The following is a 72,089-nucleotide window of genomic DNA, read 5'->3' as shown; positions in this document are numbered from 1 at the left end:
TCACAAGCTAGCAAAGTAGTGCTCAAAATTCTCCAAGCCATGCTTCAGCAATTCGTGAAACATGAACTTCCAGATGTTCAATGTGGTTTTAGAAAAGGCAGAGGAACTCTAGGTCAAATTGCCAACATCTGCTGGATTATCGAAAAAGCAAAAGAGTTCCAGAAAAACATCTGTTGCTGCTTTATTGACTATGCCAAAGCCTTTGACTGTGTGGATCACAACAAATTGTGGAAAATTCTGAAAGAGATAGGCATACCAGACCAGCTGATCCGCCTCTTGAGAAATCTGTATGCAGGACAGGAAGCAAGAGTTAGAAGTGAACATGGAACAACAGACTGTTTCCTAATAGGAAGAGGAGTACATCAAGACTGTATATTGTCACCCTACTTATTTAACTTATATGCAGATTACATCATGACAAAAATCTGGGCTGGAGGAAGCACAAGCTGTAATCAAGATTGCTGGGAGAAATATCAATAACCTAAGATATGCAGATGACATCACATTAATGGCAGAAAGTGAATAAGAAAAAAAGAGCCTTTTGATGAACGTGAAAGAAGAGAATGAAAATGTTGGCTTAAAACTCAACATTCAGAAAACTAAGATTATGGCATCTGTTCCCATCACTTCATGGCAAATAGATGGGGAAACAATGGAAACAATGAGAGACTTTATTTTTTTGGTCTCCAAATCACTGCAGATGGTGACTGCAGCCATGAAATTAAAAAGCTGCAGCCAGCTTACTCCTGGAAGAAAAGCTATGACCAAACTAGACAGCATATTAAAAAGCCCAGACTTTACTTTGCAAACAAAGGTCCATCTAGTCAAGGCTATGCTTTTTCCACTGGTCATGTATGGGTGTGAGAGTTGGAGTACAAAGAAAACTGTGTGCCAAAGAATTGATGCTTTTGAACTGTGGTTGTTGGAGAAAACCCTTGAGAGTCCCTTGGACTGAAAAGACATCCAACCAGTCTATCCTAAGGGAGATCAGTCCTGAATGTTCATTGGAAGGACTGATGCTGAACCTGAAACTCCAATACTTTTTGGCCACCTGTTGCAAAGAACTGACTTATTTGAAAAGACACTGGTGCTGAGAAAGATTGAAGGTGGGAGGAGAAGGGGACAACAGAGGATGAGATGGTTGGATCGCATCACCTGCTCAGTGGAACTGAGTTTGAGTAAGGTCCGGGAGTTGTTGATATACAGGGAAGTCTGGCATGCTGGCATGGGATTGCAAACAGTCAGACACAACTGAGCAACTGAACTGAACTGATGACAATACTAAGATATCTTGATTATTGAAGGTATATAGTATTTCTGAAACATTAGTTGAGTCCTCTAAAGTTTTTCTCATCTTTTTGCTTATTATTTGTTTATTTAGGATTTTTGCAATTCTATTTGGAAAATGTAGTAGTTTATGTTTGGATTGGGTAGGATTGAAGGATCTTTATTTGGCCTAAGTAGGGGATATTCTGTGGGGTTATGCAATTGCATTCAAAAGGCTGAGGTGAGCAGGTGACTGAAGAAGAATAAAGGATGTTTTTATATATGTGTTATCATGTAATGGGGCTCCCTGGTGGCTCAGACAGTAAAGAATCTGCCTGCAATGTGGGAGACCCTGGTTCTATCCCCTGGAGAAGGGAATGGCAACCCACTCCCATATTCTTGCCTGAAAAATTCCATGGACAGAGGAGCCTGGTGGGCTACATTCCTTAGGATCACAAAGAGTCAGACACAACTAAAGCAACTGAGCAGAGGGCAAAGTAGTGATTGTGTGATTTAAGACCAGCATATGACATGCTTCAGCAGTTGAGTGACAAACACACTATTATGTAATACAGTCACATGTTTTAGATATATTTACATTTTTTTGTCAGTTGTTTTTCTTAGGTTCAGTTCTAGGTATGTGATGTTGTTTGATATAATGTACACATATCTTTACATAAAAGGCATATTCTAAATCTTTTTGTTGTAAACATAAACAGATACAAATTTATATAAACAAGTTGATTTTAATTGACCTTCTGGCTAGCCAGTGAAGTTATCTGGATCAAAAGGTTTCTTTGAGGATATTTGAATTACAATTTCTGTTTCCTGAATATCTTTAGAAAAAACTTATGTTTTCCATTTCTTGTTACAATTTTGATAAATTGTGTTTATTGGGAACTTGTATTTGAAAAACATATTTACTTAAATGTGTATATATGTTGATATAAACTATCCCTAATATATGCTCATGACTTTTTAAAAGTCTAAATAATCTGTAGCATTACCATTTTCTAAACCTGTTACTGGCAACATGCATTCCTCTTTTCTTATGATTAGTCTTGAGAGATATTTTTAATTTTGTATTGTTTATTCAGAGCACTATGTGTATATATGTATATATTTATCATTAAAATCAATTTTCTTTAAAACTAACTTTCTGGGCATCACTATATATATATTATACAGAGATCAAGCCATCTCCAAGATAAAGAAATGCAAAAAAGCAAAATGACTCTCTGAGGAGGCCTTACAAATAGCTGTGAAAAGAAAAGAAGTGAAAAGTAAAGGAGAAAGGGAAAGATATACCCATTTGAATGCAGAGTTCCAAAGAATAGCAAGGAGAGATAAGAAAGCCTTCCTCAATGATCAGTACAAAGGAAAAGAGGAAAACAATAGAATGGGGAAGAAACACTAGAGCTCTCTTCAAGAAAATTAGAGATTCCAAGGGAACTTTTCATGCAAAGATGGGCTCAATAAAGGACAGAAATGGTATGAACCTAACAGAAGTGGAAGATATTAAGAAGAGGTGGTGAGAATACACAGAAGAACTGTACAAAAAAGATCTTCACAACCCAGATAATCAGGATGATGTGATCACTCACTAGAGCCAGACATCCTGGAATGTGAAGTCAAGTGGGCCTTAGGAAGCATCCCTACGAACAAAGCAAGTGGAGGTGATGGAATTCCACTTGGGCTATTTCAGTTCCTAAAAGACAATGTGATGAAGGTGCTACACTCAATACGCCAGCAAATTTGGAAAACTCAGCATTGGCCACAGGACTGGAAAAGGTGAGTTTTCATTTCCAATCCCAAAGAAAGGCAATGCCAAAGAATGCTCAAACTGCCACACAATTGCACTCATCTCACACGCTAGTAATGTGATGCTCAAAATTCTCCAAATCTGGCTTCAACAATATGTGAACCATGAACCACGAGATGTTCAAGCTGGATTTAGAAAAGGTAGAGGAACCAGAGATGAAATTGCCAACATCTGCTGGATCATCAAAAAAGCAAAAGAGTTCCAGAAAAACATCTGTTTCTGCTTTATTGACTATGTCAAAACCTTTGACTGTGTGGATCACAACAAATTGTGGAAAATACTGAAAGTGATCGGAATACCAGACCACCTGACCTGCCTCTTGAGAAATCTGTATACAGGTCAGGAAGCAACAGTTAGAACTGGACATGGAACAAAAGACTGGTTCCAAATAGGAAAAGGAGTATGTTAAGACTATATATTGTCACCCTACTTATTTAACTTATATGCAGAGTACATCATGAGAAACTCTGGGCTGAATGAAGCACAAGCTGGAATCAAGATTGCCAGGAGAAATTATCAGTAACCTCAGATATGCAGATGACATCATCCTTATGGCAGAAAGTGAGGAAGAATTAAAGAGCATCTTGATGAAAGTGAAAGAGGAGAGTGAAAATGTTGGCTTAAAACTCAACATTCAGAAAACTGAGATCATGACATCTGGTTCCATCACTTCATGGCAAATAGATGAGGAAACACTGAAAATAGTGGTGGACTTTATTTTTTTGAGCTCCAAAATCACTGCAGATGGTGACTGCAGCCATGAATATAAAGATGCTTACTCCTTGGAAGGAAAGTTGTGACCAACCTAGACAGCATATTAAAAAGCAGAGACATTACTTTGCCAACAAAGGTCCATCTAGTCAAGGCTATGGTTTTTCCAGTAGTCATGTATGGATGTGAGAGTTAGACTAGAAAGAAAGCTCAGAGCTGAAGAATTGATGCTTTTGAACTGTAGTGTTGGAGAAGACTCTTGAGAGTCCCTTGGACTGCAAGGAGATCCAACCAGTCTATCCTGAAGGAAATCAGTCCTGAATATTCATTGGAAGGACTGATATTGAAGCTGAAACTCCAATACTTTGGCTACCTGTTACAAAGAACTGACTTATTTGAAAAGACCCTGATGCTGAGAAAGATTGAAGGCAGGAGGATAAGGGGATGACAGATGATCGGATGGTTGGATGGCATCACCAACTCAATGGACATGAGTTGGGTAAACACCAGGAGTTGGTTATGGACAGGGAGGCCTGAAGTGCTGCAGTCCATAGGGTCACAAAGAGACAGAACTGAGTTACCGAACTCAACTGATATACATTATAAAATGTCATACATGTTTTGTTTAAAAATTTTAAGCTCCATTATAAGCAAAATATTTTAAAAATAGAAATATTACTTGATAAGTCTCATAATTGCTTTTGTTAATGAGTTACATATATTTGTAAACATCCCTAAGCTTCATTATGCATTTACCTGAAACATAGGAATAAACATTTCTAAAGATGGTTACCCGAGACAGGATTTATGATTGTAGACAAGTGAGCAAAAACAGCTTTATTGATAATTATTAAAGGATGTCATACACATTTCAAAAAGAAATGTTCTTATTTGGAAGCTTATAAATGCAATTTTTCTAGTTAATTATAGCTATTCAGTATATTTGTATACTATATATAAATATGTACAATATATATATAATTTTATGTATATATACAATTATATGTATAATTATATATATATTTCATATATAAAATGTATATATTTAAATTATATATATATATATATAATTTAAGCGTGCTAAAATAGCACATCATTTTCATTAACCAAATATAAAATGCAAACAAGATGCCAAGAAACTATGAAATTTGATTGGGGTAGACTGGAAATATACATTAATTGTTATCATGTATTTTAATTCAAATATCTGAATACATTGTTTTGCAGTTTACACTCATTAGCTAAGTTTAAGTATAATTAAAAATAATAAACGTTTGAAGGCTTCAGTAAAGTATTCTTTTAAAAACATAACTTCAGGGATGTGGCCAAGATAGTGGAATAAGAAGACCCTGAGCTCACCTCCTCCCATGACAAAACCAAAATTATAACCACTTACAGAGAAACTACCAATGAGATGACTTGAAGATCATCAGAAATTATTTTCCACAACTAAGGACATGGAGGAACCACAAGATGGGTAGGAAGAGCAGAGAAACAATATAGTCAGGACCCACACCCATAAATAGGCAACCCACAAATGGAATGATTATCACACTTAGAGAGGTCTTCCCCAGGAGGCGTCTGAGCTCCATATCAAGCTACCCAGAGAGGGGGTCCTTCACTGGGAAAACATGCCTCAGAATGTCTAGTATTTAAAATCAGTGGGACTTATGCTTGGGAGAGCCAGAGAGCAGTAGGAAACAAGAGACTTCATTTTTAAAGGGCACATACAAAACCTCGCATGATTCAAGTCCCAGTGTGGAGGTAGCAGTTTGAAAGGAACTAGGGTCAGATTCACTTGCTGATCTTGCAGAGCCTTCAGAGGGGCAGGGGACATCTGGGAGCCCCCTTGGGGATGGGCAAGCTCATGGCAGCCATTTTAAGGGCTCATTCTACTGTAACACCAGCACAAGAAAAGTAGCTAATTGTGTAAAAAGAACTCACATGAGACTATCAGTTGACTTTTCAGCAGCAACTTTGTAGGCCAGAAGGAAGAGACGATATATTCAAAGTGATGATAGGAAAACACTTATAAAACTAAGATTACTGCTGAGATTTGAAGAGAAAAAGAGTTTCATGAACAAGCAAAAGCTGAAAGAGTTCAGCACCACTAAACCAACTTTACAAGAAATATTAATTGGAATTCTCCAAGCAGAAAGAAAAGACCCAAACAGAAATATAAAAATAGTGAAAGTAAAATTCTCACTGGTAAAGACAAACATACAGGAAAGGTAGCAGAAAACTGCCTATAAAGCTAGTAGACAGGTTAAAAGACAAAAGTAGTAAAAGTATCTTTATCTACAATAAGTACCTAAAGGTATACATGAATAAGATATAAGGTTTATGGGAAAAGATGTAAAATATTGTCAAAAACATTGAGTGTGGCTGGGGGAGTAAATATTTAAAGTTGTTGAAATGTATTCTACCTTGACATCACCAACTTAAATCACATATATACATATATAGAAGTTATTATATATGGACCTCATGATAATGACAAATCAAAAACCTATAATAGATACACAATTAATTCAGTTCAGTCACTCAGTCATGTCCAACTCTTTGCAACCCCGTGGACCACAGCACACCAGGCCTCCTTGTCCATCAACAACTCCTGGAGTCCACTCAGACGCATTCCCATTGAGTCGGTGATGCCATCCAACCATCGCATCCTCTGTTGTGTCCTTCATCTCCGGCCTTCAATCTTTCCCAGCATCAGGGTCTTTTCCAATAGGTCAGTTGTTCACGTCAGGTGGCCAAAGTACTGGAGTTTAAGCTTCAACATCGCTCCTTCCAATGAATATTCAGGACTGATCTCCTTTAGGATTGATTGGCTGGATCTCCTTGCAGTCCAAGGGACTCTCAAGAGTCTTCTCCAACACCACAATTCAAAAGCATCAATTCTCCATGCTCAGCTTTCTATAGTACAATTCTCACATCCATACATGACTACTGGAAAAACCATAGCCTTGAGTAAATGGGCCTTTGTTGGCAAAGTAATGTCTCTGCTTTTTAATATGCCTCCTAGTTTGGTCATAACTTTCCTTCCAAGGAGCAAGTGTCTTTTAATTTCATGGCTGCAGTCACCATTTGAAGTGATTTTGGAGCTCAAAAAAATAAAGTCTATCACTGTTTCCCCATCTACATGCCATGAAATGATGGGACCAGATGCCATGATCTTAGTTTTCTGAATGTTGAGCTTTTTTTAAAAAAAATTTTTATTATTATTACTATTATTTTTTTTTACTTTACAATATTGTATTGGTTTTGCCATACATCAACATACATCTGCCACGGGTGTACACGTGTTCTCCATCCTGAACCCCCCTCCCACCTCCCTCTCCATACCATCCCTCTGGGTCATCCCAGTGCACCAGCCCCAAGCTTCCTGTATCCTGCATCAAACCTGGACTGACGATTCATTTCTTATATGATATTATACATGTTTTAATGCCATTCTCCCATATCATCGCCCCCCTCCCTCTCCCACAGAGTCCAAAAGACTGTTCTATACATCTGTGTCTCTTCTGCTATCTGGCATACAGGGTTGTCATTACCATCTTTCTAAATTCCATATATATGCGTTAGTATACTGTATTGGTGTTTTTCTTTCTGGCTTACTTCACTGAATGTTGAGCTTTAAGCCAACTTTTTTACTCTCTTCTTTCACTTTCATCAAGAGGCTCTTTAGGTCTTCTTCACTTTCTTCCATAAGGGTGGTGTCATTTGCATATCTGAGGTTATTCATATTTCTCCTAACAATCTTGATTCCAGCTTGTACTTCATCCAGCCCAGCATTTTACATGATGAGCTCTGGTGAAAATATACAGCCTTGATGTACTCCTTTTCCTACTTGGAACCAATCTGTTGTTCCACGTCCAGTTCTAACTGTTGTTTCCTGTCTTGCATACAGATTTCTCAAGAGGCAGGTCAGGTGATCTGGTATTCCAATCACTTTCAGTATTTTCCACAATTTGTTGTGATCCACATAGTCAAAGGCATAGTCAATAAAACAGAAATAGATGTTTTTCTGGAACTTTCTTGATTTTTCAAGGATCCAGCAGATGTTGGCAATTATATCTCTAAATAAATAAATAATAAAATAACATAAAATATGGTGAAGAAATAACTTATTCATTTGGAAGATCAAATTTTTATTTCCTACTAGCCAAATAAAGTGTCAGACTTTATTTTTTGGGGCTCCCAAATCACTGCAGATGGTGATTGAAGCCATGAAATTAAAAGATGCTTACTCCTTGGAAGGAAAGTTATGATCACATAGATAGCATATTGAAAAGCAGAGATATTACTTTGTCAACAAAGGTCCATTTAGTCAAAAACCACTGGTTTTTCCAGTAGTCATCTATGGATGTGAGAGTTGGACTGTGAAGAAAGCTGAGTGCCAAAAATTGATGCTTTTGAACTGTGGTGTTGGAGAAGACTCTTGAGAGTCCCTTGGACTGCAAGGACATCCAACCAGTCCATTCTAAAGAAGATCAGTCCTGGGTGTTCATTGGAAGGACTGATGCTGAAGCTGAAACTCCAATACTTTGGCCACCTCATGCGAAAAGTTGACTCATTGGAAAAGACCCTGATGCTGGGAGGGATTGAGGGTAGGAGGAGAAGGGGACGACAGAGGATGAGATGGCTGGATGGTATCACCGACTCAATGTACATGAGTTTGAGTGAACTCCAGGAGTTGGTGATGGACAGGGAGGCCTGGTGTGCTGCAATTCATGGGGTTGAAAAGAGTCGGACACGACTGAGTGACTGAATTGAACTGAGCCAATATTTTTGCATTTCCCTCAATAATAGTTAGAAAATATTAATTTTGTCATGATTTGTTGAAACACTTAAAGAAAATGTTTATTAGCTGATTTTGAAAGAAATAACTCATTTTGATGCAGATTACCACTAATTTATCAGAACAAATTGTGGGACTAAATATGCTTCTGTGTTGCTTCATCAGAGCTATAAGCACATATAGTGAAAGCACTTAAAATGAATTAGTTTGATTCTTTTGTCATTTCCCTATGGCATTTAAACATTTGATATTTTTTAAAAAATACATTATCAAATACATATAAATATGTCATACTAAAGATTTTCTGTTTCTTTCGTACTAGCAAAACAGTATTTATATCGGTAGTGTTATGCCAATTATACTTCATACATGACTTTGCATTGTTATAGTTATGATGGCTTGTTTGCATGCATGCATGCATACTAAGTCGCTTCAGTCATGTCCAACTCTGTGCGACCCCATAGACAGGAGCCCACCAGGCTCCCCTGCCCCTGGGATTCTCCAGGCAAGAGTACTGGAGTGGGTTGCCATTTCTTTCTCCAGTATAGGAAAGTTAAAAGTGAAAGTGAAGTCACTCAGTCGTGTCCAACTCTTAGCGACGCCACGGACTGCAGCCTACCAGGCTCCTTCTGATGGCTTGTTTAAATACTACCTAATACACTATTCTTGCCTCTGAAATTCCATGGACAAGAGGAGCCTGGCAGGCTACAGTCCATGGGGTCACAAAAGAGTCAGACACAACTTAGTGACCAACCAACAACAAATAAAAATAGGCATATAGATCAATCATTGGAATATTTATTTTCCAAATATGTATTATAGATATTCTTTCGAACCATAGGTCCTACCTTTTGAAGACCTTCTGGATTCAATGTTCAAATGATTTTACATTACTTTTAATAGATGTAGATCAAAGATCATTTGCAAAGCTCCTTTGTTTGATGCACTGTCAAAGTGCTGGAAGTTCAGTTGTGAAAATAAAGTGTCTCCAAAATATTGGGGGTAGATAGTTAATAAGCAAGTAAATGCATGAAGTAAATTTTAGGTGGAAATAAAAGCCACAGAACAACAGGATGATATGGTAAAAAGCATCATGTTTGGGGTGAGGTTATCTGAGATAGATACTCAAGAAATGTCCTTTGAAAAGACAATATTGAACAGAGGATAGAATAATAGAATAACTGTCCAGTAAAGAATTAGGAATAAGTCAGCAAATTTGGGGTTCATAGTGAAGGACACTGTAAGCATAGGGAGAGGTAGATATGAGGTAAGAGTGGAAAGCTGGACAAGAGATGCACATTTTTTTACACCATGATAAGCTAAAGCAATTTAATACCATAGTAAATATACACAGTGCAGTTGTCAGTAGGTGACTGGTTAACAAGACTGGAGTCACTAGCATAAGTCAGCGTGAAACCACAGGGCTAACTAAGTTTCTCAGGGGATACTACACAGACAGAGTGAAAAGGGTCCAGATTTCATTCTTTAAATTAAGATATTACATTAAAAGCTATATAGGCACAATGAATCTAAGTAGTATCTGAAATCGGAGAAGGAAATGCCACCCCACTCCAGTACTCTTGCCTGGAAAATCCCATGGATGGAGGAGCCTGGTGGGCTGTAGTCCATGGGGTCGCTGAGTCAGATATGACTGAGTGACTTCACTTTCACTTTTCATTTTCATGCATTGGAGAAGGAAATGGCAACCCACTCCAGTGTTCTTGTCTGGAGAATCCTAGGGATGGGGGAGCCTGAAGAGCTGACGTCTATGGGGTCGCACAGAGTTGGACACGACTGAAGTGACCTAGCAGCAGCAGCAGTATCTGAAATTTATCAAATTGCCATTGACCTAATATATGTAATACTTCCTCTTCAGCAATAATAATTGCTAAAATACACTAATTATATGCGCAACACTGTTTTAAGTGTTTTATTTATTTAAACTAAACACAATTATGTGGTATGTTCTAAAGTCAACTGCATTTAAAGGATGGAGGAAGCCAGGCTAAGGAGGATAAATCATTCTAGATATGCTCAGCTTGTAAGTTTTAGAAACAGGACTAGAATCCAGGCAGTTTGACACCACAGCTCACTACCTATTTCTACTTCAAAAGTCATTATATACATATATTTGGCTTATCTTTCCAAAGGTCTAGCATTAAATTTCCTGGAGACATGAAGATTTTTAATGAACTGGTTAAAAACCCAGAGCAAATTTTCTACCTATATCCATGTTGAAATGTGACTGTTGAAATATGACTTTGTAACTTAATTCCTCACATCAAGAGTCTCTCTCTCTTGAAACTGTGAGATTCATGTGATTGACTGTGAATCAACAAAATATAAACAGGATAACACTCTTCACAAATATTAGGGCAATGACAATCTGATTAATTTCAGGTCTTACTGAGAAGACATTCTGCCTTTAAGTTCTTAAGGTTGTTGTTTACTTGCTAAGTCATGTTTGACTTTTTTGAGACCCCCCATGTACTGTAGATCACCAGGCTCCTCTGTCCATGGGATTTCCCAGGCAAGGATACTGCAATGGGTTGCCATTTCCTTTTCTAGGGCATATTCCCAACCCAGGGATAGAACCCGCATCTCCTGCATTGGCAGGCAGATTTTTTTTTTTTTACGACTGAGCCACTTCCGAAGCCCATAAGCTCTTAATATAGAAAAGCAAATTAAAGCAAGGTATTCTTTCTCTGTGTGCTTTTATCGATGGCTGGTGCTGGCAGAAGTGACTGGGTAACAGATTAGGCCTCAGGAGTCCTGGCATGCTTCTACTCTCTCAGGACTTTGCTACCACCAAACAGCAAGACTGTACTCATCAGCTGGAGGATAAGAAAACAGATGGAGGCAAACCCAACAGTTCACACTGAGGTCACTCTAAATCACTCAAAGGCAGTAGAAAATGTAAGTTTAACATTTAAAATGTAAATTATTTAACTATATTATCAACATTGGGGGAGAAAATCACAGGATCATCTCAGAGGCAAAAATCTTGATGAAACCTTTTAGCAAGTCTATGGAAAGAGAACTTACTTTTATAAATTGTACCTATAAAAATAAACAAAATTTTAAAAATGAACAACATATTTTATCACTAACTTTTTAAGGGTTGGCAAGAATAAATCAATAAGGTACATATAAAAATAAGATAGAAATGACTTATTTTTACCAATTCTGCCACATTTAGGTAAAAGCCTTAGTTAATACAATAAGGCACACAAAATGCAAAGTCATATGAAATGAATGATAATAAATAAAAGTCTTATTTTATATAGATTGTATGTGTTGAAGATGTGAAAGTATCCAAAAGACAAATTATAAGGCTAAGTAGGTGAGTACAGCAAAAGTATTGGTTGTGATCTTGGCAAGAAAGACTTGGCAGATTCACAAGTAGTAACTGAAAAGTTTAATGAAGAAACTATCTCAATGGCTGCAAGCAACCTCAAGAGAAGTTAACAAGATATGGGCTTCCCCTGTGGCTCAGCTGGTAAAAATCTGCTGATACGGTGAAACTTGCAGTGAGGGACAAGAGTAGGAAGCCTGACTTGAAGGACCAAAGAATGGGAAATATGACCAATATTTGAGAACTGCAGCTGTAGTGTGGTGCCACTACACATTATCTGTTTTCTTTAGTAAGGGAATATGGCTACCTTTAAACCATAGCTTGAAAGAGATAGAGCCTGTAAGATAAATTCCCATGCCTGTGTTTCCTCCTGCTCTCCTGTCTCCTGATAGTGCCTCCTAGTGGGTCCGCCAAAAGGTAAAGGGATTAGGAAACCAGTTGATGCTATCCATGAATATCAGATTTTAGAAGCAAAGAAATGGGAGTTTGGGATGTATATTAGATCTGGAAGGGCAGAATTTGTCAGAGAATATGCAACAACATGGGGCTTCCCTGGTAGCTCGGCTGGTAAAGAACCCTTCTGCAATGCAGGAGACCCCAGTTTGATTCCTAGCATGGGAAGATCCCCTAGAGAAGGGATAGGCTACCCACTCCAGTACTCTTGGGCTTCCCTGGTGGCTCAGATGGTAAAGAATCTGCCTGCAATGAGTAAGACCTGGGCTTGATCCCTGGGTTGGAAGATCCCCTGGAGGAGGTCACGGCAACCCACTCCAGTTTTCTTGCCTGGAGAATTCCCATGGACAGAGGATCTTGGTGGATTCCTGTCCATGGAGTCACAAAGAGTAGGACATGACTGAGTGACCAAGCACAGCACAGCACAGCACGTGCAACATCAACAACAAAAGTACATTCATTTTCTGTAAAAGTCCAATATAAAAAGATAGTTGTATTTTTATATCTATCAGTGACTGGTTAAATCAGTTCAGTTCAGTTCAGTTGCTCAGTTATGTCTGACTCTTTGCGACCCCATGAATTGCAGCACACCAGGCCTCCCTGTCTATCACCAACTCCCAGAGTTCACTCAGACTCACGTCCATCGAGTCAGTGATGCCATCCAGCCAATAGTGTCCCCCAAAATTCATGTCCACCTAGAACCTCAGAGTGGCACTTTATTTGGAAATGTCTTTGAAGGTGAATTAAAGACCTTGAGACAGTATCATACTAGATTTATGCTGGGCCCTACATTCAATAACTAGTATCCTTCTAAGAAGAGGAGAGGAAATAGAGAGACATAGGGAAAGAGGCCCTGTAAAGACAAATGTAGAGACTGAAGCTATGCTTCCACAAGCCAACACACACCAGGAGCCATCAGATATTGGAAAAGGCAGGTAAGGGATTATCTTCCAAGCCTCTCATTAGTCCTGCCAACACTTTGATTTTGTCTTTCTGATCTCCAGAATTCTAAGAGAATAAATTGCTTTTTTAAATTAAACAGCCCAGTTTGGGGTAATTTGGTTTTTTGCCTGTGAAAAATTAATAAATGTACCAAGAGTTATAGTTGAAATTGAGAATGAAATTAATCAACTGAATGCCCAACTAAACTTCTAAACAGAAAGCTATAAAGGTAAATTTAAGAATAAAATTTTTAAAAAATTAAGTAAATGGAGGGGCACAGAGAAAAATGGATTAGAAGTCTCAACTTTTGTAAAAATACCAATTTCCCTCTAAGTCATCTCCATTTTAAATATATTACCAAGCAAAATTTCAATAGATATTTTTGTTGAACTAGATAAACCCTTTACAAACCTTGCAAGCAAATGGTCAAGAATAGCAAAGACATTCTTGGAAAAATTGGAGCAAAAGAGGAACAATTTCTCTACTGAATTTCAATAATTATAAACCTGCTAATTAGGTCATGTGATATTAATACCAATTAAGTACATTCAAGAATAAACAAATAGACCAATGAAAAATAATTGAGGGCCTAAAAAAGACATATACAAATAAATTCTTGATTTACGGTCAATGGAGTATTGTACAATAGAGTAGTGAGATAATAATTATTATTTCAATAAACTGTGCTGCCTATATTGACATCCTTCTGCATGATTTTAAAAACAAAACCAAAAAACTGTCTTTGAGCTTCCAGCGTTTGCAAAATCAATTTCAGTTTGATTGGATCCTTAAGTGTGAAAGGCAAAAAAAAAAACAAAAACTCTTTCTGGAGAGGATATTAGAAAATAAAATTATCTTGAACAAGAGAAAGAGTTCTTAAATAAGACATAAAATCACCAAATATGAAGATAAAATGATAAAATAAACTATATTATTTTATCAATATAAAGTGATAAAATAAACTATATTAAAATTAAGAGCTGTTGACAATCAAATTATGCCCCGTTGTGCTGTCCAAAATGATAACCAATAGACACATATGACTGTTAAATTTTAAATTAGATAAATTTAAATAAATTTACAAATTTATTTTCTCAGTTGCACTAGCCACGTTTTAGGTGCTAATGGCTAAGTCGTATAGGAGAGTGGAGAAAAAGCTGTGAAAAACACAGTTGTGTAGCTGCTCTAGAGTGAGTTAAATAAAAAAGACACAGAGTTGAGGAAGCTCTTTAAAATACATAAAATTCTTGTAACCAGAATATATAAAAACTTCTACAAATCAACAAATAAGACAACATAATAATGAACAATAGACTTAAGACTCTAAACCTAGAGAATATCTTGCATACAGAAAGGACTAAGTAGCAAAAAGAGCTATAGAAAATGAAATTAGTGAGATAACCAGTGGGAAACAACAGCAGGACATTACATTCTAAATGTGATGAGAAAACACACCTGGAAGATTGTAAATGAGAAGTGGCATGCATTGTTGTCATTTTTAAGGTTTTTTAAGGTCATTTTAAGGATCTCTCTGGCTGTGTGCATAGACTGAGGGTTATAAAAGTGGAAACCCAGAGATTAGTGAGGATACAATATACCTGTGAGAGATAAGAGGTTTGGACTATATGAAAAAACGTGAAGTTAGCAATGACTAGGATCAAGACGTATTTTGAGAATAGTTCTGATAGTATTTGTTTGATTTAAGTATATGAATGGATTCTGGATTAACTAACATAAAAAAATGGAGAAGAATGAATGATTTGAGATGAATGAATCTATGAATCTAAGTCCTGCTTTGGACTTATTTTGGTATATAGAATCAATTTTTCTGGAAGACGTTTGGATATATGAGCTTGAAAATTAAGAGAGTCATAGATAAAGAAAAAGATGTAGGAGCCATCTTAATTTTGCTTAATATGAAGTTGTGCAGAAGGAATACTCAGAAATATTTTCAAACTACATATCAGATAAGGGAATAATATCCAACATATAGAAGGAACTCGTACAACTCAATAACAAAGCAAAATAAAATAATCCAAATTAAAAAAAATGGGCAAAGGACGTGAATAGATGTATTTTCCAAAGAGCACATACAATGGCCCAACAGGTACATGAAAAGATGCTCAGCCCCACTAATCATCAGGCAAATACAAGTAAAAAAACCACAGTTGGCATCACATCACAGCTGTTAAAATGGCTACTATCAAAAATACAAGCAGACACATGTTGGCAAGGATGTGAAAAAAAGGGAACCCTTATGTACTATTAGTGGGAATGTAATTTGGCACAACCACTATGGAAACCTGGAGTATGGAAGTTTCTCAGAAAATAAAAGTAAAAACAACATTTTACATAGCAACTGTTACTTCTGGTGTATGTTTGAAGAAGGTGAAATCACTATGATGGAGAGATATCTGAACCTCCTATGTTTACTGCAACATTATTCATGAAGCCAAGATCTGGAAATACCTTAAGGGTCTACCCACTAAGGACTGTATAATAAAAATGTGGCCTCTCCGTCTCTATCAATATGCCATATTTTATACATACAATGAAATATTTGTTATTGCTGTTTAGTCTCTAAGTCATGTCCAACTCTTTGCAATCCCATGGATGGTAGCCTGCCAGTCTCCTCTATCTATGGGATTTCCCAGGTAGGAATACTGGAGTGGGTTGCCATTTCCTTCTCCAAAGGATCTCTCTGACTCTCATCTCCTGCATTGGTAGGAGGATTCTTTATCATTGAGCCACCAGCGAAGCATAATGAAATATTATTCAGCCATAAAAATGAAATCCTGCCATTTGAGACAATGTGGATTAACTGTGAGGGCATTTTGCTGATTGAAAAAAGTCTAATAGAGAAAGATAAAAATTGTAAGATCTCACATACGTATGGGATCTAAAAAAAGAAAAAAAGCTGAACTCATAGAAACAGAGTAAAATGATAGTTAAGAGGGTGCAGGAATAGAGGAAACGGGGAGATTTTAAAGGGTACAAACTTCCAGTAGTAAGAATAATAAATTCTGGGGATCTAATATTCAGAATTGTGTCTGTAATTGTATTATATACTTAAAAATTGCTAAGAGAATAAATCTTAAGTGTGCTTACCTCTCACAAACACACACACAGATAATTATGTGAGGTGATGGAGGTATTGACTAACTCTGTTATGGCAATCATTTCTAAATTGATTCATGTGTATAATCGACACATCATGTGACTGGAACTTAGTGTTATGTCTGTTGTCTCTCAATAAGTCGTAAAACTGAGGGGGAGAAAAACAACAACAACAAAAAGCACCAATATTTAGTGTGAAGTTTTGGCTTACCCAGTGGGTGCTGATGTTCATTAAGTAAGATATAGACAGAGAGCCTGATGGGGTACAGTCCATGGGGATGTATGAGTGAGGTACGACTTAGCAACTAAACCACAAACCACCAACAAGCGCAAAAGAAGGAGCAAGTGTGCTGGGCCTTCCATAGCAAGTGCAGTGAGAGGGAATGAGAATTTCGTGTTAGTGGTATCTCTCGCACTTCTTGTTTCTTGTCTACCCTCTGCTTGGTTCTTTTATTCCAAGAGCAATAAAAATGTCAGTATCAGGAGATGACATGAGATGATACAGTTGCTTGGCATCAAACGAAACAAGCAAAAGCTGGAGAGATTAAGAAAATTGTGTTGCAATTTTAAAAATTTTTTTCTCTTGCTAGCTATCACTTTTTTTTTATACTTTTATTTTTTTAAATTTTATTTTATTTTTAAACTTTACATAATTGTATCACTTTTAAGTTGCATTTCTTTTGTCCTCCATTTTGATTGTTGTCCCCTAGCCTCTTGCCTTTCCCTTCTGCATCTATTGTTAGTATTTCCATCGTATTCTGTTTTCAGCCTTATTTATGATATTTAAAAGTAATTTTCCGTAGTTATGTTAGTTTGCAGTCCTCAAGTTGTTTCCTTAGTTTATAAATTCTCTTCAACTCTCATTCTACTTTTCATAAAGATTACTGCTTTGAGTCATTTTTTATTTTTAATTTTGTAATTGGAGCAATTTATTCTATAGCATTCAATACTTGTTTAAAAGACTAGTGTTTTGATTACTTCTGCTTATTCTTTGAGTTACATTTATCTATAGCCTGAATTTTTCATCTTCTTTGCACACATTAGTGTTTGTCATTTTGTTATTTTTCTGTATAGTTGCATAACTGTCTTGCCATTCTTAATTTTGCTCTTGTTTAAAGTGACCTGCTCTTTCTAAGGTACCTAGTTAGTCCTCTGCAAAACAGATTTGAATTATTTTTAACTGCGTGTTTTCAACACAATGTAAGGGCTGGAAATTGTATAAATCTACCCATTTGGAGTCCAAAGGCATAAACGCCTTCTTGAAGACTTGATTTTGATCTCTTTTGAGGCTTTTTTTTTTTTTTCTGTGTAATGTATAATTGTTCCATTTAAATTGGGATATTCTAACACAATAGATGGATACTCCTAACCTTGCAGTAATTTCCCAGTGTTCATGCCTTGTTTAGCCAATGCCTACCTTACAGTTTATTGTCATTTTTCAGCATCACGTGAATTCCCTCACCCATCATAACAATTTCAAAAATGAAAAGCCGAAGGCACCTATTGGTTTTGATCCAGTTATTTTTGTAGGATATGACAGGAGCAAAGAGTCTCACCTGGATTTCTTTGTTTGATACTCCTATTTTCTCTGGGGATTCTAGAATATTTACTTTCTCTTCACAGTATTTCTCAGTTATTATGTATTGTAGGAAAAACTGGCTCCCTGTGGTTATAGTAACTGCATTTTCTCTTTCTGCAATTTTCCCAGACTGGAGAGGGGACATTGTGAGCAGCTGTATTCCTTTTGTCTCTGTTGAGATAGTTTAGTATTGATTCTTAGACATTTTTCAGGGACTTTTCCATGAATATTGGGGAGAATTGCCTGATTTTGTCATCCCACCTTCATTTTAAAGTGTAGATTCTGGGATGGAAGGGCTTACATTTTTTAAATTAAAAATAATTAATAAAATGCAATATCTAACCAACCCCTTCATGTTTTTCTTGAAACGACACAGGATTATTTCATTTCCAAGAAACTTCTGTTAGGCCTATACCTTGTGAAGTTTTAATTAATACAAGCTTAATTTACTATCTTAACATGTAACTTTCACTAGTTTACAGAAATATTTAGACTTACACAGCTTTTGGTTTCAGCTGAACTTTCCTGGAAAAAATTATTTTAAGTGGTTCACCAGGATTTATTTTTGTTTCATATATAATAAATGCAGTCCTCCAATTGCCCATTAATTTTTTTACAGAGATAATCAAAATGGTTAAAGGTTACTTGTTACAGCTGTGTAACATTAAAAAGAAGAGAGAACTACTAATTACAATAATTAGAGGAGGAAATTGAGAGAAAACAGTGAGATATATTGGGCTTATTGCTGTTTTATTTAAAGATACACTTTAGATGATCTATTAAAGATTATATAATTAAGAGGAATAAGATTTTGTGATCACAGACTTGAGTCAATTTGAACAAAGAAATAGCTATGTTGAAACTGCTGTTCAGTTAATGAGACCAAGGCTGATCCAAACACAATATGAAGAGGAAATATTAAAGTTACAAACTCAGTCTCCCAGACTTATTAATTACATGTATAATTATAGAATCTGTACATTTTCCCAAACTCAACCTTACAGTCCCTCGTTACTGAAACACTATTATTCAGAAGTTCTTAAAATTTTCTCTATCTGTGATGCCCTTATAGTGTACTTTTTTTTCTCATGACATCTATAGGCCAAAAGAAATCATCATTCTGTTTGTTTAATAGGTAAAAAAAAACCTTGAAACTGTTCATATTCTTTTTTTTTTCTAATTTTATTTTATTTTTAAACTTTACATAATTGTATTAGTTTTGCCAAATATCAAAATGAATGCGCCACAGGTATACATGTGTTCCCCATCCTGAACCCTCCTCCCTCCTCCCTCCCCATACCATCCCTCTGGGTCGTCCCAGTGCACTAGCCCCAAGCATCCAGTATCGTGCATCGAACCTGGACTGGCAACTCGTTTCTTACATGATATTTTACATGTTTCAATGCCATTCTCCCAAATCCTCCCACCCTCTCCCTCTCCCACAGAGTCCATAAGACTGTTCTATACATCAGTGTCTCTTTTGCTGTCTCGTACACCGGGTTATTGTTATCATCTTTCTAAATTCCATATATATGCATTAGTATACTGTATTGATGTTTTTCCTTCTGGCTTACTTCACTCTGTATAATAGGCTCCAGTTTCATCCACCTCATTAGAACTGATTCAAATGTATTCTTTTTAATGGCTGAGTAATACTCCATTGTGTATATGTACCACAGCTTTCTTATCCATTCATCTGCTGATGGACATCTAGGTTGCTTCCATGTCCTGGCTATTATAAACAGTGCTGCGATGAACATTGGGGTACATGTGTCTCTTTCCCTTCTGGTTTCCTCAGTGTGTATGCCCAGCAGTGGGATTGCTGGATCATAAGGCAGTTCTATTTCCAGTTTTTTAAGGAATCTCCACACTATTCTCCATAGTGGCTGTACTAGTTTGCATTCCCACCAACAGTGTAAGAGGGTTCCCTTTTCTCCACACCCTCTCCAGCATTTATTATTTGTAGACTTTTGGATCGCAGCCATTCTGACTGGTGTGAAATGGTACCTCATAGTGGTTTTGATTTGCATTTCTCTGATAATGAGTGATGTTGAGTATCTTTTCATGTGTTTGTTAGCCATCTGTATGTCTTGTTTGGAGAAATGTCTATTTAGTTCTTTGGCCCATTTTTTAGATCAATGGAATAAAATAGAAAGCCCAGAGATAAATCCACGCACATATGGACACCTTATCTTTGACAAAGGAGGCAAGAATATACAATGGATTAAAGACAATCTCTTTAACAAGTGGTGCTGGGAAATCTGGTCAACCACTTGTAAAAGAATGAAACTAGACCACTTTCTAACACCATACACAAAAATAAACTCAAAATGGATTAAAGATCTAAACGTAAGACCAGAAACTATAAAACTCCTAGAGGACAACATAGGCAAAACACTCTCCGACATACATCACAGCAGGATCCTCTATGACCCACCTCCCAGAATATTGGAAATAAAAGCAAAAATAAACAAATGGGACCTAATTAACCTTAAAAGCTTCTGCACATCAAAGGAAACTATTAGCAAGGTGAAAAGACAGCCTTCAGAATGGGAGAAAATAATAGCAAATGAAGCAACTGACAAACAACTAATCTCAAAAATATACAAGCAACTCCTACAGCTCAACTCCAGAAAACTGTTCATATTCTAAAATGTACTAGCGATTTGAAAAACAAATGTGCATAAATTGAAAAAGAATTTTATTTCATTCTTAAAATATTCACTAACTTACTAATGGGCTGTGCGTGCCTACTTCAACCCTTGAATCAGATTGGATGCCACCATCCTAATTCCTCTTCCAAATTGATTTTTGAGTGGAAGTTGCTTTTTAAAAATATTTTTTTCTATTATTAATGTATTAAGAGTTTATTTTCAGAGCAGTTTTAGACTTACAGCAAATTTGAGGGAAATACACAGAGATTTTCTATGTATTTTGGAGAAGGCAATGGCACCCCACTCCAGTACTCTTGCCTGGAAAATCCCATGGATGGAGGAGCCTGGTGGGCTGCAGTCCCTGGGGTTGCTAGGAGTCGGACACGACTGAGCGACTTCACTCACTCACTTTCCTGACCCCACACATGCAAAACATTCTGCATTATCAACATTTACCGCCATAGCATTTGTTTTAATGATGAATGTATGCTGACAAGTCATCCAAAGTCCGTATTGACATTAAGGTTCACTTGATGTTGTATATTCTATACTTTTGGACAAATGCATAATGACATAAATCCATCATTATATAATCATACAGAGAATTTTCACTGCTCTAAAATCCTATGTGATCCAACTGTTCCTCTCTCTCCCCTCCCCTAAGCCCCACCAACCAGTAACTTTTTTATTGTCTCTATAATTTGTATAATCCAGAATTTCATATAGTTAAAAACATACAATGTATATATTTAAAAAATTAAATTGCCTTTCACTTAGTAATATGCGTTTATGGTTCCTCCATGTCTTTTCATTACTTGATAGCTTATTTTTTTTTTTTTTTAGTGCTGAGTAATATTCCATTGTCTGGATGTACCAACCAAGGATATCTTGGTTGCTTCCAAGTTTTGGCAATTATGAGTAAAATAAAACTCCTTTAGACACCCATTTGCAGGTTTTTCTGTTGACAGACTCTTTTGGGTTTTAAACTCTTTTGGGTAAATACTAATGAGCATGACTGTCATATCACATGGTAAGAGTAAGTTTAATTTTGTAAGAAAACTGCCAAACTGTGGCATTGGCATTTTGTATTCTTACCAGCAACGAATGAGAGGTACTGTTGCTCCATATCTTGACCAGTATTTGAGGCTGTCAGTGCCTAGATATTGGGTGTTCTAATAGGTGTGTAGAAGTATTTCATGTTGTTTTAATTTGCATTTCCCTGATGATCTATGATATGGAGCATCTTTTCATATGCTTATTTGCCATCTGTGTATCTTCTTTGATGAGGAGTCGGTTAAAGTCTTTAACATTTTTAAAATCAGATAGTTTGCTTTCTTATCACTGAATTTTAAGAGTTCTTTGTGTGTTTTGGATAAAAATTCTTCATCAGATGTCTTTTACAAATATTTTCTCCAAACCTGTCTTATCTTCTGATTATTTTAATATTGTCTTTCACAGAGTGTAAGTTTTAAAATTTAATGAAGTCCAGCTTATCAATTCTTTCTTTCATGGATATTGCCTTTGGTATTATATGAAAGAAATCATCACCGTATCTAAGGTCATCCATATTTCTCATATTTTCTTTCTAGAAGTTTTATAGTTTTGAGTTTTACTTTTATACCTGTGATCAACTTTGACTTAATTTTTGTAAAGGATATAAAGTATATGTCTAGATTGATAGTTATATTTTAAACACTAGAAATCTAGCTTGCAAAAATGCATTATTATTCAAAAGAATGTAGCACAATATAATGCTGAAATTGTTAACTTCCTCAAGCTAGTATTTTACACATTGTTCAACAGATGTTCAGCATTGCTGAATTTCCTTTGAAAATTTAACATATCCTACAGCATTCTATGAGTTCAGGTGGTATACTGAAGTGTCACAAGATGCATTTTGGGAATTGCGGGTATCTACCATTGATAGAAAAACCAAGGGTCTCAAATGTATTAAAAAAAAAAAAAACAAATCTACAGACATTATTAAAGCAAAATGCTAAGTAGCAGAAGATATTTGAAGTACAACTTGTCAGCTGGGAGAAAATATTTGCCAGTGATGTTCCTGACGAGGGCTTAATTTCCAAAATATAAAAATAGCTCATATAATTCAATAACAACAACAACAACAAACCAACCTACTCAAAAAATGGGCAGAAGACCTAAATAGACATTTCTTCAAAGAAGGCATACAGATGACCAACAGGCACATAAAAAGATGCTCAACACTGCTGATTATTAGAGACATACAAATCCAAACTTCAATGCAATACCACCTCACATCAGTCAGAATGGCCATCATAAAATGTCTACAAATAATAAATGCTGGAGAAGGTGTAGAGAAAAGGAAACTCTCTTACACTGTTGGTAGCAATATAAGCTGGTGCAGCCACAATGGAAAAGTGGTATGAAACTTCCTCAAAAAGCTAAAAACAGAGTTACTGTATGATCCAGCAATTCCACTCCTGGGCATATATACAGCCAAAAACTATAATTCAAAAGATTTATGAACTCTATGTTTATAGCAGTACTATTCACAATAGCCAAGGCATAGAAACAACTTAAATGTCCATCAATATATGAACAGATAAAGAAGATGTACGTATATACATACATACAATGGAATAGTACTCAGACAAAGTAAAGAATGAAATGTCATTTGCAACAACACAGATGGACCTGTCATACTAAGGGAAGTAAGTCAGAAAGACAAAGACAAATGCCATATGATATCTCTTACACATGGAATCTAAAATATGACCCAAATGAACTTATCGAGGAAACGGGACTCACACATATAGAAAACAGACTTGTGGTTGCCAAAGGAAGGGGGTAGGAGAAGATGAATGGGAGTTTGGGATTGGCAGATGCAAACTATTATATGCAGAATGGATAAACAACAAGGTCTTAATGCATAGCACAAGGGACTATATTCAATATCCTATGATAGACCATAGTGGAAAAGAATATGAAAAATGCCTCTCTATTAATTATTAATATGTATAATTGAATCACTTTGATGTACAGAAGAAATTAACACAACATTGTAAATCAACTGAACTTGAATCAAATAAATTTAAAACAATTCTACAAAGTAATGATAAAAGAAAAATAATTCAACAGGAAAAAAATGAGTAAATGCCATAACTTTGTAATTAAATATTTCCAAAGTATTTTATAGGAGAAATATATGAAAATGCAATTGATTTCTACAGCAATAAGTGAATACAAAATAAAACTAATAGATACCATCATATACTCACTGTAGTGACTTAGCAATACATTGAAATCATCAACAATTTCTATTTTTCCAAAAGTACAGAATGATGGAATTTTTACATACTACTTGTAGGAGTGTAAACTAATATATGGACTATGGAAATAAGTTTGGTCATTAGAAATTCATATATTCTCTAAAATGTGACTCCACTCCAAGTATATACTCTAGACACATGCATGCTCAATTATACAGATGTTGCTCACATTGAGAAAAACTGGAAACAAACTGAATCTCTAATAAAATAAGGAATTAAATTGTATATTCATGAAATGACATATTACACAGGAAGGAAATGAACAATATTGAACACAGGAAGGAAATGAACAGGAAGGAAATAAAAAATAAAATGTCGAGTCAAAGCCAGACACATAAAACATAGTATGTGAAGCTACTGATATAAATTTCAAAATGAGACAAAATTAAATGATTTTTCATGGATCGCTGGAGGTAAAGTCAACAAAACGTTACTGATTTCCACAGGTTTCTGAGTAGGGGTATTTTATAGAGAGTAAGATATTGTGGGCTTCCCTCATGGCTCAGAAGGTAAAGAATCTGCCCACAATGCTGGAGTCCTGGGTTTGATCCCTGTGTTGGGAAGATCCCCTGGAGAAGGGAACAGTTACCCACTCCAGTATTCTTGTCTGGAGAATTTCATGGACAGAGGAGCCTGACAGGTTAGTCCATGGGGTCACAAAGAGTCGGACATGACTGAGCCACTTTCACTTTCAAGATGTTGTAAGGAAGAGACAATTGGGAACAATTTAGGAGATTCTAACAATGTTACATATTTTGATCTGGGAGATAGATACACAATGTTCACTTTGTAATAACTTGTTTAACTGCAAGTTTTGTTTTACACTATTTTCTATGAATGTATTACATGTCTCAATTTAAAAAAATAAATGGTTAAAAAACAGGAAATACAAAATGAAAATGTTAAGAACTGATTAAAATGGAATTCAGTATCTTTTTTTTTTTTAAGAATTAGGTGAAAAGTTTAGATAGCAAAAATTAGCATTTAAAATTTTGGGTGGAGAGAGATGATTAGTAGTTGCATTTTCTACATTTCTGCTGTGTTTTTTCTCGAGATGTATCAACAATAAACAAACAAAAAAATCAAAACAGGCCACGTATACTAACAAAGCACACTTACTCTCTAATACCTTCTGCAGTTGTCCCTACTGTATAGTATAATGATGTTTTTACTGGTAGTTTTTACAGGTTTTGCAGGTTGTAGAGTCACATGAGACAAAAGCAAAAGAGTTTTCTGCAGATTAATGGATTGTATTACTATCTAGAGTAGAATGCATAATAGAAAAGGGAAGAATGGGAGGTCTAATTGGTAAAGGCAGAGCAAACTTGAGAAGATGCCTGTGGAAATAAATTACATTGCTAAGATCAGGCTGTTTCACCATTACAGAAAAGTTAGAAGAAAAGTTTAATTTTATTTAAAATTCATTTGTTAGGCTACAGAGAGGGAAAATTTATACTTTGCAAGTGAATATGATATAAGATATAAATTTTATAAGTGTTTGTAACCCAATGAAACAAGTATAATCAATTGTTATTACCTAGGCTTTAATTGTCTTCATCATATAATTTTGACCGAGGGGCTAAAATGAGTAAAAAATTAAAAAAATATTTTTAAACAATTTCTGGAATGGGAAACTGGTTTTAGTGTACACTGTGTGTGTGTGTGTGTGTGTGTGTGTGTGTGTGTGTGTTCAGCCATATCTGACTCTGTGACCCCATGGACTGTAGCCTGCCAAGATCTTCTGTCCATGGAATTTTCCAGGTCAGAATACTGGAGTGAGTTGCCATTGTCTACTCCAGGGGATCTTCCTGACCCAGGGATCACACCTGTGTCTTTCGCATCTCCTACATTGTCAGGTAGATTCTTTGTTACTGTGCCACTTGTGAAGCCTATTGTATTGCAGACACACCAAAAACACGTATTAAAAAGATTTTTTATCTTGAAAACAGCCATACAACCTCCACCTTCCAATGTAGAAGAGTCAGGAGTTGTGGGATGGATCCCTGGGTCAGGAAGATCCTATGGGGTAGGAAATGACAACCTACTCCAGTGCTCTTGCCTGGGAAATTCCATGGACAGAGGAGCCTGCTGGGGTCACAAAGAGTCAAACACTACTGAGCGACTGAACATGCACATACAACCTAAAGCAAAATCTTAAAATGTTTTATATATTGACAATTAAAATATTTAAAATAAAATACAAGTCTTTTTTTTACTTGTGTCATAATCTATTCTAAGACATTTTCTGTAGCACTCCTGCAAAAGTGGCCATGCTCAGAGTAATGTCTTTCCATTAAACTCTCTTAATTCTGGTAGTAGGTTGCACGAAGTTGTGCATAGCTCCGGTCAGCCCATAGGTAACTTTTTTGTTTGTTTTTGAAAATATAAAATAAATTCTTCCTTTTTTTTTTTAATCAAAGGGAGTTTGGCTTTATCCCACCCCCCCATCACTCCACTCCACACCCACTTCCCATAAGCTGGATGCCTTGTGCAATGTACAGTATGCAAAATCATACTCATACTCGATTACTCTGAAGTTGAGGGACTCCTGGAGTCTGGTATGATGGTATTTTTTTATGATGGTATTTTTTTAAGTCACTGTTAATTTGACAAATTAGGTTAAATCTTATATATAAATATATATATGAATGAAATTGTTTATTTAAAAATACACAATTAAAAAAAAAACTTCAGGCTAATTAATTTAGTAAAAGTTCAACTAAATATTTTAATGTGAAATAGTGTTTTCAACAATTTCTGTTTATACCAATAGATCAGGCTGCTCTGTTTCCATCTCTCTTAATAAGTTTAGTATCACACTTATGTTGTAGTGCAATTTATTTTGCCAGGATTTCCTTTTAATGTGATGAATTCTGTTGCTTGTGATATGACACATTTGTTAAAAATGAATACTTTTGCGTGAAGTGAAGTAATGTACATAATGCAAGTTGTGTGTCCTACAGGAAAGCAATATGATCATACCTCAAAGTCCTGTCGAGGACTTTTATTTTCTATTTTAAAAGCTAAAATAGTTTATGGCACCATAAACCATATGTAATAAATACTTTTCATGATGTGACTATGTGAATACTGGGCCCAATAAATATATTATTGTCCTAATACTCACAGCTCATTAGAGAAATGCTGCCAGTTTGTAAACAAATATGCAAGCCATCAAACTTTAAGGCCAAACTTGATCAGCAGAAGAATTTTAATTAAAAATGGCTCAAATCCCAGATCACAGGTATGAAAAAAATAGTATAAAATGTGAGCCTTGAAACAGAAGGAAATTTTATTTCCCTGATTTCTTTAAGCTATTCCATCTACAATATAATATATTGTACTTGGCTTCTTGGAAGGAGACTAAAAGCAAGAATGCTTGACTGATTAGGATTGTTCCCATGGAAATAATAGATGTCTGTTATTAATTATAACATCAAATGCAAAACAAGAAGAGATTTTTTACTTCTATTTTTGATGCTAGATTATTAAGGTAGGTGAAAATTAAATTTGCTTTTCAGATGACAGCAGGGTCAGATCACTGGTTACTCTCTACTAATTTTCAAAATATTTTAAAAGGTAATATAAAGTACTTAAATGTTAGTTTTTGCAGAATCTTGTTTCTGAGTAAATATACTCCATTGTTCTTTAGAACAATGATGTCTTTCAATTTTTTGACTGAGAACACACACAAAAATATATTTTCCATCATGATGTAGCATATATGTATGAATTACATATGTGTGCATAAGCAAAAGTTCACACACACACACACACACTGAATGCCCTTTGTAAGTGTAAAAAGCTTGCATATAATCTGCACTATGCTTTCCTGGAAGCTCAGATGGTAAGAATCTGCCTGCAACACTGCAGTGCAGGAGAGTCAGGTTTGATCTCTGGGTCAGGAAGATCCCCTGGAGAAGGGAATGGCAAACCACTTCAGTATTCTTGCTTGGAGAATTCCACAGACGGAGGAGCCTGGCAGGCTATAGTCCCTGGAGTCACAAAGAGTCATAGATGACAGAGCGAGTAACACATACATGCTATTTTATCTATTCTATAATTTTCATTAATAATACCATTTTATTATTTTTCATTAAGAAAAAATAAATTAAGATCTCAAATCTCTTCAAATTAATGTTACAGTTTAAAAAACATCCCCTTTCTCTTTCCCAGCTGGAACCATGGAGGGTGCAGAAGAGAAGAAAAAGAAGGTTCCTATTGTGCCAGAAACCCTTAAGATAAAGGGAAAAGATTTCAAAGAGATTAAGATCAAGTGCCTTAGAAAGAAATTTGCCTAAAAGATGCTTTGAAAGGCAAGGAGGAAGCTTATCCATGAAAAAGCTAAGCACTTCACAAGGAATACAGGCATATGTGAACTGCATTTGAACTGAAATTTGAATGGCTATAATGGCAAAATAAGCCTTCAACTTCTATGTACCCATGAAACCCAAATTGGCATTTGCCATCAGGATCAGAGTTATAAATGAGGTGAGCACAAAGTTTCCGAAGGTGTTGCAGCTTCTTTCCCTTTGTCAGATCTTCAATAGCAGCTTTGTGAAGTCCAACAAGGTTTCAATTAACATGCTGAGAATTCTGGAATCATACACTGCATCAGTTCAGTTCACTTCAGTTGCTCCATCCTGTCCGACTCTGCGACCCCATGAATCGCAGCACGCCAGGCCTCCCTGTCCATCACCAACTCCCTGAGTTCACTGAGACTCACATCCATGGAGTCAGTGATGCCATCCAGCCATCTCATCCTCTGTCGTCCCCTTCTCCTCCTGCCCCCAACCCCTCCCAGCATCAGAGTCTTTTCCAGTGAGTCAACTCTTCGCATGAGGTGGCCAAAGTACTGGAGTTTCAGCTTTAGCATCATTCCTTCCAAAGAAATCCCAGGGCTCATCTCCTACGAATGGACTGATTGGATCTCCTTGCAGACCAAGGGACTCACAAGAGTCTTCTCCCACACTACAGTTCAAATGCATCAATTCTTCAGCACTCACCTTTCTTCACAGTCCAACTCTCACATCCATACATGACCACAGGAAAAACCATAGCCTTGACTAGACAGCCCTTTGTTGGCAAAGTAATGTCTCCGCTTTTGAACATGCTATCTAGGCTGGTCATAACTTTCCTTCCAAGGAGTAAGCATCTTTTAATTTCATGGTTGCAGTCACCACCTGCAGTGATTTTGGAGCCCAGAAAAACAAAGTCTGACACTGTTTCCACTGTTTCCCCATCTATTTCCTATGAAGTGATGGGACCAGATGCCATGATCTTAGTTTTCTGAACGTTGAGCTTTAAACCAACTTTTTCACTCTCCTCTTTCACTTTCATCAAGAGGCTTTTGAGTTCTTCTTCACTTTCTGCCATAAGGGTGGTGTCATCTGAATATCTGAGGTTACTGATATTTCTCCCGGCAATCTTGATTCCAGCTTGTACTTCTTCCAGCCCAGTATTTCTCATGATGTACTCTGCATAGAAGTTAAATAAGCAGAGTGACAATATACATCCTTGATGTACTCTTCTTCCTATTTGGAACCAGTCTGTTGTTCCATGTCCAGTTCTAACTGTTGCTTCCTGACCTGCATACAAATTTCTCAAGAGGCAGGTCAGGTGGTCTGGATTCCCATCTCTTTCAGAATTTTCCACAGTTTATTGTGATCCACACAGTCAAAGGCTTTGGCATAGTCAAAAAAGCAGAGATAGATGTTTTTCTGGAACTCTCTTGCTTTTTCCATGACCCAGCGGATGTTGGCAATTTCATCTCTGGTTCCTCTGCCTTTTCTGAAACCAGCTTAAACAACTGGAAGTTCACAGTTCACGTATTGCTGAAGCCTGGCTTGGAGAATTTTGAGCATTACTTGACTAGAGTGTGAGATGAGTGCAATTGTGCGGTAGTTTGAGCATTCTTTGGCATTGCCTTTCTTTGGGATTGGAATAAAAACTGACCTTTTCCAGTCCTGTGGCCACTGCTGAGTTTTCCAAATGCGCTGGCATATTGAGTGCAGCACTTTCACAGCATCACCTTTCAGGATTTGAAATAACTCAACTGGAATTCCATCACCTCCACTAGCTTTGTTCAGAGTGATGCTTTCTAAGGCCCACTTGACTTCACATTCCAGGATGTCTGGCTCTAGGTCAGTGATCACACCATCGTGATTATCTTGTTCACAAAGATCTTTTTTGTACAGTACTTCTGTATATTCTTGCCACCTCTTCTTAATGTCTTCTGCTTCTCTTAGGTCCGTACCATTTCTGTCCTTTATCGAGCCCAATTTGCATGAAATGTTCCCTTGGTATCTCTAATTTTCTTCAAGAGATCTCTAGTCTTTCCCATTCTGTTGTTTTACTCTATTTCTTTGCACTGATCACTGGGGAAAGCTTTCTTATCTCTCCTTCTATTTTTTGGAACTCTGCATTCAGATGCTTATATCTTTCCTTTTCTCCTTTGCTTTTTGCTTCTCTTCTTTTCACAGCTATTTGTAAGGCCTCCCCAGACAGCCATTTTGCTTTTTTGCATTTCTTTTCCATGGGGATGGTCTTGATCCCTGTCTCCTGTACAATGTCATGAACTCAGTCCATAGTTCATCAGGCAATCTATCTATCAGATCTAGGCCCTTAAATCTCTTTCTCACTTCCACTGTATAATCATAAGGGATTTGATTTAGGTCATACCTGAATGCTCTAGTGGTTTTCCCTACTTTCTTAAATTTCAGTCTGAATTTGGCAATAAGGAGTTCATGATCTGAGCCACAGTCAGCTCTTCGTCTTGTTTTTGTTGACTCTATAGAGCTTGTATATAAGAATATATAGCCTTATATACAAGGCTGAAAAGAATATAATCAATCTGATTTCGGTGTTGACCATCTGGTGATGTCCATGTGTAGTCTTCTCTTGTGTTGTTGGAAGAGGGTGTTTGCTATGACCAGTGCATTTTCTTGGCAAAACTCTATTAGTTTTAGCCTTGCTTCATTCCATATTCCAAGGCCAAATTTGCCTGTTACTCCAGGTGTTTCTTGACTTCCTACTTTTGCATTCCAGTCCCCTATAATGAAAAGGACATCTTTTTTGGGTGTTAATTCTAATAGGTCTTAGGGGAACCCAAATCCAAAGTCTGTAAATGAATTGATCTACAGCATGGTTATGGCAAAATCAACAAGAAGCAAATTGCCTTAATGGATAATGTGTTGATTTCTCAACCTTTTGGCAAATATAACCTCATCCATATTGAGTATCTGGTCCATAAGATCTGTCCTGTTGGAAAATGTTTCAAAGAAGCAAACAGCTCCCTGTGGCCCTTTAAATTGTCTTCTCCATGAGGCAGAATGAAGAAAAAGACCACCTGTCTTGTAGAAGGTGGAGATGTTGGCAACCAGAAATACCAGATCAACAGGCTTATTAGAAGGATGAAGGACGCTATCTACCATAATTATTCTTGCAACCTGGTCAGTTAATAAATACTGATTGTTTTCAAATTGAGAAAAAAAGAAAAGAAAAACATTCCTTTTGACAAACCTAAATTTGTGCTGTTTAGTTTAATGCTTCAGAGCATGTGCCTTCCATAGCAAGGAACACTCAATAAACACTAATGAATGAATGAATGGATGATGCTTAACATTTCTCTGTTGTATTCACAATCTAGCCCTACCTTTCTGAGAAAACATTTCCATACTTTACTGGGAATTGGGGTATTTTCCAAACTCCCAAGGATTCATTTATATCCACTCTCTTGAGTTACTTCTACAGGGAGTTGTCGCAGTTAAGTGTTCATTCGATTACTTTCTTCTTCTTCTTCTTCTTCTTATTTTTTTTTTAAGAAAGGGCACACTTTAAGGCTGAAGCAGGGAAAGACAGAACTGTATTTTAATTCTAACTCTACTGTGTATTATTTGTTAATTTCTGAGACTGCTTTCTTATTTACAAATCTATACTAACAATTGATATCCATATTTGTTATACAGATTAAATTTTAGGATGAAGACAAAGCACTAACTTTCAAAAAAGTCAATAAATGTTAAATAATGTTGATGCTAATGGCTGTCTTGCAATATACAGCACTTCTGCAAATAATTTTGTTGGTGTTCTGTTGGCCTTCTTGCTTTATCACATCTTTCTTCCTTTTATTTTAGTCTTATAAACTGAAGCAATTTAACCAACTGCCATGAACCCATTGACATGACTCCTGTTCTTTGATTTAAGCAATTTATAATCATAATCCTAACTTCATCATGTCAGGAAAACATTGATAATAATGCTAATTAAAATAGTGATAGATTGCATGGAATTTTCTATAAAGTCACACATGTATAACTCTATTAGACACATACAAAAATAAGTCATCTTTGAGGGGGAATACCAAAGGGAATTATAGGATCAGTATGTTACACTCATTCAACAATTATTTCCCATGCTTCAAAAAACAGAAACTCTGTATCTGGCAACTTTCCATAAACAAAAAATATGTATCTAGCAAAAATAAAGGAACAAGGGTATTCCATTAATATTTTCTCAAATACAAACCTGACATGGAAGTACTGCATCTTACAAATCCTGTACTATGTTCTCATTTTTTATTTCTGCACTTGAGAGATGTCAGCCTTCTGATTCTTACTACGACAGAGTAGCTTATTTCAGACCAAACAGTCCATATGAATAATGATTAAGAATTTAAAAACAAAAATATTTAAAGACAGTAGAGAGTGACCAGAACAGCTAGGCTTTGTGCCAAAATCACAAAGAGGAAAATAATGCATTGAAAGAAGCAGATTTTTTGCTACTTCTTCCACTTGGGGCATTGACTGGTTCTTTGTTCAGGCTTTTTATACTCATCATAATTATTTAGAGATTAATCTATTTTGCTGTATGTGGTTGTTACTTTTTTTTTTTTTTAATCACTTGGTAGTATTCTGTTGGAAAAGGCAATGGCAACCCACTCCAGTACTCTTGGCTGGCGAATCCCATGGACAGAGGAGCCTGGTAGGCTGCAGTCCATGGGGTCGCTAGGAGTTGGACACGACTGAATGACTTCACTTTCACTTTTCACTTTCATGCATTGGAGAAGGAAATGGCAACCCACTCCAGTATTCTTGCCTGGAGGATCCCAGGGACGGGGGAGCCTGGTGGGCTGTCATCTATGGGGACCCACAGAGTCGGACATGACTAAAGCAATGGAGCAGCAGCAGCAATATTCTGTTGCTTAGACAATATCAGCTGGTTTATCTATTCATCTTCTGATGACATTTGTTCTTTTTCCAGTATTTGGCTATTATATTATATTTGGCTATTTTGGTTAATCTCCCCAATGGAAAGTGATAGATGCTCAGTCGTGTCCAAATCTTTGTGACCCCATGGACTGTAGCTTGCCAGGCTCCTCTGTCCATGGGATTTTCCAGACAATAACACTGGAGTGAGCAACCATTCCCTTCTCCAGGGGATCCTCCCAAACCAGGGATCAAACCTGGGTCTCCTATACTGCAGGCAAATTCTGAGCCAACAATGAAACCCACTATATTATATTGTTATAGTTGCTTTAAACATTTGGGGAAAGTCTTTCTTTTAAGAAATTGTCCATTTCATATAAATTGTTGGATTATGGACAAAAAGTTGTTCATAATTATAACAGACAGTCTTATGGCATCTATAATTCTTACCTCCTAATGTTCTTGCCCTGTATAATCCCCTCCCTTGCTGCATGGACAAGACCTGTGACTTTCTTCTAGCCAATAGCACAAGGCAAAATTTTTGGCAGAAAGAATTGTGCAAACCGTAAAATTTCCCTCATAAATCTGAGGCAGAGTATTTCTTTTATGCAGGAAAATGAGGCAATCATAGGTTCACCTGATTTGTTTCCCATCTCCCAAGGATCACTTTTTTAATATCCACTGTCATGAAAACCCTTTTCCTCCCTAGATTTTGCATTTTTTTTTCCCCCTGTGGAAGGATAAATCTGGCCCCTGTTCCTCCAGCTTGGTCAGAAATGGAAGTCCCCTTATATGTTTTGAAATATAAATTTTTGAGAGAATTATGTCTGCCTCTGAATCTTGTTCATAGAATTTAATTATGGTTTCTCGAAGTAAAACTATAAAGTAGTGCCATTGCATATCATAAACATTTATAATTAAGTAACAATTCAAGTTTTCATTTTCATATTAGTTAAACATTTAAACTTATACTAAAAAATTAATGATTGTATTGCTCCTGTTGTTCAGTTCCTCAGTCATGTCCACCTCTTTGAGACCCCATGGACTGCAACACAGCAGGTTTTCCTGTCCTTTACTATCTCCTGAAGTTTGCTGGAACTCATGTCCATTGTTTTTTCTACCTATTTTACCAGTCTGATACCTTTATTTATTCATTTTCTCAGATGCTTCTATTTTAATATCCTCTTAAAGTCTGTGATAGGTGTTGGATGTCTCTGTCTCCTGTCCTCTGTTGATGATGCTGAATCAGTACATAGGGGCCACAGAGGAAAAAATTCTCATAATACACTGTACATTTCAAAGACTGAAGACACAACCAAACTTAAGGACTGCTTTGGGAATGTTATTCACTGATTTCAGAACCTGAAATAAACAAACAAAAAAAGTCTAGTGCAGTTCTACAGACAGAGATAAATGTTTTCTCCAAATGCCCTGACCCTTGGTGGAATAAATCTCCTTGAATACTTTTTCTTTTAATTGATTGTGAGGCTGTAACTGTGCTACTCAGCACAGAAAGACACAGTGACACAAATATTATGTGCACATTTAGCCCTGTAGTTTACTATAGTTGCAGTAGATTGATATAAATAATTTAATACTGAAGGGATTCTGTGTTGTTGCTTAGTTTCTAAGTCATGTCTTACTCCTTTGTGATCCCACAGACTGTAGCTCACCAGGCTCCTCTGTCCATGGGATTTCCTAGGCAAGAATACTGGAGTAGGTTGCCATTTCCTTCTCCAGGGGATCTTTACAATCCTGGGTTTGAACCCACATCTCCTGCTTGGCTGGCCGATTCTCTACCACTGAGCCACTTGGGAAGCTGTAATAATTAAGCTGTAACTATATAGTTTTTCTTAAGTTTATGTTCACTTATAGCTATGGAACCAAGAAACACCCTGTGGTGTCATCCCCCAGGTAAAGGTCTCTCCACGTCCCTTGTCTGCTGTTTGTAGAAAAGCTGAAATCTCTCAGGCTTCCCTGAGTCAAAAAAAGAACAGGCTCAAGCAGTTAATGATTAGGAAAATAGAATCACAGACTCACTGTCTAATGTACATTCCTGAGTTGTTTTACAGACACTATAATTGCCACCAGAGGGAAAAAGCTAACTGCATGACGACCAGACTGCATCCATTACATAAGCTGTTCCATCTTAAGTAGTATTGAGTCTATGGCTAGCACAATTCTAAGAACTGGCCTTAAAAGGATGGGATTAACAGTATTTCTTACAATAATCTACATATTTATGGGTATTAAAATGATTGTAGCTTGTTCTATCCATACACATAAGTGGGCAATTAAAACTATCAGCAAAGAGATTCTTCAAATCCAAGTCAATGTCTTTTTTCCTAAGACTTCAATACCCTTTCTCAGCATGAAGCTGTTACAGAAGACAGACCGTTGTCCCTAATCCCATAGAAACGAAATGAAATGATATCTGCTGGGGGTGGGTGGGGGTATTTGTAAGCAGCTCTTTGCAGGAAACTACCCTCAGCAAGAAATCCCTTTTCCTCATCACTTTAGCAAAGCTATATTGCAACTAAACTTAAACCAGGTGCCTCTATTCTCTGCTCATCTCCAGTCCAAGCACACTTTTCAAATCATTTGATCACACAATACTTACATAACCTGTTGTTCCTTCCTGTAGATCAAAGCAATAGACGTGAAGAATAATGTAATTAACAGAAGACCAAACCTTTTCCTAGCTTCCCCTTCAGTAATCTTATGAAAAAACTGTGTGAACAAACTGTGAGCAAGGTTAGCATCTAAAGAAAGATCATAAGAAGTTAACAAGCTTGCACTTAGTGGGGATGACAATGGCTCTGCCCTCTTTCTCAGTGATTAACTGAGATTTACTTCCACTTTTCCCTTTAAAATTTTCATAGCCAAGCAGAATCTTCAGAAATGGTTTTTGGGTGGATACTGAGTTCACCATCTCCCTAGACTTAAAGTGATCTTATTAAAAGCAACTTTCTTTTCTAACAACAACTGCCTCTTGGATATTGATTTTTGAGTGGCAAGCAGCCAGACATGAGTTCAGTAATAGCTAAAAAGTTATAGCCATCCTATAATTATTATTTAACTTTATTCAAGAGAGACCTAAAGTTTTCCATTAGCTATCATTTACAAAATCAACTAATAAATTATGGTTAATTATTGGCTGGAATAATTAGTTAACTAATTAACCAACTCATTAAGTTGTCAATTAAGCTTATCATAGAGGAAATAGAACTGCTGGTGAAAAACCATGGTGTTAAAAGTGAAGACATGCAAGGAATACTCTTCATAGAACAGAAATGATAGACTCATGCTTGACAAGAGAAAAAATACTACTATCACTGGACTTCTTTTCCCTTAAGCTTTTTAGACCAAGACTAAGGATTTTTTTTTTTTTAATAAGTCATAGCAGAGTTTCCTCCAGGGGGTAAAAATAACAAGTTTCAGAATATAGAGTAAGTGAAAAATTTGTGAGCTCTGAAAATTTTTATTTTAAGCAGCACTTGATATTATTATATTATAATTAGTGTGTGAATATTTAAAAAATGATTTTAAAAACAACTTGCATATGTCATTTACCATAATATGAAATACTTGGACATATACAGAGTTTCTTTTTTAAAAAAATATTAAATTACTGTTATTTCTATTAGTAGTGTGCCCTGTTGGCTCAATTTCAATACGTGTAGGTCAGTGTAGTAGTTTATCAAGCCAGTGACAAAGAAAGTGACAAAATTATTAACAAGTTCAAAATTTCATATGTTAACTTTTTATCATTAGAATGGGGGAAAAAGTAAATGATCAGATTTGTAAATGCATTAAACACCAATTATATCTTTATATCTTTGTAAGTTTTATGTTCTTCAAAGATAATGATAAGCATTATTATGTAAAGTGTCATTATGTAGTAAGAAAAATCTGTATTATGTAATTATTTATAATTACTACATAATTATATAATTATTTTATATAATTCATTTTCAAAAAGTATTATATGAATACAGCAGACTGTGCATAAATATTACCCTTTTCAGCCAACATTCCTTGAAATAATATAAAATGAACTTTAAGAAGAAAATATTTCCATAGCAGCACTGAAAAATAAATCAATGATCAGTGGAATAAATATATTAAGGAGATATGTATCACAGCCTGAAAAACTCAAGATAGGAAAAATGTGCAGGTGCAAATATGAAGATAAAATCAAAACATCTTCTGTTTGATGCCTCAGTTCATTTTCTTTTTCCTCTTGCACATTTTTTAAATATAGCATAATACAGGAAAATGCTGAAATCATACCTGTATAGCTGAACAAATTTTTGCAAAATGAACTCACCCATGTAATCAGAACCCAGGAAAAAGAGCCCACTATTACCAGTATCCCAGCATACTTACTATTATCTCCCTCCAGTTACTAATCTCACCAGCAATAACTATTTCCCTTCTGGAAATGAGACTGTGGTAACTCATTGTGTTTTATATTTGCTTGCATATGTTACACAGTTTTCTCATATGTATTGACCATTCTTTTTTTGTGAAATCACAGTCAAATATTTTGTGCATTCCTAAAATTGGATTGGCCTGCCCAGGGATACTTTATGTCCTATTTCTGTTTGTGACTTCATTTTTTACTTCCTTAATACTGTCTTTTGATGAGCAGAGGTTTTTAATTTCAGTGACATCCAGTTTGTGGATAATGATTTTTATGTCTTTTTAAGAAAGATGTTACTTTAAACTGCTGCAGATATATTATCATCGAATTGGTCACAATAGTCATTTCTAATCATTTTGATATCTTGAGTATCTGTTGCAATGTAATTTTTAATTTTTGATATTCAAAACATGTCTTTTCTCCCTTTTTTTCTCAATTTCTCTAGAGGTAAGTTAAATGTGTTAATTGCTTAAAGGCCCAGTGTTTAGTTCATTTTCTCAAACGTATATTTTCTATTCTGTTTAATCTTCTATTATTTTACTATATCTTTACTTGAATTTATTTGTGCTTAATTCATTTTTTCCCTCCAGTTTCATAAGCTAAAGCCCTTTATATTTTTATTCAAGCTTTTATTATTTTTTATTTTATTCATTTAGAGATATGACTTTTTCTCTGAACACTGGCTTAGTTGCATCTCCCAAATGTTCATGTGTTTTAATTCCATTATCACTGAATTCAGAAATGGTTTCTAACTTGGCTTGTGTCTTTTTGTTGTTGTTGTTTGACCCATGGGTACATAAAAATGTGTGCCTTAATTTTCTCACATGTGGGGAATTTTAAGTTACCTATTAGTGAGCTCTGAATTAATTCAGTGTTCACTAATACTTGGTAAATATATCCTGTATTATAGTTCTCTGTAGTGTACCATTTTGTCTCCTGTCTCATCTTCCTATTCATGTACTTTAAAGACATTCTTATAGTGACTACTGTGGGGATTACAATTAATATCCTAAATTTATAACAACTGAGATTGAATTGATACTAAATTTAACTTCAATAGCATGCAAACTATTCCTATTCATCTTTGTTTTTTCCCCTTTATACTGTTATTGTCACAACTTACCTTTACAAACACTGTGTGTTCTTGTTAATGTAGTATTATAATTATTGTTTTATACATTTTCCCTTTAAATCATATAGGAAGTAAATAGAAGATTTACAAGCTAAAAAATAAAATATTGACTTTTATGTTTACCTATAGTGTTATCTTTACCAGAACTCTTTATTTATTCATATATCTGTGAGTTATCGCTTATTATCTTTTGTTTCAGCCTGGACTCCTGATAGCATTTCTTATAGGATAGATCTACTAGGGAAAAACTACCTTAGTTTTTGTTTAGCTATTTGTCTAACTATTCTAATTTCTCCTTCATTTTTGAAGGATAGTTTTGTCAGATATGGCATATCTCATTTTATTGCACTTTGATTTATTGCACTTCACAAGCGTTTCTTTTCTTTTCTTTTCTTTTTTTTACAAATTGAGGGTTTGTAGGAACCCTGCATTGAGCAAGTCTGTTAGTGCCAGTTTTCCAACAGTATTATTTTTAAATTAAGGCATATATGTGTTTTTATAGACATAATGCTATTGAACATTCAATAGACTACAATATAGTGTCCACATAAATTTTGTATGCACTGGGAAATCAAAAATATTTGTGTGACTCACTTTATTGTGATATTTGCTTTATTGTGATCGTCTGGAATTTAATATACACTGTCTCTGAGGTTTGCCTGTATAGGATTGTTGGTTGACCGATTTTTTTTTTCAACTTCACCACTTTTAAAACTGTCATTCCACTCACTTCTGGCATCTAAGATTATAGATTAGAAATACACTGTTAATATTGAGGATTCCTTGTAACTCATTTCATTGGTTTGCAGGTTCTTTACCACTAGCGTCACCTAGGAAGTCCATTATTATTTTACTGTATCTTTACTTCCACTATCTTTGTGCTTAATTTGATGCATTCAAGATTATAACCTTGTCTCCACTTTTGAAAAGCTGATTATAACGTGTCATAGTTTGTGGATCTCTTTGAGTTTACTCTGTTGGAGTTCATTTAACTTCCTGAATATGTAGATTTGTGTGTGTGTTTTTGACTCTGTGTGTGCCTGTTTTAGATTAAATTCAGGGAGTTTTCTGCCATTATTTTTCCAGATGTTCTTTCTGTCCTTTCATCTATTTCTGGTTCTTCCAGGATTCCTATTATGTTATATTAGTATGTTTAAGGATGTCCCCCATGTCTCTTGGGCTTCCCTTGTAGTTAAGTTGATAAAGAATCTGCTTGCAATGCAGGAGACCCAGGTTCGATCTCTAGGTCAGAAAGATCCTCTGGAGAAGGAAATGGCAACCCACTCCAGTATTCTTGCCTGGAAAATCTATGGACAGAGGAGCCTGGCAAGCTACAGTCCATGGGGTCCCAAGAGTTGGACATGACTTAGTGGCTAAACCACCACCACCCATGTCTCTTAGACTGTGCATTTTTTCCTCCATTCTTTTTCCTTTATGCTCCTCAGACTAGACAATTGCTCTGTCTTCAGGTTCTCTTATATATTATACTGTCTGCTAAAATCTACTACTGAACTTTTCTGGTGAATTTTTCATTTGTTACTATACATCTCAGTTCCAGTATGTCTGTATTTTTTTTCTTTTTCACATTTTTAAAAATTTCTCTTCATATTCTCTATTTTTCATATAGTGTTCTCTTGGTTTCCTTTAGCTTTTTGGCTGTGGTTTCTTTTAGCTCTTTGAGAATTCTTAAGATAGTTGATTTAAAGTATTTGCCTAGTAGATCAGTCCAATGTCATTCTTTCTTAAAAACAATCTTTGTGAATTTTTTACGTGCGTGTGTTACATTTTCTTGTTAAAGAAATGTTTTCTTTGTTGAAAACTTGCTTTTTTGAATATTATAATGTGGTAACTGGAGAAGGCAATGGCACCCCACTCCAGTACTCTTGCCTGGAGAGTCCCATGGGCAGAGGAGCCTGGTGGGCTGCAGTCCATGGGGTCGCTGAGAGTCCGACACGACTGAGTGACTTCACTTTCACTTTTCACTTTCGTGCATTGGAGAAGGAAATGGCAACCCACTCCAATGTTCTTGCCTGGAGAATCCCAGGGACGGGGGAGCCTGGTGGGCTGCCATCTATGGGGTCATACAGAGTCGGACACAACTGAAGCAACTTGGCAAATATGGTAACCCTGGAAATACAATTATTTCCTTCTTCACAGTTTTTGTGTATTGCTTTTTATGCCCTGTAGATGTTTGTTTAGTGACTTTTCCAAATTATTTTTGTAGTGTGTGTTCTTTGTCATGTTTGATCTCTCAAGTCTCTTCTTATTAGTGTTTAGCATAATTTCCTTGAATACCAGGAGCTCTCTTCCACCTAGGGTAAAAAAAATAGAGATAGAAGAATGAAAGCAGATAACAACAAAAAAAGAAAAAATTATCTCTCATAATCTTTGCAAATTTACTCTGTGCTGGGAGCATTCCATCACCCTTCAATTCTTAGCAAGGGTCTTTACAATTGTGCCTTATCTTTACTTCCTATCTACATGCACTAAGCCTAGAGATGAAAGTTTAGTGTCTTTACAGGTCTTTTCTGAGCATGTGGTATGCCTGGGTACAAATGTAATTTTCTATGTTTCCCAGAATGCATGGGTTTTGGCATGCCCTAATTTCCCCAAAAAACATTCTTTCTAGCTTTTCCTCCGTGACTTTCAATCTCTATAGTTTGTTTGAACTTTAATCTTTTCCCCTAGGCAAGAGAAATGCCTGCCACTTTTCTATCCTGAATGAGTTTTAAGTTAGGCAAAATGAAGACAGATGTTTCTCCTGAATTGTTCAGGTGCATACAAGGACAATTCTTTGGTAATAAAGTCTGCTCTACTCCCTACAGATACAGGAAACTGCTTTCCAAGCTGGGAATCTAGGCTACTGCAAAACCAGGGAGGCTGGTGAAGCAATGGCAATTAAAAATACCGTAATGCTTTCCAATTGTTTCTTTCTTTGTTTAAATTTTTTTAATTTATTATTTTATTTTTGTCTGTGCTGGGCCTTCTTTGCCATATTCAGGCTGCCTCTAGTTGCTGCAAAGCATGGGCTTTAGGGATCAAACCTGCATTCTCTGGACTGAAAGGCAGATTCTTAACCATAGACCACCAAGGAAGTCTCTCCAATTGTTTTTAAGTTGCTTTTTGCTTGATTAGCATTTGCTTGGTTGCTGTAAACTTTTTATTATATCCACTTGTTCTCCAGTTTCTGTGAAAAGATAGATCCTAGATGCTACCTACTCTACCATTTTCACTGAAATCACTCAGACCACTTATTTTTTAAATTACACCCTATGCAGGACCCTGATATGTCAAAATACTGCTTCTTTAAATTGGAGCAATTTGGAATGTGAAGGAGGAAAGAGAGTCATTACAGTCACCTCTTTCTAGGATTTGTCTTTGGAAGTGTTTCTTTTAACATCTAAGCATTTTTGATAAACTGCTTGAAAAATAGTGATATAAACCCATTTTGCAGACAAGAAAATTGTGGTTCCTAGACATGAAGTAAAATCTTCTAACACTACAAATAAGAGAAGAAAAACCTGAAACCCAGATCTAGCTATTTTGGCTTCTTTTATATTGTTCTTCCCACCATGCTTTTCTCTCATCTTTCCTCTAACGCACCTTTTAATAAAGAACTATGACACTGTTAGGGGAAGCACACTGATTGAAACCACCCACCCTGGCCAGGTACCATAGTAACTATTTGCATGAGTTGTTTTATGACAGGAAGTCCTGGTAACATGGAACTAATAAGCCTCCACCAACCAGAAGAGTTCAGGAAAGGTCAAAAGGAGACACCACATGTCCGACCACCTCCCAGAATCCTTCTTGCCGGCATCCATCTTGGCTGAACAAGGCTGGACCACCAGGAAGGACCCTGAGTCAGAATGATTGGCTAAAGACAACCCAGAAACTAATCCCATCACCATAAAACCAGAGACTGCCAGCCACATGGCAGAGCAGTTCTCCTGGGTTCTCTTACCCTATTGCTCTCCCCCCAGGCACCCTTCACAATAAAATCTCTTGCTTTGTCAGGACATGTGTCTCCTTGGGGGAGAAGGCAATGGCACCCCACTCCAGTACTCTTGCCTGGAAAATCCCGTGGACGGAGGAGCCTGGTAGGCTGCAGTCCATGGGGTCGCTAAGAGTCGGACATGACTGAGCGACTTCACTTTCACTTTTCACTTTCATGCATTGGAGGAGGAAATGGCAACCCACTCCAGTATTCTTGCCTGGAGAATCCCAGGGACAGCGAGGCCTGGTGGGCTGCCGTCTATGGGGTCGCACAGAGTCGGACGACTGAATCGACTCAGCAGCAGCAGCAGTGTCTCCTTGGACAATTAATTTCTGGGTGTTAGACAAGAGCCCGATTTCAGCCCCTGGAAAGAGTCCCCCTTCGTGTAACACTACCAATGAATTTTCATTTAATTTTGAAAAGAAAAATATGTGTGAAATAGAAAAATATGGATGATATCAATGAAAAATTATGAATTCAGAAAAGTAACAGATCACCTGATGTGAAGAACTGACTCACTTGAAAAGACCCTGATGCTGGGAAAGATTGAAGGTGGAAGGAGAAGGGGACAAGATAAGAGAGAAGGGGAGGATGAGATGGTTGGATGGCATCACCTACTCAATGGACAAGAGTCTGAGTAAACTCCAGGAGTTGGTGATGGACAAGGAGGCCTGGCGTGCTGTAGTCCATGGGGTAGCAAAGAGTCAGACTTGACTGAACGACTGAACTGAACTGAACAGATCAATATAATATTAAGCAAGCTGACAAGAATTAAGGTGAAATAGATCCAGAATAAAAATTAAAGTTTGAGGATTAAACTAGTTCATACATTCATGCTCTCTAACTTCTTACCTGGTGTACTTTCTACTGCCAAATTAATACTGATATTGAATCCTGAATTTGCCTTAAAAGGCTTATATAATGAAAAGTTTGTCTGAAAGACTGAAATAATGAAATTTTAATAGCATACAATACCTACAACTTTATATGAATTTTTTTCTAATAGTGTAAAAGGTTTTACTTCTTGCTCCAAATAATGACACAAATTTCTAATTCTCCATATGGACTCATGAGGTCTTGTGCCTAAGTACATGAGTGCATGCTCAGTGGTGTTCAACTTTCTGTATGTAACAAACTGGCCCCCACTCCACCCACCATTTTTAGCTTTTTGAATTGTATTTAACACTTCTCTCAAGGAACTTCAGCTTAATGCAGTGAAAGTTTCCAAACCCACAGTTATCTTGGCTTATTGTGAACTCTAGTTATATTACCAATATTTGTGTCATTTATTATTCTGTGTAAACTATATAAGATTCTTGCTCCATTATTCTAGTTACTTATTACCAAGCTATTATTGCTATTTTCCAGGGAAGCCTCCACCAATTCATGCAGCAAATTGATAATCAAATTACACAAAAGTGAAAAGCCAAAAGCAGACTAAAAAGTCCCCAAATTACCTATACAAGATATGCTTTTGTGTATGTATTTGTTTTTTTTTCTTTTTTTTAAATTTTATTTTATTTTTAAACTTTACATAATTGTATTAGTTTTGCCAAATATCAAAATGAATCCGCCACAGGTATACATGTGTTCCCCATCCTGAACCCTCCTCCCTCCTCCCTCCCCATACCATCCCTCTGGGTCGTCCCAGTGCACCAGCCCCAAGCATCCAGTATCGTGCATCGAACCTGGACTGGCATCTCGTTTCATACTTTGTGTATGTATTTGATTGAAAGTCAAAGTGAAAGTCGCTTAGTTGTGTCTGACTCTTTGTGACCCATTTGATTATATTCCTATAATTTTTGTTAAAAGCACACTTGTTTTTTCACCATATCTTTATACACAGACATTGAATTGGTACATCATTTCATAAATCTAACTGGAGAAAATATTTTAAGATATAAAAACAAATATAATATGGGTTTTAATTTACTACAGCAAATTTTAAGTGAGTTTTACATTTTTCCAAAAGCAATGGACTTCTTTTGAAAACATTAATCTTTATCATCTCCTCTAAATTTTCTGCTTTATAGTCATTTCTCACATCACCTTAGCTCTCCACAAGCAATGTGACATTATAAAGATTGTCTAAATATATGTAAATATGGAAGATATTAACATTTAAATTCATTCTGAGATTGTAATCGTGCATTTTTCTTGGGATTCCATTGCCTGCTGAAAACCAGAGGTCCCTCAAAATAGCTTTCCAACTGCTATTCAATATTCATTCACTGGAAATGGTACAATGAGAACACCACATGATGAAACACTGTGCAGAAGGAACTAAATATTCCATGTAATTCAGGAAGAAGAGTGCATCTTAAAAGACATGCACTAAATTAATGGAAGCATGAATTTAGAAAGGTTTATTTTAGCATTTTGTATGGTAGTGTTTCATACCACTACAGCATGTGGGATCTAGTTCCCTGACCAGGGATGGAACTTCTGCCCTCTGCATTGGGAGGCTGAAGTCTTAGCCACAGGACCACCAGGGAAGGCCCCTGATTGGCTGATGAATTTGGGATGGACAGGTACACATTGCTATATTTAAAATGGATAACCAACAAGGACCTACTGCACAGCACATGAAACTCTGCCTAATGTTATGTGACAACCTGCATGGGAGGGAAATTTGGGGGAGAATGAATACATGTGTATGTTCAGCTAAGTCCCTTTGCTGTTCACCTGAAACTCTCACAACATTGCTAATCAGCTATACCCCAGTACAAAATACAAGGTTTGAAAATAAAAACACTGTAGAAACATAAAAAAATAAATAAATAAAGACAATTAACATAAGCAAAGAATTTTATGGCAGCTTAATGCTGGAGACCAGAGTTCAATCCCTGGGTCAGGAAGATACCCTGGAGAAGAAAATGGCAACTCACTCCAGTAATCTTGACTGAAAAATCTCATGGAATGAGGAAAATGGTGGGCTACAGTCCACAGACCAGAAAAGAGTCAGAAACAACTGACTGACTTCACTTTCAGCTACCACTAAAATCAGATTCCTAAATAATTTAGGTATGATGTTTTCAGAATATGGCTTTTACTTTGATATTATTAATGAGGAGAATGTAAGGAGCCTAAGAAGTTTCTGATATTCATAGATAGTAGTTCTCACAGTATACTATCCCGTCTTTCTCAATATGCTTAAAACTGCTTTGTTAAAACCTGCATTATTGTCAAGTTCAGTCAGTTCAGTCGTTCAGTTGTGTTCGACTCTTTGGGACCCCATGAATCGCAGCACGCCAGGCCTCCCTGTCCATCACCAACTCCCGGAGTTCACTCAAACTCACGTCCATAGAGTCGGTGATGCCATCCAGCCATCTCATCCTCTGTCGTCCCCTTCTCCCCCTGCCCCCAATTCCTTCCAGCATCAGAGTCTTTTCCAATGAGGCAACTCTTCACATTAGGTGGCCAAAGTACTGGAGTTTCAGCTTTAGCATTGTTCCTTCCAAAGAACACCCAGGGCTGATCTCCTTTAGGATGGACTGGTTGGATCTCCTTGCAGTCCAAGGGACTCTCAAGAGTCTTCTCCAACACCACAGTTCAAAAGCATCAATTCTTCAGCGCCCAGCTTTCTTCACAGTCCGACTCTCACATCCATATATGACTACTAGAAACCAAAAGGTAAATATAAACTATTTTAAAAACTGAATTACAGATACAAAAATTTTTTTCTTATAATATCCCATCTATTTGTCTGTAGTGCAGGTTAATGTGATTATCTGGCCACGTATTGTTTGTCATTTCCTTTTTGGAGAAATTTGGCTTACAAGTACATAAAAACAAAAAGCTGCCTAACATCATTATAAATTTCATGGGGAAATCTGAAATGTAAGAATATAATTTACTAAAAATCTTAACTGTCAATTTAAAAGAATGATGACCGTAATTTATCATTTCATTAAGCTGGTTTCAGAAAAGGCAGAGGAACCAGAGATCAAATTGCCAACATCTGCTAGATCATCGAAAAAGCAAGAGAATTCCAGAAAAAACATCTATTTCTGCTTTATTGACTATGCCAAAGCCTTTGACTGTGTGGATCACAATAAACTGTGGAAAATTCTGAAAGAGATGGCAATACCAGACCACCTGACCTGCCTCTTGAGAAACCTGTATGCAGGTCAGGAAGCAACAGAACTGGAACAACAGACTGGTTCCAAATAGGAAAAGGAGTACATCAAGGCTGTATATTGTCACCCTGCTTATTTAACTTCTATGCAGAGTACATCATGAGAAATGCTGGGCTGGAGGAAGCACAAGCTGGAATCAAGATTTCCAGGAGAAATATCAATAACCTCAGATATGCAGATGACACCATCCTTATGGCAGAAAGTGAAGAAGAACTAAAGAGCTTCTTGATGAAAGTGAAAGAGGAGAGTGAAAAAGTTGGCTTAAAGCTCAATATTCAGAAAACTAAGATCATGGCATCTGGTCCCATCACTTCATGGGAAATAGATGGGGAAACAGTGGAAACAGTGTCAGACTTTATTTTTCTTGGCACCAAAATCACTGCAGATGGTGACTGCAGCCATTAAATTAAAAGACGTTTACTCCATGGAAGGAAAGTTATGACCAACCTAGATAGCATACTGAAAAGCAGAGACATTACTTTGCCAACAAAGGTCCGTCTAGTCAAGGCTATGGTTTTTCCAGTGGTCATGTATGGATGTGAGAGTTGGACTGTGAAGAAAGCTGAGCGCCAAAGAATTGATGCTTTTGAACTGTGGTGTTGGAGAAGACTCTTGAGAGTCCCTTGGACTGCAAGGAGATCCAACCAGTCCATTCTAAAGGAGATCAGTCCTGGGTGTTCTTTGGAAGAACTGATGTTGAAGCAGAAACTCCAATACTTTGGCCACCTGATGCAAAGAGCTGACTCATTTGAAAAGACCCTGATGCTGGGAAAGATGGAGGGCAGGAGAAGGGGACGACAGAGGATGAGATGGTTGGAATGCATCACCGACTTGATGGACGTGGTTTTGGGTGGACTCCAGGAGTTGGTGATGGACAGGGAGGCCTGGCGTGCTACAATTCATGGGGTCGCAAAGAGTTGGACACGACTGAGTGACTGAACGGAACTGAACTGTTATTTCATGAAATTATAAATTGAAATGTAAAAACATTAAGCTTTTATGTCTAACTGGAGAATATTGGGAGGAAATAAAGATAGCCTTAGCTTAAAGATAAATCCAAATTCAATCCCTTTCTTTGAAAATCCTTTACTATGTTTAATATAAGCAAGCAATTTACCTCTATGAAACTCAGATTCATCGTTTTTTAGGTGAGGATAATAATACCTAACAAATGATTCTATGAAGTTTATAAAGGATAAGCTTTTAAAGGATAGATATAGAAATGGTTTTGTTTTTAGAGCAATGCTTAAATTAAAATCACTGAAAGGCTTTAGTTTTACTTACTATAAATAATATATTGATTCAAGTATAATTTTCAAATAACAACATTTCAAAATGTTTTGGAAATTCTACTGTAAATAACATAGTTATGTTAGCCATTGTTTACTAAGTATTGGGAACTATGCCAAATTAATCCTTGTGGCAAGCAGATCAGGTAGTTTTCATTAATCACATATAATAAACAATTTTAGCAAAAATTAGGGGGTTTAATTCAGTTGCTGAAAGTCCCAAAGCAATTGAATGGTAGAGCCAAGATTTATGTTAAACTCTGGCTCAACATATAGTCAAGGTGTTTAAAAACTAAGCCACACAGAATCCCAATAACTTTCTTGGTGTTTGGGCAAAAAACAGGATATCCTTTTCTACATTTAGTTGGGAAAAAATTTCTTGTAAACAAAATTATTTCTCTAAGATGAAAAATAAGAAAGAAATTTAAAATTCAGTTAGATATAGATGTTTGCATCATATAGGTTACATAGAGATGTCCAATAATTCCAGAACTATTTGCTGAAATAATTCTTTTAAAACTGAATGTCCTTGGCACCTATGTCAAATATCAATCAAATGCCAACTGTGTGCCTGATCTAGACTCTATTCTCTGCCATTTATTTCTATGCCTACCCTAAAAGCAATGGACTTCTCTGGTGGTTCAGGTGGTAAAGAATCTGCCTGCAATGCAGGAGATCTGGGTTTGATCCCTGGATTGGATTCCTGGGTAGAGAAGATACCACACTACTTTGGTTACTCGAGGTTTATATTAAACCTTGGGAATCAAATAATGTGAGTTCTCCAAATGTGTTCTTTCCGGTAATTGTTTTGTCTCTTCTAAGCTCAATCTTCTTCATATAAATTTTAGGATCAGTCTATCAATTTCTACCAAAAAATCCTTCCAGGATTGTGATTGAAATTGCAGTATATCCACAGATAAATTTGGGCAGAATTGATATCTTGACAATTTTGAATCTTCTGAACTATGAACACAGTGCATTTATCAATTTTTGAGGTTTCCTTTGATCAGTCAAACTTTGTAGTACAATAGGTATTGTACGTATTTTATTATATTTCTGCCTAAATAGTTCATTTTTCATTAATAGTATACACGGCACTTTTATTTCAATTTTCACTTTTTCATTGTTAGTATATTAATAGTCTATTGATTTTTTTTTTTTGGTATACTTAAATCATTCTACAGTTACCCAAACTGCTTAGTAGTTCTGGCAGCACAATTGGAGGCTTTTCTAAATAGTCAAATTGTTTATTAATAGAGGGTCTTATTTCCTTTTCCATAAGTAAGCACTTAATATCTTCATTATACTGATTGCATACTGTGGTAAATAGAAAAAGTGAAATTAGGTTTTATTGACTTGTTCCCAAAATTACAGGGGGAGAAATAAGATTTTATTGAAAAATGGAATATGAACTTTAGTTTTTCTGAACCTGTTCTGTAAGAATGAGAATGTTCTTTACAGATCCTATTGTGCTGACAGTTTTCAAACACATTTATGCATATATTGTACTGAGATGATCATACTGTTCTGTTTATTGCTGTTGTGTTTTTGTTTTTTTTTTAACTTTTTATTTTGTACTGGGGTATAGCTGATTAACAATGTTGTAATTGACTTAGTCATACATGTATCTATTGTCCCCAAACTCCCCTCTCATTCACAACATTGAGCAAAGTTCCATGTGCTATACATTAGGTATTTGTTGGTCATCCATTTGAAGTAGAGTAGATTGTACATGTCCAACCCAAACTCCCTGTCCCTTCCCCCATCCTTCCATCTTTCCCCAGGAAACTGTAAGTTTGATCTCTAAGTCTGTGAGTTGGTTTCTGATTTGGAAGCTCATTTGTGTCATTTCTTTTCAGGTTCCACATATAAGGGACGTCATACAATACTTTACCTTCTCTCTCTAACTTACTCCACTCACTATGACAATCCCTATGTCCTTCCATGTTGCTGCAAATGGTATTATTTCATTATTTTTAATGGCTGAGTAATATTCCATTATCTTCTTTATTCATTCCTATGTTGATGGGTTTTTAGGTTGTTTCCATATTTTGGCCACTGTCAACAGTGTTGTAATGAACACTGGGGTGCATGTATCCTTTGAGATCATGTTTCTCTGAATATATGCCCAGGAATAGGATTGCAGTGTCATAAGATAACTCTATTTTTACTTTTTTAAGGAATCTCTTTACTGTTCTCCATAGTGGCTGTACAAATTTACATTCCCAACAACAGTGTGGGAGGGTTCCTTTCTTTCCTCATCCTCTCAAGCATTTATTTTTTGTGGATTTTTAAAAAAATTTTTAATGACAACCATTCTGGCTGGTGTGAGGTAACATCTTATTATAGTTTTGATTTGCATTTCTCTAATAACTAGTGATGTTGATCATCCTTTCATGTGCCTGTTGACCATCTGTCTTCTTTGGAGATATGTCTATTTAGCTCTTCTGCTTATTTGTTGATTGAGTTGTTGTTTGATACTGTTAAGCATTATGAGCCATTTGTATGATCATACTGTTTTGTTTATTCAGTCTAGCCTGTTATTATGGTGACATATTGATTGATTCATCAAATACTGGACATTTTTTTTTTTCCTAGGATAAACCCTACTTGGTCATTGTCATATTATGATATAATAAGAAATACATATTTTGGTCTTTGCCCATGGTTTCTGGCACTTAGCTCCTAAATCTCTTGCCATTTCCTAAGTGATAAGAGCTGTAGGGACAACTTCTGTTATGATCTTCATGTGTTTGTTCCTGAAAGAAAATAAAACTGAAATGGATATGTTTTTATTCCTAATAAGCTCTTTTCAATCACATCTGAGTTTATGATAATGAAGTGATTTTTGGAAAGTCCTTAGGTAAGAACAGGATGAGCGCTGTTTGCCTAAACTAATCATGTGATTAGAGGGGTGGAATTTTAAACCAAATCTCCTGATCTCTGGAGAGAGGAAAGGAGCTGGAAGCTGAATTAACTCCTAATGGCCAATGATCTAATCAACATGCCTATGCAATGAAGCATCTGTAAAACTCCCTAAACTACAGGATTTGGGGAGTTTCTGGGTTGGTGAACACAGGAAGTGCAGGGAGACTGATGTGTGTGAAATAGGCATAGAGCCTCTATGCCTCTTCCTCCATACCCTGACCTATACACACCTTATTGCCAAATTCAGACTTAAATTGAAGAAAGTAGGAAAAACCACTAGAGCATTCAGGTATGACCTAAATCAAATCTCTTATGATTATACAGTGAAAGTGAGAAATAGATTTAAGGGACTAGATCTGATAGATAGAGTGCCTGATGAAGTACGGATGGAGGTTCGTGACATTGTACAGGAGACAGGGATCAAGAGTATCCCCATGGAAAAAAAATACAAAAAGGCAAAAGGGCTTTCTGGGGAGGCCTTACAAAATAGCTGTGAAAAGAAGAGAAGCGAAAAGCAAAGGAGAAAAGGAAAGATATAAGCATCTGAATGCAGAGTTCCAAAGAATAGCAAGAGATAAGAAAGCCTTCCTCAGTGATCAATGCAAAGAAATAGAGGAAAACAACAGAATGGGAAAGACTAGAGATCTCTTCAAGAAAATTAGAGATACCAAGGGAACATTTTATGCAAAGATGGGCTCAATAAAGGATAGAAATGGCATGGACATAACAGAAGCAGAATACATTAAGAAGAGGTGGCAAGAATACACAAAAGAACTGTACAAAAAAGATCTTCACGACCCAGATAATCACGATGGTGGGCTCACTCACATCCTGGAATGTGAAGTCAAGTGGGCCTTAGAAAGCATCACTATGAACAAAGCTAGTGGAGGTGATGGAATTGCAGTTGAGCTATTTCAAATCCTGAAAGATGATGCTGTGGAAGTGCTGCACTCAATATGCCAGCAAATTTGGAAAACTCAGCAGTGGCCACAGGACTGGAAAAGGTCAGTTTTCATTCCAATCCCAAAGAAAGGCAATGCCAAAGAATGCTCAAACTACTGCACAATTGCATTCATCTCACACGCTAGTAAAGTAATGCTCAAAATTCTCCAAGCCAGTCTTCAGCAAAACGTGGACCATGAACTTCCAGATGTTCAAGCTGGTTTTAGAAAAGGCAGAGGAACCAGAGATCAAATTGCCAACACCCGCTGGATCATAGAAAAAGCAAGAGATTTCCAGAAAAAAACATCTATCTCTGCTTTATTGACTATGCCAAAGCCTTTGACTGTGTGGGTCACAATAAACTGGAAAATTCTGAAAGAGATGGGACCACCTGACTTGCCTCTTGAGAAATCTGTATGCAGGTCAGGAAGCAACAGTTAGAACTGGACATGGAATAACAGACTGGTTCCAAATAGGCAAAGGAGTACGTCAAGGCTGTATACTGCCACCCTGCTTATTTTACTTATATGCAGAGTACATCATGAGAAATGCTGGGCTGGAGGAAGCACAGGCTGGAATCAAGATTGCCGGGAGAAATATCAATAACCTCAGATATGCAGATGACACCACCCTTATGGTAGAAAGTGAAGAGGAACTAAAAAGCCTCTTGATGAAAGTGAAAGTGGAGAATGAAAAAGTTGGCTTAAAGCTCAATATTCAGAAAACTAAGATCATGGCATCTGGTCCCATTACTTCATGGGAAATAGATGGGAAAACAGTGGAAACAGTGTCAGACTTTATTTTTTTGGAGCTCCAAACTCACTGCAGATGGTGATTCAGCCATTAAATTAAAAGATGCTTACTCATTGGAAGGAAAGTTATGACCAATCCAGATAGCATATTCAAAAGCAGAGATATTACTTTGCCAATAAAAGTCTGTCTAATCAAGGCTATAGTTTTTCCAGTGGTCATGTATGGGTGTGAGAATTGGACTATGAAGAAGGCTGAGCACCGAAGAATTGATGCTTTTGAACTGTGGTGTTGGAGAAGACTCTTGAGAGTCCCTTGGACTGCAAGGAGATCCAACCAGTCCATTCTAAAGGAGATCAGCCCTGGGTGTTCTTTAGAAGGAATGATGCTAAAGCTGAAACTCCAATATGGGCCACCTCATTCGAAGAGTTGACTCATTGGAAAAGACTCTGATGCTGGGAGGGATTGGGGGCAGGAAGAGAAGGGGACGACAGAGGATGAGATGGCTGGATGGCATCACCGACTCTATGGACATGAGTTTGGGTGAACTCCGGGAGTTGGTGATGGACAGGGAGGCCTGGCATGCTGCAATTCATGGGGTTGCAAAGAGTCAGACAGGACTGAGTGGCTGAACTGAACTGAACTCCTTTGCTGGGCTTCCCTGGTGGCTCATCAGTAAAGAAACTGCTTGCAATGCAGGGGATTTGGTTTCAATTCCTGGATTCAATGTCCTGGGAAATCCCATGAACAGAGGAACCTGGTGGGCTACAGTCCATGGGGTCACAAGTTTCAGATATGACTTAGCAAATAAACCACCACCACTACCACTCCTGTGTTGTGTCCTTTTAAAATAAAGTGACAAACTATTTAAAAAAAAAAAAAAAACATTTTTCTCAGTTCTGTGACCCACTCTAGCAAATTACTGAACATTAGGGAGAAGTCACAGGAATCTCCAATTCACAGCAAGTTGATCAGGAGCATAGGTGACTTGTGATTTGTAGTTGAAGTAAGGGGTGGGGGGGCAGTCTTGGGGACTGAGCCCTTAATTTGATTATTGGGGAACAAGGTTAGCTACCCCCAAATGTGCCATAATGGCATACTGATTATTTTGAATTAAAGTTACTTAAAATGCATGAGGGACACTCTGACACTCCTCTCTGTCTCTTGATAGCAGGAAATAAACCTTTAATGTGAAATGTGCACTCCTGTACCTGGAGGAGTAAAGATACCCTTACTGCCAAACATAGGGAATTCAGGGAAACCTGTTATTTCTTTAATGTACTGCCCCAAGCCCAAACTCTATTAAGATGTTTCACCAAATTGAGCAACCAAGACCTAAATTTCTTTGTCCTGTCAATTTCTTACACATTTATTATTTGTCTAAAAATTGTGAAAGCTTCCTGCCTTGGCCACTTCTTAGGTCCCATTTCTAAGAGACCTCTGAAATATGAATTAAAATTGGTTTCTTTTTCTCCTGTTAATCTGTCTTGTGTTGATGTTATTCTTTGTCTAGTCTAAGAACTCAAGACGGATAGAGGGGGAAATTTTCCCCTCCTGACACCTGTGAGATCTGATGCTATCTCCAGGTAGACAGTGTTAGAATATAGTTTAATTGTAGGATACCCAGTTGATGTCAGAGAATTGCCTGGAGTATCAGAAGACCCATTCATTTTGTCAGAAGTGAGGTGGTAAGAGTAGCAGTAGCAGTGTAAAGAGAAACAGAAACTTTCTTTTCCCCTTTCCCTCATAGCATGTTTTTCATTTATTGATAAGTTCAATTTGCTACAACTATGTTGATTTTTTTCTTTTTTTTTTTTTTTGCATTTATAATCCTGAGACCAGAAACATAGTTTTCTTTCCCTGTAATAACTTTTTCTGATTTGAGTTTGGGGGTTATGCTAGCTTCATAAAATATGTTGGAAAGTATTATTTTTATTTTTCTTTTCTGAATGAATGATTGTAGGATTAGTATTATTTCTTTCTTAACTGTTGGGCAGAAATGTACTGTGATGCATCTTTTCTTGGAGCTTCCTAGTTGGGGAATTTTAAACTATGATTTTAACATCTTTAGTATAGACTCCAGTTATTTTATATCTTTAATATATATTCCAGTTATTTCCCTTTAGTATATATTTCCCTTTAGTATGTATATATATATATATATATTTAGTATATATATATATATTTCCCTTTAGTATATATTCCAGTTATTTCCCTCTTCATAAGTGAGCTTTAGTACTTAATATTTATAGAGTCTGTTGCAATCTCTCATCATCTGTTTCTAACACTGTTATTTTCTATCATTATTTTTTTACTGATAAATCTTATCATTTCATCAATTTTTTGATCAATTTCAAGACCCAGAATTATGATTTATTAATTTTTCTTTTGCTTTTCTCCTCTCAATTTCATTACTTTCTATCTTATCTTTATTATTCCTTCACTGTGCCTGCTCTGGAAATATCCTTCTATACCACTAGTAATATTCCTTGCTCTAAAACCCACTTTGTATGATGTTAAAATAGCCACATCAGCTATTTTGGCTACTGTTTTCAAGACTTGACATTCTTGATCCTCTTATTCTCAGATGGTCTGTGACTTTACAATAAACAATTATAATTAGAATTAATTTACAACCAGATATTATATACATTTTCTTCAGTATATTTTATTTTTATGTCATCGTTTATAGTTGAGTCTTTCCCACTAACTGCTTTTTGTTTTCTTTTGGCTGTGCCACATGGCCTAGGAGATCGTAGTTCCCTGACAAGGGATTGAACCTGTGCTCCCTGTATTGGAAGCATGAAGTCTTAAGCACTGGAGCACCAGGGAAGCCCCTCCTACTGACTGTTAGCATCATTTCTGTTACAATTTTCCACAGATGTGTGTGTGGACATTTAAAAAAATCTATTTGTCAATTAGCCTGTATTATTTCAAACTATCTACATTTTTATTGCATTATAGTGAATTCTGATATCAGAAGGAAATAATTGACATTTTCATAATACTGAATTTTCCCACCCACAAAGATAATGTAGTTTTCCATTTATATATCTAACTGTTATTTGATATTATTGAATATTTTAATTTTGGATATAAAGTCTAATTTTAGATAGGTTTATTCTTATGTGTGGAGAAGGCAATGGCACCCCACTCCAGTACTCTTGCCTGGAAAATCCCATGGATGGAGGAGCCTGGTAGGCTGCAGTCCATGGGGTCGCTAAGAGTCAGACACAACTGAGCGACTGATCTGATCTGATCACTTTCCTGAGTTCTGTGAGTTATTCTTGCAAATTATCAAACCTGAAGGGGTCGTGGAAATTCCTAAATCTGTACATGGTTTGTCAGAAATGTGGGTAGCTTTGGGACCCTCAAACTTGTGGCTGGCATATGAACTGTGGACAGTCTGTTTGGGACTGCATCCTCAATTTTGAAAAAGTCTGTACTAAATCCAGATGGTTGGTATCAGAATTACATCGCAGTATTGTGATCTGTTAGGCATTTTAATACACATTAAATTTTTCTGACGAGACATGTTTCTTAGTCTATATTCTATTCCTTATGTATGTGAAAGTCTTGTATTTTTCACTAATTATTACTTATGAGGATTAAATGGAAAAAATACATGTACTTAAGTCAGGTGCAATGTTTGGCATCAAAAATAGATTAGATAAATGGAGAATATCTTTTTAAGTGATTAGCAAAAGTTAGGGCTTTCAAGATATCAATCCCCACCTCCTTTGGAAACATGGAAGATTGACAGTATTGACAACCACATGGCAGATTATTTCACTCACCAATTTGCAAAAGGTTGAGCTGATCTGAATTTAGAGCTTTGAATTCATTGGAGTCTTATACTCTAATGACTTGCATGCATTATAAATTTAAATGAGAAATTATGTAAGTGAATAAAATGATGTATTTTTTAGTTTGGTAAAGCTGATTAAATTGAAATACATATTATTCTCAATAAAACTTTGAGTGCAGGAAAAGAATGAGGAAAACAGAAATCACCATTAACTAACACAGCAGTGATTACCATGAGGTAGATCTGATGGTTGCTAAAATTAACATCCAGAAAATTTAAGCAAATTCAGAATGCTTCCATGTTCATAAAGATTTTTCCCATTAGATTTATTACTAGATGCAAAGTGGGATTGGACATTAGATCTGGAATAGAGGCTGGTATAAAAATCGATGAAGTTTCAAAATATTCTGCTACTTACTTTATATACTACGCCAAAATTAATCTCTTAGTTTTCATCATCATTCTGTGATTATTGAAGATGTTTACATGAGAGGAAGATGGATGGGTGGTATTTAAGAACTTAATATTATGCTTGCAACATAACGTAACAGTAAAAGTATCTTAACTATAAACATTTTTTTAAAGCATAACTTATTACTGGTTGCCAGGGTCTTGTTACTGGGGGAAGAGAATTGACTCCAAAGGGCACAAGGGCAATTTTGGGAGTGATGAGACTGTTAGACATATGTACATCAATTGTGCTTTGGTTACAGGACTATATTTAAAGTCCATCACACTATATGTCTATTTAGGTTGAATTTTGGTATATAAATTATACCAATAAAAATTATAATAGTTTTCCAGTATATGATGGACTAAAAGGTTAATATGAGATTTTTTTAAAGCTACTGTAATAAATTTGTATTTTGCAATAGCTTATTCTATTTCTATAGTGTTTAACTTGTTGAAATGCTATTTTAATTCTGTTCACTATAGCAATTCTTCTATAAATAACTATACACTGAGTTAATATATTACAAGCTAATTAAATATGGATTCAAAGAAAATGTCAGCCAAAACCTATTTTTTCACATTCTGTGCCAGGAGAGTGTGTCAAACTCACAAATTAGTTTTATTTAATTCTAATATAGTAATAACAAAAATAGCTTTCATTCATAGCATTCTCAGATTGAATCAAGCATTACACAGTTGATATGGAATATTTTAGTTAAAATGTCAGAACAATTAACAGGGATAGATATTATCATTGCTTCTGATTTAGAGATTACCAAACTAAAGTTTTTAGAATTGAGGAAATTAATGAATCAGAGATCAAATTGCCAACATTCACTGGATCATAGAGAAAGCTAGGGAATTCCAGAAAAACATCTACTTCTGTTTCATTGACTATGCTAAAGCCTTTGACTCTGTAGATCATAATAAACTGTGGAAAGCTCTTAAAGATACAAGAATGCCATGCCTCCTGAGAAACCTGTATGTGGGTCAAGAAGCAACAGTTAGAACCATGTATGGAACAACTGATTGGTTCAAGATTGAGAAAGGAGTATCAGAGGGCTGTCTACTGTCACCCTGTTTATTTAACCTATATGCTAAACACATCATGAGAAATCCCAGGCTGGATAAGTTACAAGCTGGAATCAAGATAGGCAGGAGAAATACCAACAACCTCAGATATGCAGATGATACCACTCTAATGGCAGAAAGTGAAGAGGAACTAAAGAGCCTCTTGATGAGGGTGAAGGGAGAGAGTGAAAGAGACAGCTTAAAACTCAATATTAAAAATAATAATAATAAAACCTAAGATCGTGGCATCCAGCCCCATTACTTCATGGCAAATAGAAGGGGAAAAATGTGGAAGTAGTGACAGATTTCCTCTTCCCGAGTTCTAAAATCACTGCAGATGATGACTGCAGCCATGAAATCAGATGTTTGCTTCTCAGCAGGAAAGCAATGACAAATCTATACAATGTGTTGAAAAGCCGAGACATTACTCCATGGACAAAGGTCAGTATAGTCAACGCTATGGTCTTCTGAGTGATCACGTTCAGTTCTGAGAGCTGAACTCCAAATAGGGCAGAATGCCAAAGAATTGATGCCTTCGAACTGTGGTGCTGGAAAAGACTCCTGAGAGTTCCTTGGACAGCGAGGAGATCAAACCAGTCAATTTTAAGGGAAATCAACCCTGAATACTCCTTTGAAAGACTGATGTTGAAGCTGAAATTTCAGCATTTTGTTCATCTGAGGTGAACAACTGATTCATTGGAAAAGTCTCTGATGCTGGGGAAGATTGAGGGCAGAAGGAGAAGAGGGCATCAGAGGATGAGATTGTTGGATGGCATCACGGATGCAAAAGACATGACCTTGGGCAAACTTCGGGAGATGGTAAGGAATAGAGAGGCCTGGTATGCTACAGTTCATGGGGTCACAAAGAGCTGGACACAACTGGAAGACTGAACAGCGACAATAAAATTAATGAATGCACCCAACTAGTGTGTGCTAGAGCCGAGATCCAATCCAGAGTTAAGACTTCACTCCTAGGCAATATAATGGTCAAAATATGGGATTCCTTTTCTACTCTAGTTTAAAATATGTGACAATTTTTGGTTCTGTTTCTATCAGGTTACTAACATTCTAGTCTTATCCCTACACAGTACAATATTTCAAAGTATTTTCTAAAAGAATAGGATTCAAAATCTTTCTTTATTTTCTGTAAGTATTATTAAATCTAAAAATTACAACTGCAGAGAGAAGCAATCAATTAAAGTTTATTTTACCTTGTTTTCTAGCGAACTAATCTCTAATCACAAAACTGTAACTAGCTTATGCAACCTATTATCATCTGATTAGAAAACAATATTTGGGGTTAACGTAGACCTCAGAATGTAAGCAGCAATGCAGCATGTTCAAATAGCCACAAGATTGGAGCTTCTCCTTTTTTTTTTTTTTTTTAATAATCCTGGCTTCAATAATGTTTGACCTCATAACAACATTTATATCTCAGTCTTTATGCAAAGAAATATATTTAATGAATACTGGGGAAAGGGATGGGGCTTTCCCGATGGCTCAGTGGGTAAAGAATCCACCTGCAATACAAGAAGCCACCAGAGACATGAGTTTGATCCCTGGGTGGGGAAGATCCCCTGGAGAAAGAAATGGCAACCCACTCCAGTATTCTTGCTGGGATAATCCCATGGACAGAGGAGCCTGGATGTCTACAGCTCATGGGGTTGCAAAGAGTCAGACATGACTGAGCACACATGACAGGGGAAACGGATAAATTTATGTAGAAAACATTTGTGATTAAAAATCACAGTTTGAGGGTTTCAAAACCGAGACTTAAAATAATTAACCAAACTTATCATATTAACAAACCCAAGTGTATTCAATGCCTTGTTATACCTTTCCCATTTAGCAAAACTTTACTCCATGTGTGCTAAGTCGCTTCAGTCATGCCCAACTCTTTGCAACCCTATGGACCATCGTCCACCAGGTTCTTCCATCCATGGGATTCTCCAGGCAAGAATACTGGGGTGAGTTTTGCTGTGCCTTCCTCCAGGGGATCTTCCTGACCCAGGGATTGAACCCACAGCTCTTATGTATCCTGTATTGGCAGGCGGGTTCTTGACCACTAGTGCCAACTGGGAAGCCATTTATGCATTTTTAGTGCTGTTTAACATTTATTCAATGCTAGAAATTCTTAAGACTAGTGTAAAGCCCAGACTGTTTCTGAATATATTAATAATGGACTATTAATGCAAACACAGATTTATTTAGTACTTAAATAAAATCCATAGACAATATTAGATTAAATAAACCTTCAAGTACTGGTATTCTTCATTTAGAGAGTATGAGGTAAATTAGAACAGTTAGACCCCTTTCTAAATATTATTCAAGTCATGTTTTTACCCAGGGATTATTTTTACTGCTATGTACATGAGTAATGTATAATAATGAACTTGTTATAGATTCTTATCATTTTGATATGCTGTTCTAATCTGTATATATATATATATATATATGTATATATGAAAATAGTGTATCTTATTACTATGTAAAAAGTGTAGCATGTTAGTTAAAACCTCAGGTTCTAGCCACTTTTATCCTCAATGAAAACTTCATCTAGTTTCAGCTGAGATTCCATGGTTCAAGATTTATAATCACTTGCAAAAACTCTGAACCTATTATCCCTTTGCCTGCCACAGTCATCTAACAAAAGTTCAACTCAATTTATACCCACTTATCTGCCTATTTCATGCCTATACTTAAAGCAGCTGATTGAGGCTAGAGTGAATTTCTTAACTGATGAACTTGTCTCATGCTTCATGGTGAAAAAGCACAATCAAATATCCCTGTTGGGATGAAAAGCTAACCTATCCACAATGCACTAAATCCAATAGCCTTATATTTTCTCTAGAATGGTAGTTAAATAAGCATCTCTGCCCTTTGGTGTTTCCAATCCCTTATTTCACCTTGTTCATTTAGCAAAACTTTCCTACATCCCTTTTGTTAATTCCAATAGTCACTTCTCTCAAGAACATCTAATTTCTTCATTCACACTTTTTTGATCCTTTTGTAGATGTTTTCCAGAACTTTACTTCCAATACTTCTGTGTCAATGTATAGTAATGCTTCCTGGAAAAAATATGTTCATTGGCTTCCTTTTTGAAAAATCTAGGTTGACAATATTTTCCTTTCATTGATGTGCTAATCTATTTACATTTAATGTAATTTCTAAATGGATGACCTTAATTTTTTTTCTATTTGTTTCATCTATTCTACGACCTTTTATTCTTTCTTTTTTGATTTATTTTGATTTGTTTAATGATTTTTTACTTCAATTTCTCCTTTATTATAATTTTATTTATATGATTTTTATTCTACCTCTACCTCATAGACTTACTACAATTTATCACAATAAACTGTGGAAAATTCTGAAAGAGATGGGAATACCAGACCACCTGATCTGCCTCTTGAAAAATTTGTATGCAGGTCAGGAAGCAACAGTTAGAACTGGACATGGAACAACAGACTGGTTCCAAATAGGAAAAGGAATACGTCAAGGCTGTATATTGTCACCTGCTTATTTAACTTATATGTAGAGAACATCATGAGAAACGCTGGGCTGGAAGAAGCACAAGCTGGAATCAAGATTGCCAGGAGAAATATCAATAACCTCAGATATGCAAATGACACCATGCTTATGGCAGAAAGCAAAGAGGAACTAAAAAGCCTCTTGATGAAAGTGAAAGTGGAGAGTGAAAAGTTGGCTTAAAGCTCAACATTCAGAAAACGAAGATCATGGCATCCAGTCCCCCCACTTCATGGGAAATAGATGGGGAAACAGTGGAAACAGTGTCAGACTTTATTTTTGGGGGCTCCAAAATCACTGCAGATGGTGACTGCAGCCATGAAATTAAAAGACGCTTACTCCTTGGAAGGAAAGTTATGACCAACCTAGACAGCATGTTGAAAAGCAGAGACATTACTTTGCCAACAAAGGTCTGTCTAGTCAAGGCTATGGTTTTTCCAGTGGTCATGTATGGATGTGAGAGTTGGACTGTGAAGAAGGCTGAGCACCGAAGAATTGATGCTTTTGAACTGTGGTGTTGGAGAAGACTCTTGAGAGTCCCTTGGACTGCAAGGAGATCCAACCAGTCCATTCTGAAGGAGATCAGCCCTGGGATTTCTTTGGAAGAAACGATGCTAAAGCTGAAACTCCAGTACTTTGGCCACCTCATGTGAAGAGTTGACTCATTGGAAAAGACTCTGATGCTGGGAGGGATTGAGGGCAGGAGGAGAAGGGGACGATAGAGGATGAGATGGCTGGATGGCATCACTGACTCGATGGATGTGAGTCTGAGTGAACTCTGAAAGTTGGTGATGGACAGGGAGGCCTGGCATGCTGCGATTCATGGGGTAGCAAAGAGTCAGATGCGACTGAGCAACTGAACTGAACTGAACTGATCTCAATTTGACCATTTACTAACCAATGCTAGAAACTATTACTTAATCCATTTTAATTCCCCTACTCTTTGCACTACAAATGTCATAAATTATATTGGTATATATTGATAACCTCAAAGAACATTATTGACATTTAAATTGTTCAAGTCTATGTTCACTTATTACTCTAATTTTAACTCTATAATGACCTTTATTTCAAAATTGAAAAAAAATGAAAAATAGGTAGCAAGGTAACACAACTATTTTGAATCTTAGAATTCAAATCCAATTTTCTAATAAATTCCTGTTTTAAAATGTTCTTAGTATTTGTTTATCAGGCATGGTGAGATACACAGACACAGAAATCACTGTTATGAAGGAAGAAATTTATATTCACAGTTTCTTGGAGGCAGGAAGCATGGTGCATCTTACATGGCCACATGAGGAAATACCACGGTTTATCACAATGCAGAGGAAGTAAGGGGAAAATGTAGACCATAGCCTTTATGGTGCTTTCTTTGAAAGGAACAGATGAGGTAATTAGCAGGCTAAGCAGGTTTGGATTGGTTGCTTTAACTAATTTCATCAGACTCTGAAATGTAGGACCTGCCCTGAGTTGTCTGCTATTTGTGCCTGGGTGATTAGGGTACATAATCTTTCTCCAGTGCTGTTTTATTATTCTTTATACAGAAACATAAGGTCAGAGGGGTGGGGATGGGAAATCAGACAAAGGTCTTAAACTCTTTCCCTAAGGTCACTAGAGCCATTTTTAATAAACTCAGCTTATTCTCTACCCCAATTCTATGTGGTTAAGTTTTCTTGACCTTCAGAGAGACCCAAGAAAGCCTCCCATTGCTCCCTTGGTTGAGAAGCTAGATCAGTGCTTCTGCATTCTTTGTAGAACCCATTCTTCCTCAGTCATTGCCAAATGTTTCATTGTTCTGTATTACCCAGGTTATTGGAAGAATGATACTCTTAAGTGTGGGGTAAGTTGTCTCCAGAACACAGAGGTCTGCTAAGATTAGATTGTGTTTCCTTCTTCATAGCAGTGGTTGCAATAAGCAGTAATTGTCTCTTACTTTAGATGGGATTTACTGGCACATTCGTGATACCTGATCCTCTGAAAACATTACTGAAGAGCAGTCTTTGATTCTTATAGGATTTATCACCTACCCTCTAGTGTGTATCTTGCTTACCATGATCTCTAGTGTACTAGGCACTCTTGATTGCCTTTCTAGGTCATGATGCTATCATTAATATATGGAATCAATGTGCTGTTCTGTAGTATGACTAAATATTTCAGATCTCTGTGCATTATTTTGGTAGAGGATGCAAGATACTGGGCAGCAAGAGAAGGCTGATATTCTGCAGGCTTTGTTAGTTAATTCTAACAATGAAATGCTATCTGACAAGGTGGAAAATAAAGCTTCTAATTACTTGTGATAGTACATAGTCATTCTCCAAGACACATTCAGTTTCTGCAGGGACAAGACTAGTAAATTTAATGGATATATAAAGACTGATCAGGACTATCTCCCTGAATCCTTTAGATCATTAAGGGTGGCTTAATCTCTATAGGTCCCCTGAAATTTTATATATATATATATATAGCATTTACTATCCTGGTCAGGAGTGGAGGGTTGCTAGTTTCAGATGCTAAAACATGATGAGGTAGACAGCACTGTAGGCCAAGGACTCTATGGAGGGATTACTCCAGCAGCCAATTATATGACTCTGATGACCAGGTAGTTCTATGCAGTCACTTGATTCACTGTCAAGAATTTTAAACATAAATTCATTCATACCATTGTCTCCATCTGCTGCAACTATAAACTAAAGGACTATGATGATGCAGGTATCCATGTATCAATGCCAACTCAGACTGGGTGTTCAAAATTCCTCCTTCCTATGCAAATAGAAAAATTTTATTTCATTTCTCTATTTTTTCCATTAGTGTAAAGATCTTTCACATCCTTCCCATCCCATTGGAAGTAGACACCATTTAGTTTTTTAACATTAGTTTAGTTAAAACTAGCCAAGCAAAATATCTTTCCATACCAAAGATTACCAGCTGGTAATTACTTGACTTGTGATAATACATAGTCATTCTCCAAGACACATTCAGTTACCAAATTTTCTAAGCCTTTCTTTTGCTCCTAATTTTTCCATCCACTTTTTTTGCTGATAAAACTTGCACATCTGATCTATGCTCTTTCAGATGCATATTATCTGAATCATTTTGCCCCAGTTTATATAAGTGCAGTTTACAGTAATGGTATAACTGAAGCTTACCTATTTCATTTGATGTGCTTAGTTGCTCAGTCATGTCTGACTCTTTGTGATCCCATGAACTGTAGCCCACCTGGCTCATCTGTCCATGGGGATTCTCCAGGCAAAAATACTGGAGTGGGTTGCTATGTCCTCCTCTAGGGATCTTCACAACCCAGGGATTGAACCCAGGTCTCCTGCATTGCAGGTAGATTCTTTATTGTCTAAGCCACCAAGGAAGCCCTTTCATTTGATGGATATTTTTTAAAGTGCATAGTTAAATCAATTAATTTAAGTAGTTTCCTAGTTCTCCTTGCCTCCTTTTCAATGTTCCCTTTCCAGCTCCTGATCTAGTTTTCTAAGGAGAAAGATAAGAATGATCTCTACAGCTCATTAAATCATTCATTTTCCCAAGTGACTATTAATTATCTATATGGTTTTTTGAGCTATTTAAGCTTTGGGAAATATTAAGTATAGTGATAGATATCTTTAAATATATGACAAGTGTTGACAATATATCACATTTGATTGATTTCAGTACATATAATTTTTACAGTACATACAATTCAGTACATACATTTTTTACCCACAGAAACTGGAATTAATTTTACATGGTATGACATCTTAAAATTGCTACCAACCAATTCATATTTGTCATTTATTTAGTGAAAAATATATTAACACCCTCTAGAGTTTGAGTCAATGAAATGCAGAATAAGATTCTTATAACAGTTAAGTTTTTGTTGTTGTTAATATTGTTAAGGCAAATTCAAATAACTTAAATCAAGAACTTTCTGACATTCAGAAGTGATAGCTTAGATGTAGGATCATTAGACACAACTTTCTCTGGTCGTTCAAATGGTATAAAAAGGGCTGTTTCTCCCCATCTTTCACCTCTGCTTCCCTAACACAGCTTTACTCTTCAGAATACATGTGGCATCTCCTTGTTCCCCAGCCACGTTTGCACAACAATACCCAGTCCACATGGTGATTTCAAGATGTTCCCTCATTGCATAAAAAATTGCAGCAGTCCTCAAATTGTCACAGCACAATGCTGAGAGTAAGAGACACAGACGATTTTTCATAGAAATCGGAATAATGTCACCTTGCTTATCTTTTCACTTGAATAGCTTGCTTTCTCTTCCTGGATTAATTCATTATGGCTAGGGAAATGGAATGCATTGAATCGATTAAGGCAAGCAGGGGCTACTAGAACTAATGCTAAGGTAAATCCCACACAACACAATTTGATAAATTTATTAATTCATTGATTTTATCCCCATAATTCTTTTGAAAAATTCTAATGAAAGTTACCAAGTACTGCTATATAGCCAAATGATAGTTAATGTATAGTCCTCATATTATTTGATTATTTGGCATAATTCCTCAGAGCTTATTACTCTGTCTAAAACACTTGATGAATTTTCAAGACAATGCTCTCTGGGTTTTCTTTCTATCATACCAGATCCTTCTACTCATGTTCAAAGAATGTTTTGTTTTCACAAAAATAAGTCCAAATCACTCATTTTTACACATTTTTCTGTTTAGAAAGCCTTAATGCTAGGTCTGTTATCCTCTCTGCCCCCCATTTATGCTTATTCTATGTGTGGCTTCATCTACTACCATGGCTTTAAATACACTCTCAGCACTAATGAATCCCAAATGTATGCAACCATCCCTGACCTCACTCTTGAATTTCAGATTGATATATTCAGTAGCTTATGTGACATTTCACTTGGAAAATAAAAATTTCAAGCTCAATGTTACAAAAATTTAATTTTTTCACCAACTAATATCTGCCTTTAACTCCAGTTATTACCTCTATCAGAAAGTGACATGAACATTCACTCATTTGCTCGAGCAGAATCCCACATCTGACTAATCTTCAGATCCTGTTGACTCTACAATCAAAATATATTCCAAATCCAACTGCAAGTCACTGCTTGCCTAGAATCCACCTTAGTGAAAGTCATCATCTCTACTGGGATAATGTCAATTGGTCACTCCCTAAACAACTTCTAGAATGTGTTCTAAAGAAGAAACCAGAGTAGCCATTTTCAAGCCAAATCGTGACATTTTTCTGTTCAAAATCATCCAGTAGCTTTCTAATCACATTTAGAACAAATCTTAAGTAATCATTATAGTGTACAAGGAATTACGTGATCCGTATGCCTTGCTGAAGGCAACAGGAAAAGAAGGCAGCTGAAGATGAGATGGTTAGAAATCATCACCAATTCAATGGACATGAGTTTAAGCAAACTCTGGAAGACAGTAGAGGACAGAGAACCCTGGCGGGTTACAGTTCGTGGTGTCACAAAGAGTCAGACACAACTGAGTGACTGAACAACAACAACAAATGCTTTCCTGGTATTATGTCAGTTTTCATTCCAGTCCCAAAGAAAGGCAATGCCAAAGAATGCTCAAACTACCACACAACTGCACTTATCTCACACACTAGTAAAGTAATGCTCAAAATTCTCCAAGCCAGGTTTCAGCAATATGTGAACCGTGAACTTCCTGATGTTCAAGCTGGTTTTAGAAAAGGCAGAGGAACCAGAGATCAAATTGCCAATATCCACTGGATCATGGAAAAAGCAAGAGAGTTCTAGAAAAACATCTATTTCTGCTATATTGACTATGCCAAAGCCTTTGACTGTGTGGATCACAATAAACTGTGGGAAATTCTGAAAGAGATGGGAGTACCAGACTACCTGATTTACCTCTTGAGAAATTTGTATGCAGGTCAGGAAGCAACAGTTACAACTGGACATGGAACAACAGACTGGTTCCAAATAGGAAAAGGAGTACCACAAGGCTGTATATTGTCACCCTGTTTATTTAACTTATATGCAGAGTACATCATGAGAAACGCTGGACTGGAAGAAACACAAGCTGGAATCAAGATTGCCAGGAGAAATATCAATAACCTCAGATATGCAAATGACACCACCCTTATGGCAGAAAGTGAAGAGGAACTCAAAAGCCTCTTGATGAAAGTGAAAGTGGAGAGTGAAAAGTTGGCTTAAAGCGCAACATTCAGAAAACGAAGATCATAGCATCTAGTCCCATCACTTCATGGACAATACATGGGAAACAGTAGAAACTGTCAGACTTTGTTTTTTGGGGCTCCAAAATCACTGCAGATGGTGACTGCAGCCATGAAATTAAAAGACGCTTACTCCTTGGAAGGAAAGTTATGACCAATCTAGATAGCATATTCAAAAGCAGAGACATTACTTTGCCAACAAAGGTTTGTCTAGTCAAGGCTATGGTTTTTCCTGTGGTCATGTATGGATGTGAGAGTTGGACTGTGAAGAAGGCTGAGCGCCGACGAATTGACGCTTTTGAACTGTGGTGTTGGAGAAGACTCTTGAGAGTCCCTTGGACTGCAAGGAGATCCAACCAGTCCATTCTGAAGGAGATCAGCCCTGGGATTTCTTTGGAAAGAATGATGCTAAAGCTGAAACTCCAGTACTTTGGCTACCTCATGCGAAGAGTTGACTCATTGGAAAAGACTCTGATGCTGGGAGGGATTGAGGGCAGGAGGAGAAGGGGACGACAGAGGATGGGATGGCTGGATGACATCACTGACTCGATGGAAGTGAATCTGAGTGAACTCCGGGAGTTGGTTATGGACAGGGAGACCTGGCGTGCTGTGATTCATGGGGTCGCAAAGAGTCAGACATGACTGAGCAACTGAACTGAACTGAAATGATGCTTTATTTCCTGTGCTCTAATCATACAGATTACCTCGCTGTTTCTTGAAAATTCCCTGATTACTCCTTGAGGCTTTGCAGTTGCTGTTTCCTTGGTTTGGCCAATATGTGCATCCCCCAACACTTCTATGATTTATGCCTTCACAACATTCAATTTCTGCACCTCTTGAGAAAGGCTTTCCCTCATAGTTCTTTTTTTTTTTTTAACTTTACAATATTGTATTGGTTTTGCCATATATCAAAATGAATCTGCCACAGGTATACATGTGTTCCCATCCTGAACCCTCCTACCTCCTCCCTCCCCATACCATCCCTCTGGGTCATCCCAGTGCACCAGCCCCAAGCATCCAGTATCGTGCATCGAACCTGGACTGGTGACTCGTTTCATATATGATATTATACATATTTCAATGCCATTCTCCCAAATCATCCCTCCCTCTCCCTCTCCCACAGAGTCCAAAAGACTGTTCTATACATCAGTGTCCCTTTTGCTGTCTCGTACACAGGGTTATTGTTACCATCTTTCTAAATTCCATATGTATGCGTTAGTATACTGTATTGGTGTTTTTCTTTCTGGCTTGCTTCACTCTGTATAATAGGCTCCAGTTTCATCCACCTCATTAGAACTGATTCAAATGTATTCTTTTTAATGGCTGAGTAATACTCCATTGTGTATATATACCACAGCTTTCTTATCCATTCATCTGCTGATGGACATCTAGGTTGCTTCCATGTCCTGGCTATTATAAACAGTGCTGCGATGAACACTGTGGTACACGTGTCTCTTTCCCTTCTGGTTTCCTCGGTGTGTATGCCCAGCAGTAGGATTGCTGGATCATAAGGCAGTTCTATTTCCAGTTTTTTAAGGAATCTCCACACTGTTCTCCATAGTGGCTGTACTAGTTTGCATTCCCACCAACAGTGTAATAGGGTTCCCTTTTCTCCACACCCTCTCCAGCATTTATTGCTTGTAGACTTTTGGATAGCAGCCATTCTGACTGGCGTGAAATGGTACCTCATAGTGGTTTTGATTTGCATTTCTCTGATAATGAGTGATGTTGAGCATCTTTTCATGTGTTTGTTAGCCATCTGTATGTCTTCTTTGGAGAACTGTCTATTTAGTTCTTTGGCCCATTTTTTCACTGGGTCATTTATTTTTCTGGAGTTGAGCTGTAGGAGTTGCTTGTATATTTTTGAGATTAGTTTGTCAGTTGCTTCATTTGCTATTATTTTCTCCCATTCTGAAGGCTGTCTTTTCACGTTGCTTATAGTTTCCTTTGTTGTGCAGGAGCTTTTAAGGTTAATTAGGTCCCATTTGTTTGTTTTTGCTTTTATTTCCAATATTCTGGGAGGTGGGTCATAGAGGATCCTGCTGTGATGTATGTCGGAGAGTGTTTTGCCTATGTTGTCCTCTAGGAGTTTTATAGTTTCTGGTCTTACGTTGAGATCTTTAATCCATTTTGAGTTTATTTTTGTGTATGGTGTTAGAAAGGATAAATAAAATTGACAAACCATTAGCCAGACTCATCAAGAAATAAAGGGAGAAAAATCAAATCAATAAAATTAGAAATGAAAATGGAGAGATCACAACAGACAACACAGAAATACAAAGGATCTTAGACTACTATCAGCAATTATATGCCAATAAAATGGACAACATGGAAGAAATGGACAAATCTTAGAAAAGTACAACTTTCCAAAACTCGACCAGGAAGAAATAGAAAATCTTAACAGACCCATCACAAGCACAGAAATTGAAACTGTAATCAGAAATCTTCCAGCAAACAAAAGCCCAGGTCCAGATGGCTTCACAGCTGAATTCTACCAAAAATTTAGAGAAGAGATAGCACCTATCCTACTCAAACTCTTCCAGAAAATTGCAGAGGAAGGTAAACTTCCAAACTCATTCTATGAGGCCACCATCACCCTAATACCAAAACCTGACAAAGATCCCACACACAAAAAAAAAACTACAGGCCAATATCACTGATGAACATAGATGCAAAAATCCTTAACAAAATTCTAACAATCAGAATCCAACAACACATTAAAAAGATCATACACCATGACCAAGTGGGCTTTATCCCAGTGATGCAAGGATTCTTCAATATCCACAAATCAATCAATGTAATAAACCACATTAACAAACTGAAAAATAAAAACCATATGATTATCTCAATAGATGCAGAGAAAGCCTTTGACAAATCTCAACATCCACTTATGGTAAAAACTCTCCAGAAAGTAGGAGTAGAAGGAACATACCTCAACATAATAAAAGCTATATATGACAAACCCACTGCAAACATTATCCTCAATGATGAAAAATTGAAAGCATTTCCTCTAAAGTCAGGAACAAGACAAGGGTGCCCACTTTCACCATTACTATTCAACATAGTTTTGGAAGTTTTGGCCACAGCAATCAGAGCAGAAAAAGAAATAAAAGGAATCCAAATTGGAAAAGAAGAAGTAAAACTCTCACTGTTTGCAGATGACATGATCCTCTACATAGAAAACCCTAAGGACTCCACCAGAAAATTACTAGAATTAATCAATGAATATAGTAAAGTTGCAGGATACAAAATCAACACACCGAAATCCCTTGCATTCCTATACACTAATAATGAGAAAATAGAAAGAGAAATTAAGGAAACAATTCCATTCACCACTGCAATGAAAAGAATAAAATACTTAGGAATATATCTACCTAAAGAAACTAAAGACCTATATATAGAAAACTATAAAACACTGGTGAAAGAAATCAAAGAGGACACTAATAGATGGAGAAATATACCATGTTCATGGATTGGAAGAATCAATATAGTGAAAATGAGTATACTACCCAAAGCAATTTATAGATTCAATGCAATCCCCATCAAGCTACCAACGATATTCTTCATAGAGCTAGAACAAATAATTTCACAATTTGTATGGAAATACAAAAAGCCTCGAATAGCCAAAGCAATCTTGAGAAAGAAAAATGCAACTGGAGGAATCAACCTGCCTGACTTCAGGCTCTACTACAAAGCCAGAGTCATCAAGACAGTATGGTACTGGCACAAAGACAGAAATATAGATCAATGGAATAAAATACAAAGCCCAGAGATAAGTCCACGCACATATGGACAGCTTATCTTTGACAAAGAAGGCAATAATATACAATGGATTAAAGACAATCTCTTTAACAAGTGGTGCTGGGAAAACTGGTCAACTACTTGTGAAAGAATGAAACTAGAACACTTTCTAACACCATGCACAAAAATAAACCTCATAGTTCTAAACAACATACTGTTTTATTCTTCTTTATAACTCCTAACATGACTCGTCATTACACTTATTGGTATTGCTCATTTGTTTACAAACCCACTGACATGAGGTCAGGAACACTCATGGGTCAGAACACGAGGGAAGTTAACTTCTTCCTTCTGTGTAATTCTCTATCTTCAACAGTTAGATATAGATATATATATATATATATATATATATATGCCACATAAGAGGCACCAAATAACTATTTGTTGATTTGTCAATTGAATATATGGTATTTATTATTATAGTCCAGGTTAATTAAAAT

At 36.6% G+C, this 72,089-nt stretch overlaps 1 pseudogene; it reads left to right on the top strand.

The window, feature by feature from the left end:
- The first annotated feature begins 28,182 nt into the window (after window positions 1-28,182).
- Window positions 28,183-31,474, top strand: LOC147375916 (large ribosomal subunit protein uL30-like; annotated as a pseudogene).
- Window positions 31,475-72,089: the final 40,615 nt, after the last annotated feature.

The sequence above is a fragment of the Bos grunniens genome, chromosome 3 (assembly GCF_055505025.1).
Source record: "Bos grunniens cultivar Pamir isolate PY7600 chromosome 3, Bosgru_T2T1.0, whole genome shotgun sequence".
NCBI classification, from domain to species: Eukaryota; Metazoa; Chordata; class Mammalia; order Artiodactyla; family Bovidae; genus Bos; species Bos grunniens.
Note: the sequence above shows the minus strand (reverse complement) of the source record. Positions and strands in the feature narration are given on the sequence as shown.